The 72,089-nt window shown below is 40.4% G+C and overlaps 2 protein-coding genes across 23 annotated transcripts; both read left to right on the top strand.

Moving 5' to 3' along the window:
- The first annotated feature begins 15,572 nt into the window (after positions 1–15,572).
- LOC145507955 (uncharacterized) lies at positions 15,573–32,621 on the top strand. Of its 18 annotated transcripts, none has more exons than XM_081495482.1 (17): positions 15,573–15,688; positions 20,021–21,051; positions 21,401–21,485; positions 21,822–22,012; positions 24,121–24,169; positions 24,741–24,899; positions 25,257–25,444; positions 26,877–26,961; positions 27,303–27,458; positions 27,832–27,990; positions 28,339–28,517; positions 29,053–29,278; positions 29,480–29,629; positions 30,239–30,397; positions 30,753–30,911; positions 31,263–31,450; positions 32,406–32,621. In XM_081495482.1, exons 3-17 carry the CDS (start codon positions 21,440–21,442, stop codon positions 32,460–32,462), a joined length of 2,151 nt encoding a protein of 716 aa, XP_081351608.1. In that variant the 5' UTR covers positions 15,573–15,688; positions 20,021–21,051; positions 21,401–21,439; the 3' UTR covers positions 32,463–32,621. The 18 variants fall into 18 exon arrangements, with proteins under 18 accessions (XP_081351608.1, XP_081351614.1, XP_081351605.1 ...); XM_081495488.1 differs by having other exon boundaries at positions 21,828–22,012; XM_081495479.1 differs by having other exon boundaries at positions 20,100–21,051; positions 31,260–31,450.
- Positions 32,622–39,931: 7,310 nt separating this feature from the next.
- LOC145507960 (guanylate-binding protein 5-like) lies at positions 39,932–58,656 on the top strand. Of its 5 annotated transcripts, none has more exons than XM_081495502.1 (12): positions 39,932–40,130; positions 40,437–40,542; positions 46,294–46,497; positions 47,016–47,143; positions 48,426–48,535; positions 48,792–48,988; positions 49,559–49,801; positions 51,063–51,343; positions 55,405–55,617; positions 56,389–56,491; positions 56,793–56,974; positions 58,424–58,656. In XM_081495502.1, exons 3-12 carry the CDS (start codon positions 46,302–46,304, stop codon positions 58,535–58,537), a joined length of 1,767 nt encoding a protein of 588 aa, XP_081351628.1. In that variant the 5' UTR covers positions 39,932–40,130; positions 40,437–40,542; positions 46,294–46,301; the 3' UTR covers positions 58,538–58,656. The 5 variants fall into 5 exon arrangements, 4 of the variants coding, with proteins under 4 accessions (XP_081351628.1, XP_081351631.1, XP_081351627.1 ...); XM_081495505.1 differs by having other exon boundaries at positions 40,440–40,542; XR_014055257.1 differs by lacking the exon at positions 40,437–40,542 and having other exon boundaries at positions 56,771–56,974.
- The last annotated feature ends 13,433 nt before the right edge of the window (positions 58,657–72,089 follow it).

The following is a 72,089-nucleotide window of genomic DNA, read 5'->3' on the forward strand; positions in this document are numbered from 1 at the left end:
CTTCCCTGCCCCCACCCTTCTACTGTCCCTCTCTCCTCCCACATAACCACTAGTTTGTTCTCTACATCTGTGTCTGCTTCTCTCTTGTTATATTCACTAACTTGTTGCGTTTTTTAGATTTCACATGTCACTGATATCATGTAGTGTATTTCTCTGGCTTATTTTATTTAGCATAATGCCATCTAATTCCATCCATATTGCTGCAAATAGAAAATTTTCATTCCTTTTTATAACTGAGTAGTAGTCCATGGTGCATATACACCATATCTTCCTTATCCATTCTTCTGTTAATAGACACCCAGGTTGCTTCCATACTTTGGCAATTGCAAATAATGTTCCTATGAACATTGGGATGCATGTATCTTTTCAAATTAGTGTTTCTTCTCTCGCTCTTTTTTTTTTTTATATATATATATATATTCCTGGGAGTGGAATTGCTGAGTCATATGATAGTTCTACTTTTAGATTTTTGAGTCACCTCCATACTCTTCCACTATGGCTGCACAGATTTATATTTCCACCAAGAGTGTACCCAGGACTCCCCTTTTCTCCACATTGTCTACAGCATTGGTTACTTGTGTTCTTTTTGATGATAACCATTCTGACCAGTGTGAGGTGATAGGTAACCCATTTTATTTACCCGTTCATAAAGTTGGTGGATAATTGGGTTGTTTCTGCTTTTTGGTTACACAATCTTCTCCAGTCCACACGTAACATTCACCAAGATAGATGGAAACAGTGACAGACTATATTTTCTTGGGTTCCAAAATCACTGCAGATGGTGACTGCAGCCATGAAATTAAAAGACTCTTCTCCTGGGAAGAAAAGCTATGACAAACCTAGACAGTATATTAAAAAGCAAAGACATTACTTTTCTAACAAAGGTTCATATAGTCAAAGCTATGGTTTTTCCAGTAGTCATGTATGGATGTGAAAGTTGGACCATAAAGAAAGCTGAGTGCCAAAGAGTTGATGCTTTTGAACAGCGGTGTTGGAGAAGACTCTTGAGAGTCTCTTGGATGGCAAGGAGATCCAACCAGTCAATCCTAAACGAAATCAGTCCTGAATATTCATTGGAAGAAATGATGCTGAAGCTGAAGCTCTGATATTTAGGCCACCTGATGGGAAGAGCAGACTCACTGGAAAAGACCCCGATGCTGGGAAAGGCAAGAGGAGAAGGGGATGACAGAGGATGAGATGGTTGGATGGCATCACCGACTCGATGGACATGAGTTTGAGCAAACTCTGGGAGATGATGAAGGACAGGGAAGCCTGGCATCCTGCAGTCCATTGTTCACAAAGAGCTGGACATGACTGAGTGACTGAATGACAACAGCAACAACAAGACCACATTATGGATGGTAAAATACAGCTTAACAATTTAAAAGAATAGAAATGTTACAATGCAAGTCTCAGATCATGGTGGAATTAAACTAGAAACGAATAACAGAAAGATATCTGGAAAGTCCTAAAATAGCTGGATACTAAACAATGCACCTCCACATTATATATAAGTCAAACAAGTCTCAATGGAAATTTTAAAATATATGAATTGAAATGAAAATACAACTTATCAAAATTGGAGAAATGTAGTGAAAGTTGCAAGAGACTTGTAAGTTTTTTCTTTTGCCATGATATGTAATCTTATAAAGACTATAGACTAACAGCTGTCTGGGTGTTTTAAAAACTCATCTGAGTGGATAAAATATCCATTTTGTTGCAATTAGTCTTATCAGCCTCTGGTAGTTGCATTTGAGGTTCCTACATTTCTCAAAAGTCCCAGAGAGGAAAGAAGCCTAAACCTTGAGTTGTTGTATAAAATCAAGAGCGAGAATGGGAGGGGAAAGTCTGACATGGGTGGATTGGGGGTTGAATGCAGGAAAGGGAACACTGATAGAGCTCAGGATAGAGGTCTCCTAGATGAAAGGGAACATATTAGTACATTAGGTCCTGGAAAAGCCAGTACCCTTTCCATTTGGCTTTTTAACAGCCAGAATGCAAGTGTTGCATGGGCCAGAAATAGGAATCAAAAGTCCCTTATCTAATAATCTTTGAATGATTGGGGAGAGTCCCTCAAATCCATCTAATGCTAAATTACATTGGGACTCTAGAGGAGGAGCATGGAGAGATCTACTTATCATAGCATTCTATGATGGGGTTCTACACCACATAGATGCCAATATCAGTGGAGTTTCTTGTCTACAATGAGATGAAATTCTGTCCACTAATTGGCTTAAGTCCTCTGCAAAATAGGTACGAGGTTGAAGAGGACAGAGATTAGGGAAACTGGGAAAAGCCATTAGGGGAAGCAGATGTGAAGGAAGTGAATAGGAGACTTGTGAAAGAAATCCTTCAGGGTCTCAATGAAGTTTAATACCCAAATTCACAAAGTTATTGGGGTAGTTGATCTAAGAAGAAAATTGTGTTGAAATTGAAGGGCTCTTATAAAGATATTGAGGGTCTGGCAGGCAAATTGTGAAGCAAATTGTCAAAGCCCACTACTGGCAGTTTGGTAATTTTAAAGGGGTCAGAAAGAGAAACAGTGTTAAGAGTGAAATGTGTCACTCCAATATCTATGATATTGTGATTGGGTGCCAATCACATGACTGTGAAATGTGATTGTGAAATAATCACATGATTGGGTGCCATTCAACTCACAAGGGTAACATCATTTTGTGAATTTAGTGGGAATTAAGGGCATGGAATGTCTGCTTTCTCAGAGCTGAGTTAGTATTTCTCCTGTGAAGAAGGTTTTGGGTTCTTTTCTTTCCATCTGAAGACTGGACCTTCCCAAACTCAGTAGAGCTTTTCTTTGCAATACCAGCAAGCATCCTGGTCAGTGGAGGCCTGTACTATGGGGTTTTGTCTTTCTTTAACTTTTCCTAATTGCTTTAATAAATAAAGTCATATGATTTGATTATGCATTTTCTGTTTTTTAAGAACTGTTTCCCTCATAGCGCTAGGCTAATATCTGAAGTTCAGACATCTCAATATTTTAATAAGAGCAATTTTTTGAGGGGGTAGTGTCATGAAGCTTGAGTCTTAGGTCATTCAGAAAGCTGTGACTAGAGCAAAGGCTGCTTGGTAACTGAGTTCAAGTCCTGAATGCTCTTTCTAAGTGATGTCTAATTGCTGATGATAATTTGCCATAGTTTCTCCTTTAGTTGTTTTCATGTTTGAATATATGACCAATCAATTTTAACAGGATAAAACTCAGAATGTCTTCTAATGATTTTTGACTTTTTTTATCCCCTGACTGGACTCTGCAGTGGTTTGAGATCTCTTAAGGTTTTGCAAGATAGTAGTTCCTTTAGCTTTCCAAAACTAAAGAAAGGCATTTCCACAAATAAGTGGATAACTTATATCAGTTGGAGGATCTCAGAGAGTAAGCACCCAACAACTCCTGAATTGTTAAATAAATTTCTCTCTTTCCTTCGGGGACTTGGTGGATTTTAGTTGCGAAATTCTATCTAAGACCAAGGTTTAAATGTTACTTCCTATGTTTGATTTTGATTGTGAGTAAGTGGTAGGAGTGTCTTGAGCATCATCTACAGAAGGTGGAGATTCAATACTTTTATCTCAGAGGTTAACTGAAAGGCAGAAGAGCATTTTAAGAACAGAAGGGAAAGGGACAGTGGAGAGGGGAATATGGAGACACTGGAGGATGGAGTGTAGATGATAGTGTTTTGGGAAGGCCAAGAAGGGTCTCAAGGTCTGAATGAAAGATCTTGGAATCTTTTTATTACTGGGATTCTCCAAGTTAAAAGTAGTCAGCAGGGATTCAAGATGGGGGTGTTCAGAAGAAACTGAGGGAACTGAGAAGCTCTCATGCTTTAGATCATTGATGTCTGAAATTCTAATGCAGTTTCAAGATTATACATAGACTGTTAAGAATAAAAAATCTATCCTTACTGTACTATCATCTGAAGCACTGAGATAGGAGTTGAACTCAGTAACTGATATCTAATCAATCAGTCAGGAATGAAGAAAAAATTTTAACAGGTGTACAACTGAAGTCCAAGGTGAAAGTTCTGCAGAGCACAATGGTGAATCTGATGCAGCAATAGACTGTAATAGAAACAGTATACTAACACTTCTTAAAATGTTAAGGAAGGCTTTACTCAAGATTTTTGCAAAAGGGGTCAAAGCTGTTGCAATAGAGAAGAAATATTGAGCTCTGATATAAATATAATAAAGTCAGCTGGGAATATATAGCTGACTAGCAAAGTTAGAGGGTCAGTGGATAAAAAATTACTGAAGGTGGCACAGTGGTAAAGACTCTGCCTGCCAATACAGGAGACGAAGGGGATGTGGGTTTGATCCCTGGGTTGGGAACATCCCCTGGATTAGGAAATGACAAACCCACTTCAGTGTTCTCGCCTGGGAAGTTCCATGATCAGAGGAGCCTGGTGGGCTACAGTCCATGGGGTCGCAAAAAGTTAGACACGACTCAGCACGAAGACAGGCAGGTAAGAATAAGGAAATTCTTGCTAAACTGGCTTAATAGGACTCCTGCTAAAGACAGACCAATGGCTTTAGACATTGAGTCTTAGTAAGTTCAGGTGCTGTAATAAAAATACTATAGACATTACTTTTTAATAGTTCTAGAGACTGGGAAGTACAGGATCAATGTGCTAGTGGATTTTGCCTCTGGTGGTTTGTAGATAACAGTTTTCTTATTGTATCTTTATATGGCAGAGAGCAGAGAGATCCTATGTTTCATTATCTTTTTATTAGGGCTGAAGTCCATTCATGAAGGTTCTACTTTATGATCTAATTACTTTCAAAAAGCCCCATTTCCAAATACTATCACATTGGGAATTTTGGCTTTAACATATGAATTTTGGGGGAACACAAACATGATGTCCATAGCATTCCATCACTGGCCCCACCAAATGTATGTCCTTTACATGCGCAAAATATATTCATTTTATCCCAACAGGCTCAAAATTAAAATTCTTACTACATTCCAGCAACTGCTCTAAAATGTAAAGTCCAGAGTCTCACATAAGTATCTTCTATATCAGATATGGATGAGGCTTGCAGTAGGAATCATCCTGAGGCAAAATTCTCCAGCTGTGAACCCGTGAACCCAGACAAGTTGCATGTCTTGGTGAAGCACGGACAAATAGTATAAGGATATACAATCCATCCCCACAGGGAAAAATAAGAGAGAAAGAAGGAAGGTGTGAGGGTCCTAAGCAAGTCTAAATTCCTAACAAGGCAAGCTCTACTAGATCTTAAGGCAGGACAATAATCCTGGTTTTTTTCAATGCACTGCCTTCTATATTTATTGGGGCAGAATTCTGCCCCAGGACTCACTGAGTCATTGGCCCTGCCTCCACAGTTCTGCCTGGTGGGGGTGGTGTGATGAGGCTCTGCCAGGCAGGGGTCATGTGCCTGTCTCTGTGGGGTGGAGGATATACTGCCACAGATTCTCCACTGGGCATTTTCCTCACCCCTTGAAATCAAAATAAAGGCATTCCTGTACTCCTAAACCACATGTCCATGAACTCTGTGCCTATGGTGGAAGTAGCAGCCCTGATGATCTCTGAATTGTATTTGGGGTTCTTCTTCCCTTGTCTTAAAGAAGAGTGCTTATTAGCTGACGAAGATCCCTATGCTCCAGTTCTCTTGAATCTAAGCAGTCATTTCATCCCACTTTGTCTGTTTCTGTGGGTAGAGTCCCATCTCTGTTCTTGCCTTGTGTTGAGATGGCTGATTAAATTCATGCTTCACACCACTGTGCTCTTCTGACTATACTTCCTTATTTTTTATAACGTGGTCAGCATGATTGAGAGTTTTCAAAATCTTTACATTCTGGTTCCTCTTTCCTTAACATTTACAACTTCATTATTTTCCGTCTTCTCACATTTTAGTATAAGCAGTTAGAAGGAATCAAGCTTTTCTCTCAACACTTTTCTTAGAAATCTCCTCAACTAAATTTCTAGTTTCATCTATTTTCTACCAAATAGTAGAACATGAAGAAATTGGGGCAGGTTCTTTGTCACTTTATAAAAAGAATTATCTTTCCTTCAGCTTAAAAAAACACGTTCCTCATTTCCATCTGAGTTCTCACCAGAATCACCCTTCTAGTTCTCTTCATGGCAGTATTGGCTTTTTTTTGCATCTACTTCAAAATTCTTTCAGCCTCTATCCATTACCTAGTTCCAAAGCTGCTTCCACATTTTAAGGTGTTTGTTAAACTTTAGCACCTCAGTTGTTGATATCAAATTCTGTCTTGGAAAGATACAAACATTTAGTCCATAACATCAAGAGTGGGTGATGAAGAATTTAATCATAAATCAATGGTGGGGGAATCTCAATAAACTAACTCAGCAGGATTCTTACTAAAGTTGGGCTAGGAAAGGACAAGGATTAAGGTCAAGTTCTACTTGAGGGGAAAAATGAACTCCGAGGAGCCCTCAAGAGGACATCTTTGTCTCTAGGGGAGGAGCTATATGGCTAAGAAGCAGATCAGACCCAAAGGAAGAGAAATTGATTGAGGTAGGGAAACATCATAAAAAGTGATTCAGGGTGAAGAATAGGTTGGTAATGGAGGGAATGGAACAAGATGTCTAACCAATATGGAATCAAAAGTAGTAGCCAGGGAAAGAGAAGTGGGAGAGATGCCATATTTGAAGATACAATGTCAGAGAATTTCCCAGAACTTTAAAAATCATCCATGTGCAAATGCAAGATTAAATCCAAGTGGAAAAAATGGTAAATCTACACCTGAGAAATCAGAGTGAAATTATGGCATGCAAATGAGACTGTCTGAAGAATATTTACAGAAGAAGAACATATTTAGTTCACAGCAAGACAGAGTGAAAGCTGACTTCTCAGCAGCATCAATGGAAGCAAAATGATAGTGCAAGAGAGAAAGTGAAAGGTAAAGAAAAAGATAGTTGTTAACCTAGATATATGCAGGAAAAAAACATTCAAAAATGGGTACAAAATTCATATCTGGTGGAGAGTTTACTATGAGCACATCAACTCTAATTGAAATTCTAAATATTTCACTTTAATCAGAAGTAAAAAGACCCAAGAGACAGGGAGTCTGAAATGCAAAGCAAATGAAAATCTAAGACAGTAGAAGAATGTGAAACAATCAATAAATGACTGACTGCATGAAACAATCATAATAATATATGCTCGGACTAAAAAATGAGAGGATAGAATTAACATAAAATCGTTCAGGAAGATTGGGGCTACAGATCAAGTGTTCTAAAGTCTTTGAATTATTCTGGAGGAGAGTAAAGGTGAATAATTTTGAGTTTGATAATTTAAGCATGAATTTTTTTCACTTATGTCATAATCAGATAAAGAACAGAGAAGGCTTTTAATTTCTGTACTGTGAAATATAAAAGTGACTTTTACACATCTCAGTAATTCAGAAAATAAAAGATCAAAATATCGGAGAAGTTAGAAAATATCTTAAAAACTTGATGAACAAACTTGGCTTAATGTTTAATTGTAGAACCTTCACCGTGAAACATAATACTCATTCTTTTAAAACTGACTTGGAGCCTTCACACGAAGTTTACATATACTAAATCACAAAGCAGGATTTGTAATGTCTTAGGTCAGTTTCCTCAGAAGTAGAGACTGAGAGCTATAGTTTTGTACAAATGACTCACTGAGCGAGTGCTTTCAGTAGAAAGAAACTGAGAGAAGCAGGAGAGGAAAAGAATATAAAAATAAAAAAGGTTACAGTCTCAGGTGGAAACTGGCTTCAAGCTGGTCCCATGTGACCACTGTAGCACAACCAGCACCAGAGTTGGCTCCTCCTTGCAGCAAAGGGTTGGATATCAATACCCCACAGCAGGCATTGGCTGTGGGCCATCCACTTTGGGCAGAGAAGCTCCCATTGATTCCAGGGAAACTTTCCAGAGTAGATGATTAACCAAGCCAGTTACGACAAGCAAATCTGTCCTTCAGTTCAATTCAGTTCAGCCGCTCAATCGTGTCCGACTCTTTGCAACCCCATGAATCGCAGTACGCCAGGCCTCCCTGTCCATCACCAACTCCTGGAGCTTACCCAAACTCATGTCCATTGAGTCGGTGATGCCATCCAGCCATCTCATCCTCTGTCGTCCCCTCTCCTCCTGCCCCCAATCCTTCCCAGCATCAGGGTCTTGTCTTTTCCAATGAGTCAACTCTTCGCATCAAGTGGCCAAAGTATTGGAGTTTCAGCTTCAACATCAGTCCTTCCAATGAACAACTGGGACTGATCTCCTTTAGGATGGACTGGTTGGATCTCCTTGCAGTCTAAGGGACTCTCAAGAGTCTTCTCCAACACCACAGTTCAAAAGCATCAATTCTTCTGCACTCTGCTTTCTTTGTACTCCAACTCTCACATCCATACATGACCACTGGAAAAACCATAGCCTTGACTAGACGGATCTTTGTTGTCAAAGTAATGTCTCTGCTTTTTAATATGCTGTCTAGGTTGGTCATAACCTTCCTTCCAAGGAGTAAGCGTCTTTTAATTTCATGGCTTCAGTCACCATCTGTAGTGATTTTGGAGCCCCCAAAAATAAAGTTTGACACTATTTCCACTGTTTCCCCATCTATTTGCCATGAAGTGATGGGACTGGATGCCATGATCTTAGTTTTCTGAATGTTGAGCTTTAAGCCAACTTTTTCATTCTCCTCGTTCACTTTCATCAAGAGGCTCTTTAGTTCTTCTTCACTTTCTGCCATAAGGATGGTGTCATCTGCATATCTGAGGTTATTGATATTTCTCCTGGCAATCTTGATCCCAGCTTGTGCTTCCTCCAGCCCAGCGTTTCTCATGGTGCACTCTGCATAGAAGTTAAATAAGCAGGGTGACAATATACAGTCTTGACGTACTCATTTCCCTATTTGGAACCAGTCTGTTGTTCCATGTCCAGTTCTAACTGTTCCTTAGACATTGTCAAATGTCACCTGGGGGCCAAATCAGCACCATCGGGAGCTACCAAGCTGGAATAATTGAAACCATCTCTATGCAAACACATCCCAGTCTCATAACTGGTGTTCCTGGACTTGATCTGTCTTCAGGGTTGAAGAAAAGTATGGAGGAAGGAGCCACTTAACAATGTCACAGAAGATTTCTTCTTTGCCTTAAGATGTTTAAATTGCCTGATTTGGTGTAGAAAATAAAAGTAATAGGATTCTTCTTTGCCTTAAGATGTTTAAATTGCCTGATTTGGTGTAGAAAATAAAATTAATAGGATTCAGCTCACAAATTCAGGCTGTACTTCTTCAGATTTCTGCTTTTTGCTGCTTTATTAATGGGTAAGGAAGTGTGCCATATTTTACTAAATTTTCTCAATATATTTTCCTTTTATTTTTAATTCAGAATATTATGTAAATGAACTCAGAATAAAATCTGAAACTCTCAGTATCAAATCAAAATAAGCCTAAGTAAAACCCTTAAATATAATACATTTATCTTTTAGAGAGATTGGTTTCTCTTGAGTCACAGAGGCAAACATTACGTAGATGATGATGGTAATGATGGTAATGATGATGACGATGTGGGTGTGTGCTAAGTCATTTCAGTCATATCAAACTCTTTGCGACCCTTAGTACTGTAGCCCACCAGGCTCCTCTGTCCATGGGATTTTTCAGGCAAGAGTACTGGAGTGGGTTGCCATGCCCTTCTTAACAAGAGCAAGATTACCTTCATCAATTTATGTTTTGCATATTATTGATGGATTTTCCATACTTTTTTTTAAACAAAGTTACACCACAGAGAGCAAAAGTCATATACAATTCTGACTGACATCAAAGTGGCTACTTGTAACTGCATTTAGTCACTTAAAAAATACGTATTGATCACTGACCATGTGCTGGGCACAATGGGAGGCATTGGGAAGGCATTGAGGATTCTGTGATTAGTAAAACAACCATGGTCTCTGCTCATACATTTTTTAGTTCATAAATAAGACATTGAAAAGCTAATTGCTACCTTATTGGTACTTCCTTGACTAAAAATGAGATTGTGAATTTTTCATGTTTTATTTTAGGAATTAAGATGTGTACCTCTGTGAATTATCTGTTCATAACTATGCTATTTTTCTTTGGAATTGTCTTTTCCTTAGCAATTAAAAAATATTATTTATTTCTCAAAAAAGTTACACAAACAAATATATTTGAATTTCTAACAAGCAATGCAAAGGAATGTTTGCATTCCATATTAATATTAATAAGTATAGAAAGGAGACCTAGTTTAAGTTAGTCAATCAGTAATCCTTCCCTGACAGAAGAAGAGTTCAGATGAATTTTTAGTGAAAGCACAATTAGGAAAGAAATGAGTGCAGATAGAAGGAGAGTTTGTGTAAAAAATTCCTGATTGAAATAAAGTTGGGTGTGTTTGGTATGTGAAGGAAGCTCCAGCCACATGCTGGAGCTGAGATAAGTGACAAGGAGACAGGAATACAGGAGCCGGATGATGTAAGATCTTGCAGCCTCCATACGGAGATTGTATGCTTCTAAGACTTTGTGCATGAAAGTGACATGACTTACTTTGTAATTTAAAAACTCATTGCAACTACTGGGTGAAAATGAATTGATGATTGTTAAAAATGAAACTGGGTGGTGCTTTCTTTGTGGCTCAGCAGTAAAGAGTCTGCCTGCAATGCAGGAGACGTGGGAGACCAGTGTTTGATCTCTGGGTCTGGAAGATCCCTCGGAGAAGGGCATGGCAACCCACTTCAGTATTCTTGCCCGGAGAGTCCTGTGGACAGAGGAGCCTGGCAGGTTACAGTCCATGGCATCGCAAAGAGTCAGACATGACTGAAGCGACTGAGCACACACACAGGCAAATCTGATACCAGGTCATGGCACCAACCTTACAAATAGACCAGTCTGGGGCTTCCTAAAATTAAAAGCCTGTTTATAAAATACTTAAAATGCTAAGTGCCATATACTTGTTCTTGAAAAAATGAAAATGAAAGGTGCTGTAACCCTTTGATGCAGCTGCTGATGAAAAATTAATCTGTTTATCCATGAAAGAAATCAGAAATTTTATTTGAGTCAGATTTGAGGATTATAACTTGAGAAGAGCATCTCAGAAAGCTCTAAGAACTGTTCCACCTGTTAGAAGTCAAGTCAGAGATAAAAGATTTTGAAGACAGATGCTGTACATTAAATAGCATATTATTGGTTGTTCACATAACCTAGAGAATGAAGTGTCATCATGGCCCTTTATGAGATTAGGAAAGAATGTTATCTTTTAAGGAGTTGTCTTGGTGCCAGGTGAATGTTGCTGTTTATGGCTGAGCAGGTATTTCTGCCCATGGTGGAAGTTTTGTTGATATATAATGCAGATACACAGTGCACCACAGGAGGGAGAGAGGAGGGCAAAGGGCATAGAAAATGAGTATGATTAAATTTTTCTTCTCTTGCCATAAAATATGGATTTTATTTCACATGATGTTTCTCCCCTTGCTCCCATCAAATGGCACATGCTTGCAGTCATGACTTTCTTCTTCTTCTAGCTTTCAGTTCAGTTCAGTCGCTCAGTCATGTCCGACTCTTTGCAACCCCATGAATTGCAGCACGCCAGGCCTCCCTGTCCATCAGCAACTCCCGGAGTCTACCCAAACATATAATTGACATACAATATAGTTTCAGGTGAGGACTCCACAGGCAGTGCTAGTAGTAAAGAACCCGCTGCCATTGCAGGAGACATAAGAGATGTGGGTTCAATTCCTGGGTCGAGATGATCCCCTGGAGGAGGGCATGGCAACCCACTCCAGTATTCTTGCCTGGAGAATCCCATGGACAGAGGAGCCTAGTGGGCTACAGTCTATGGTGTCGCAAAGACTTGGACATGACTTAAGCTACAGCACACACACACTCACATAGTTTAAGGTGAACAGTAATTAGGTTTTAAAATGATCTAGCATAATGCTTTTCCAGCCAGCCAGTGTCTTACATCACTTGAGGCCACTTGAAATGGCATTTCTTTTAAACAGAATCCAGACTGAAACTGAAAGCAATGAAGAACTCTTTTTATAACAGACTCATTTCTAGAAAATCAGCAGCTCTTCTGTAAGAGGAAAAGAAGAGCCTGATTTTGAAAATCTAAATCTGTAGCAGAATGTGAAAACTGGTCAGACAATTAAATCTGTGTTCCCAAAGTGCTTCTGCAGATTCTCCTTTGAGACCACACTCTTCCTCTAGGGTACGTTGTATTTCACTGGCCAGAAAAATCCCACGGATTGTGCAAATTCTGCTTAGCTGGGGAAGAAACAAAGCAGGACCCTGTGGGGCTCCTGGGCATGGAGGCCTTTCAAACATTTGCTCACCAGTGAAAGGAGGGGATGCAGAGACAAAGAAGGAGCGTTCAAGAAATAATAGTGCAGCCTTGGGGCAGGGAACTGGTTACGTCTTAACTTAAGGGATGTGAGCACTCAGTTGCTCAGTTGTGTCAGACTCTTTGTGACACTATGGACTGTAGCCTGCCAGGCTTCTCTGTCCATGGAATTCTCCAGGCAAAAATACTGGAGTGGGTTGCCATTTTCTACTCCAGGGGATCTTCCCGACCTAGAGATTAAATCTATGTCTTAAAATGCGTCTCCTGCGTTGGCAGGCAGGTTCTTTACCACTGTGCCACCTGGGAAGTCCACTGGATACAGCTGGTACCAAATTAACATATTATTCCTAAAACAAGATGCTGGGTTGGTCATCTTTTCTGGAGTTAAACAGAAGATGAGTAAAATTTCATTTCAGTTAAATAACATCTCTTTATCCTCCATCAGTTTAGGAAATTATTTTAATAATTCTTCCTTAACTAATACTATATTTTGTGAACAAGATTTATAGAATACATTTCTTAAAGATATTTTATCTTGCAATAATTTCCCATGGAACTCTTTCTGGAGTTCTCCCATGGAAGCTGGGAGATGACTCCAAAGGTATTTTTCTTCAGTAATAATAACGATAATAATAAATTAGCATAATCAAATAATATTAAAATAAGTTATTATAAACATTAAAATATGATACATAGTAATAAAATAACAATAAAATATTGATTTAAAGACTAAAAGAGTTAGCTAGCCTTATATTTCACATCTCTAAAATCATATTTTAATTTTATAGTCTCATGAAACAAAATAAAAACCAAAACAAAAGAGTGAGGCAGAAAGAGAGGGCAGGCAGGATGCTGTGATCCAGTTGATGAGGAAGAAAAAACTTTTTCTCTGAACCTGGGCCAGTGCCCAACCCTTATTATCAGTATATGTGTCTCAGTAAGTTCAGGGTTACTATCCTTAACCCAGGTAAGTTTCAACTCTAGAAGTTACCAAGTTTAAGGCACTTTAAAAAGCTATCTCTGATATTGTTGGGTATACTTTTAGTGGTTTGACAGAATTTTCAGCTGTAAACACTATGATTGATTCTATTTTATGAGATGAGCTCATGGCAATCCAGGTAGGGATTATACTTTTCTAGCTGCTCTTGCATCCAGGTGTGGCCATGTGCGCAAGAAGGATGATTAGAAGTACATGTACCTTACTTGTGGGTCTATGCCAGAGAACTTTGAGCCTGTTCTCCGCCAGTCACTCTTATCCATCTTACTATCTGGGAAAGATTGAAAGGAGGAGGAGAAGGGGACGACAGAGGATGAAATGGTTGGATGGCATCACCAACTCGATGGACGTGTTAGAGCAAGCTCCGATAGTTGGTGATGGACAGGGGAGTCTAGCGTGCTGCAGTCCATGGGGTTGCAAAGAGTTGGACACAACAGACAGACTGAACTGAACTGAACTGATCTGGATATCAGCTGATATGGCAGCAGTCAACCTTTGAATTTCCACATGTTTGTGATGTCTTAGTGGGTACCGAACAGCAGAATGGAAGGAACCCGAAATTTTGAATGACACTGTGGAACCTAGAGTGGTGGGACTGTAATATGTCTTCTAAGTTATAGAACCACCCTCCCAAACCATCTCTATCTCCAGTGTCCTCACTTTATTCTCTTTTTCTGCCATCAGAGAGAGGGAGCTCAAACATAACTCAGCATGCCTAGTAACCTTCAAAGTCTCTATCTGCCTGCAGAATACAGTCTATGAACCAAGTCTTTCAACTTTATTCTCAGCGAGTCTGTTACACTGGTTACATGAACCTGATTATATAGGGGCTGATTAGCCCCTACTTTTGTATATCTGCTGACTGCCTTCATTTGCTTTAAAATCTATTTTCTCCAGTTACCTTTTTAAAAAGACTGAATCACTTTTTAAGATCCAACAGAAATGATACCTCCTCAGTGAAGCTATGTATGAAAAGTGAAAGAGCTAGTCACTCAGTTGGGTTTAATTCCGTGACCCCATGGACTCCCCTCCAGGCTCCTCTCTCCATGGAATTCTCCAGGCAAGAATACTGGAATGGGTAGCCTTTCCCTTATCCAGGGGATCTTCCCCACCCAGGGATCCAACCCAGGTCTCCTGAATTGCAAGCGGATTCTTTACCAGCTGAGTCACCAGGGAAGCCTCAAAGTAACAAGAGTACTTTTAAAAGAGAGAGAGAGATAAAAGATTCAAAGCAAAAAATTAAAACCCCAAAACCCCTCTATTGCCTTCCCCAAATCACCCCTGAGAAACAATCACATCGGCTGCTCTGTTCCCACTGTGGGGTAAGGACATCGAAGACAACTATGGAGGAGGGAGCTGCCTGGATTTTGCCCACATTCTGAGTCTCTAGCCTCGGTTAAGAAAGAAAAAAACCTGTAGCAATTAACCGTAGGATACTGCATGTGTCCTTTCGGTTTCATTACTCATAAACCTCACCCATAACTGCTGCTGTTGCTGCTGCTGCTAAGTCGCTTCAGTCGTGTCCGACTCTGTGCGACCCCATAGACGGCAGCCCACCGGGCTCCCCCGTCCCTGGGATTCTCCAGGCAAGAACACTGGAGTGGGTTGCCATTTCCTTCTCCCGTGCATGAAAGCGAAAAGTGAAAGTGAAGTCGCTCAGTCGTGTCCGACTCTTCGCGACCCCATGGACTGCAGCCTACCAGGCTCCTCTGTCCGTGGGATTTTCCAGGCAAGAGTACTGGAGTGGCTTGCCATAACAGATAACTGTAAAAACCTGCTCGCTCTTCAACTTTTTTTTTTTTTTTGCCAGTGGACCGGAAACCCTTTATTTCCAAGCTATAAATAGGTCTGCTTGCGGAGAAAGAAGGCTCTCCAGGTGACGGGGACCCCAGCGTCCCCACTTCCCGTTCCTAACTGCACGGCAGTCCAAGCCCAGCGCCCCGGAAACCTGTCTTCTTTGTAAAATCACCATCCTGGCTCTCAGAGCCTGGCAAGCGGCTGAGACAGCCCACCCCTGGCTCCTGCCGCGACACCAGTGCCGCTGGGCCCCCGCTCCGGCCAGGCCCAAGGCCGGCCTGGCGCCCGCCCGGCGCACCAACTCTCTGTCCCGGCCCCAGCACTGGTCGCGTGCCCTCCGAGGCCCGGCCCGGGAGACGCCAGACCCGCTGCTGCCCGGCGGCTGGGAGGAGCCACTCGGGTCCCTGAGCCGCCGACTGGCGTGAAGGTCGGGGAGTGGCCTGCTTCCTGGCTGGTCCCCAGCTGCTCACTGCTCACTGCTTTTCAACTTTTAAAGAGCAGGGCAGGTTTTCGGAGGAACCAGACTCAAGGGGAGCCCCAGGGAAGAGCCAGGGCAGCTGGGAATTTGACCCCCGGCGCGCCAAGTAAGTTTCCTCCTACACTTCCCCTTCCAAGCACATTTCAGTTAGCTAACAACAGTGGATCCCCTGGCTTAGACCCCACCCTGCGGGAGGGGAGGCTGCCAGCTGCCTAGGCGGGAGGGTGTGAGGGCCGCTTTGCGTCTTCCTTTGGATCTGGTGCGGCTGCGAATCATGTCCCTGGATGCGGTGCTCCTCCTGGGGACTCAGTCCTGGGCTTCGGCCTAAAAGCCCCGCTTGGGAGAAGGAATCCACCCCGCCTCACCTTCGGAAAAGGGGGCTGAGACCCTTTTTAGAACTGAGGGACTAAACCCCGCCTCCTAAAAGAGATGCTGAGTGGGGTTGCTCCCTCCTCCTCCTCCCACCACAGACACCTCCTGACTACCCTACTGGGTAGTGGAAAAACAGAAAAGAAGGTCCTCAACATACGGAGGAGCCTGGTAGGCTGCAGTCCATGGGGTCACTAACAGTCGGACATGACTGAGAGACTTCACTTTCACTTTCCACTTTCATGCATTGGAGAAGGAAATGGCAACCCACTCCAGTCTTCCGGCCTGGAGAATCCCAGGGACGGGGGAGCCTGGTGGGCTGCCGTCTATGGGGTCGCACAGAGTCGGACACGACTGAAGCGACTTAGCAGCAGCAGCAGCAACATACAAGTTTATTTTTTAAAAATTCTTACTACATATTAACCATGTGTAATATTCCAAAAATTCTGCAGAATTGCATTTATGTGAAATAATTCATTCTCACACTTCCCCTTAAAGTAAACCATAAGGTCTAAGCCTATTTTTTCTCCTTCATTGTTTCCAAATGTGTAGTCCTTACCAAAAACAAAGCAAGACAAAAACACAAACGTTATTTTCAGTTTGTTTCAGTTTCTTGTTCTATTCCCTTTGTGAGAATGATAAACATGTCTCAGTTTCTTTTCAACTTCTATAAAATGACTCAGAAGGTAAAGAATCTGCCTGCAACGCAGGAGACCTGAGTTTGTTCCCTGAGTCGGGAAGATCCCCATGCAGAAAGGAATGGCTACCCTCTCCAGTATTCTTGCTTGGAGAATTCCAGGGACAGAGGAGCCTGGTGGGCTACAGTCCATGGGGTTACAGGTCAGACAAGACTGAGCAAATAACCCTTTCCATAAAAGAGCAGCAGAAAAGTGGGAGGAAAAAAGAGAGCAAGGATGAGTGGTTAACAACTGGGAGCTTTTTCTGAAACTCACTGATCTGAAGAGCTGTGGAGAAGAAATGTTAATCTGTCAACTTTCTTTTGCATGTAAATTAGTCTTGAGATCAGAACTCTTAATTTCGGATTCAAAATGGTATGTGAGGAATGGAGAGGTGAGGGAGAATATAGCTTGATGGTCTGGACTGCAGTATTCAGATGCTGGCTTTAATTCTGGGAAAACTCAGCTTTTCCGTTTGCACCAGTGGTACCTGGGAGCTGACAGCCTCACACCCTGTTACATAGCCAGCACAGCAGCCCATGGTGTGGAAAGAACCCTACCTGGAGAGATGAGAGATTAGGATCTTCTCCTGGTTCTTTGGAGAGGGGCTAGGGGAAAGACACATTCTCTCCATCCATGACCTGAAGTTTTCTCACTTGTATATGCATTGAGAGACTCATCACTGGTTCTCAACAGGGCTCCACACTAGATTCACCGCCTACACTTTTTTTTTTGATTGAAGACCAAGACCATACTTGACTCAGACAGTTCTGGCTGGTTTTATTTATTGAATAAGGAAAAAAATGATACTCCCCAAACAAATAGGCAGCCTAAACATGGTAGCCTCATTTTACCCCAAGTCACACCCTTAGAAGTTAGGAAACAAACATGTTACCTCCTGGCCTTGGTTGTAAGCCATTGCTCAGGCCCAAGCTGCCTCTGACACCCCATGGGGCTGCTTGTTTCTGGATACTTTCTGAAAATTGGAAAGGACCAACTCAGCACTTCTGGGAAATAAGCAGTACTTTCTTCTTCCTCAATGTAGTCCTGTGGTAGACATGTCCAAGAGTGGTACAGACCCTCCTGAGGGAAGAGTTCAGTTCTGAGTCTTTTTACATGGATTATTTTTGAACAGTTATACTTCACTAAAGAACAGATATTCTTAATTGACTTTTTAATTAAGATATACTTTTTATTGGTTTATTACACACACCTTTTTCTTTCTTTTTTTTTTTTTAGCATACATCTTTTTCTTGATGTTGACCCACATTTCTATTTGGAAAAACAAAACCAATTTTCCGATGACTCAATTTCCCTACACAGAGGGTGATTGTTAAACTGTGTGGCCAAAAGGATTTTGATGACTTCTAAAAGAGAAAAGAAACGAAAACTGTTTCCCTTTTGGAACCCAAACTCCTTCAATCTCTTGACTAGTATAAATGTTTCTAAAGATATTGTATTTCATTGGTTTGTCATATGTCAAACTGGAATTGTCAATCATCTCAGATTTTGATGAAAACTTGCTATCCCTATCACTAATTCTATAGCCGTTCTCAAGAACTAAGACCAGGAAACAGAAGAGATGGATGAAATCTGTGTCTTAACATTTCATGGTTTGTGTTCCCAAGGTCACCCTAGTCCCAGGTCCTCCCTTAGCATTGGCTTCACTGCTCTGTTTTATTTTTAGTATGTTTTCCTGGGAAGTTCTTCTTTCAGAATACACCAGAGTATGTTACCTGAAAAAAGATACTTTCATTTTTAAAATGCAGTGACTTGGAGATCCATAAAGATTAATAGAAAGGAAATCACTAATTTAGTAGCAAGAGATGTGGTTTATGAAGATTTTCCTACTTGTTATTTGGTCACTAAGTTGAGCCTGACTCTTTGCGACCCCATGTACTGTAGCACACCAGGCTCCTCTGTCGTCTCCTATCTCCTGGAGTTTGCTCACATTCATGTTAATACTACATGGATACGATAAATGATTAAAAAAATCATTCAGATTTGTAGTTTTGTACAAATCTACAAATTTGTGGTTTCAGAGTTATTGATCATATAACATGGCTCCCCTAAATTTCCTGACTTATCCAGTACTGTGAATGTTTGTGGTGACCTTCCTGGATGCCTTCAACAATGGGCGGTTCCTTGTTTGGAGAACCTCTGTCCTAGTGTGGAAACTGAGCAGCTATGCAGAAGGAGGTTTCCACAAAAATGATCCTGGCACTGTCAAAGATGGCCTACAGATAAGATATGGAGTACTCCAGGCTTCCCTGTTTGCTCAGTGGTAAAGGACCCGTCTTCCAGTGTAGGAGACACGGGTTCAAAGCCCTGGGTCAGGAAGATCCCCTGGAGGAGGGCATAGCAACCCACTCCAGTATTCTTGCCTGGAAAATCCCATGGACAGAAGAGACTGGTAGGCTACGGTCCAGGGGGTCACAAGAGAGTCAGACACTACTTAGCGACGAAACAACAACAATGGACTACTCCATCAAAGATGACAAATCAGAGTCATTGAAGCAGTACACAATAATTTGTCTTAATGATTGACTCTTCATGTTTCCTCTGATACCTTGAAGCCACATTGTTGTCCACAGGTTTACTACCATTCATAGTAGAAAGATTCTGATTCTTTTGAGTAAGAGTGTTCTAATAGATTATATTACTCCAATTTATGCCCTCCTCTCCCAAGCTCAGGGCTTCCTTGGTGGCTCAGATGGTAAAGAATCCACCTGCAATGCGGGAGACCTGGGTTTTATCCCTGGGTTGGGAAGATCTCCTGGAGAAGGGAATGGCAACCCACTCCAGTATTCTTGCCTGGAATACTGACAAGACATGGACAGAGAAGCCTGGAGGTGTACAGTCCATGGGATCGCAAAGAGTTGGAAACAACTGAGCAACTAACACTCACACTTTCCCAAAGTCAGGCAATTTTTCTGGAAATCTGTCTGACCACTGAAGCAAAGTCAGTACAGAACTCAGATGTCCTCCTTGACTGAAACTTATAAACACACAAGTTATTTTGAGCTTGTTACTTTTACTGTATACTCTCTCCCATTCATTGTAACCCAAGTTTCTCTGGGAAGATTCTCTTACCAGATATTTCTTTACTTTGCTTTTAGTGGTATTACTATAGATCATGTCCTGTATATTGAATTTCAGGATGCTGCAACTGTGAGAAACCATAATACGAAAAATCTCAGGATGCTACCACTGTGAGCAACCATAATACAAACCAACATTTCACACAGAAGACTCAGGGGGCTTAGAAACTTACTAGTAGTCTTAGAGTATTTCAGTTTCTTTTTGTGAGGTGGGAGTAATTCAAATTTCCTTAAACAGCTTTATTGAGGTATAAAACAAACACCATAAATTTAATGCTTTTAACATTACAGTTGACACATATGTACCAAATTGGGAAAGGAGTATGTCAAGGCTGCATATTGTCACCCTGCTTATTTAACTTCTATGTAGAGTACATCATGTGAAATGCTGGGCTAGATGAAGCCCAAGCTGGAATCAAGATTGCTGGGAGAAATATCAATAGCCTCAGATATACAGATTATACCACCTTTATGACAGAAAGCAAAGAAAAACTAAAAAGCCTCCTGATGAAAGTGAAAGAGGAGAGTAAAAAAGTTGGCTTAAAGTTCAACATTCAGAAAACTAAGATCATGGCATCCGGTCCCATTACTTCATGGCAAATAGATGGGGTTGATAAACAATGGAAACAGTGAGAGACTTTATTTTCTTGGGCTCCAAAATCACTGCAGATGGTGACTGCAGCCATGAAATTAAAAGACGCTTGCTCCTTGGAAGAAAAGCTATGACCAGCCTAAACAGCATATTAAAAAGCAGAGACATTACTTTGCCAACAAAGGTCCATCTAGTCAAAGCTATGGTTTTTCCAGTAGTCACGTATGGATGTGAGAGTTGGACCATAAAGAAAGCTGAATGCTGAAGAATTGATGCTTTTGAACTATAATGTTGGAAAAGATTCTTGAGAGTCCCTTGGACTGCAAGGAGATCCAACCAGTCCATCCTAAAGGAAATCAGTCCTGAATATTCATTGGAAGGACTGATGTTGAAGCTGAAACTCCAACAGCTTTGGTCACCTGATGCGAAGAACTGACTCATTGGAAAAAACCCTGATGCTGGCTGGGAAAGATTGAAGGCGTGAGGAGAAGGGGGCAACAGAGGATGAGATGGTTGGGTGGCATCACTGACTCAATGGGACGTGAGTTTGAGTAAGCTCTGGTAATTGGTGATGGACAGGGAAGCCTGGCATGCTGTTGTCCATGGGGTCGCAAAGAGTTGGACACGACTGAGTGACCGAACTGAACTGAACATATGTACCATTGTAAATGTACAGTGATTTCACATGGAGAAGGTGTTTTCAGAAATCTTCCTGGAAGATGTGTGGAATGTAAGTTGTGAAATATTTTTGCATTCTATCCAGGGTGGGATGTCTCCAGAAGAACCACAAACAGAAAAAAAGATTGTGAAAAATATGAAAGGGCTTATAGTTACCTATTTGTAAACCTGCACATTCTTCTGACTGGTGGAAGCTAGCACGTGGTTTGGTGGAGTTGAGGGGAGGCAACACGGGCAACGAGGCGCAGGGGTAGCAAGGTAGGCAGAATCTTGGAAATTGCATTCGTGGGTAGTTGGAAGCAACCAGAGAATGTTATTCAGAACAGTTCACTTGTCAGACTACTTTAATGGAATTCTAGGTATGACCTGCTTGACATGTCTTTGCCTCTTTCTATCTCCAGAGCTAAAAGAAGATAAAAGAAGAATTAGAAGAAAGCGGCATGAATAAAGATGGGATCCTTCATGATACAGAAAAGACCTCAGCAGGTACAGGGGAGGGTTCTGCTCATAGTTCTGCTGCAGTGGCCCCTGAGACTCTGACAGGAGGAACTTCCAGAAGTAGGGACCTTCTTCTATGAACACACTCTGTTTCATCTCACAATAACAAGGAGAGTTGTGGTTGTAGGTCCAGGCAGCCAGTCAGAATCTTTCCTAGCGCATTCTCAAACCTGCCCTTGATGTACAGTCACAGGTGAAGTCAGACATGTCCATTTGCTTTTTCAAGACAGTTGGGTCACTGAGAAGGTGGAGGTTTGAGGGATGAGAGGTTGTAGCTCTCAGGACTGACTTTTGTTTTCTCCCCTCTCTAACATCTTCCTGGAGGACCAGAGCAGTACAAAAATGAAGCAACTAAGAAGAAAAAGGATTCTCTTGATCAAAAGGTTAAAGGGCTGCTACAAATATTAGAGAACCAAGCAGGAGCCTTCCAGATATTTAGAGTCAAAATCATAGCCGAGATGAGAGAAAGAAACAACTTTCTGAGAAAGATGAGCGAGAGGATTCAGAGGCTGGAGGTAATTTGGTGTGGGTCTGGGCAGTGATGATAGAAAGAGTCCTCAAACTCCAGGAAGGGATGGGTGGAAATTAAAGCAATGTCATGGAGAGAAGCACCATGGTCCTTGACTGCTTTTGATTCATTAGAAGCTCTGAGTTTTTAATGGTTTGTTATTTAGTTGCTAAATTGTGTCTGACTCCTTGCAACCCCCTGGACTGTATGTAGCCTGCCAGGCTCCTCTGTCCATGGAATTCTCCAGGCAAGAATACTGGAGTGGGTTGTCATTTCCTTCTCCAGGGGATCTTCCCAACCCGGGGATCAAACCTGTGTCTCCTCCATTGGCAGGTGGATTCTTTACCATTGAGCCACCAGGGAAGCCCTTTTAATGGCTTAAATCCAAGCATTTGGGTTCTGATCACAGTGAGTTTCTGAAGATTCCAGAAGGACCTTGGAACCTCCAAGCATTTATAAATAACTTTCCCATGATTTGAGAGAATAGCATTGAAACATGTATATTACCATATGTGAAATAGATCACCAGTCCAAGTTCGATGCATGAAACAGGGCACTCAAAGCCAGTGCACTGGGACAACACTGAGGGATGGGATGGGGAGGGAGATGCGAGGAGAGTTCAGGATGGGGGACACAGGTACACCCATGGCTGATTCATGTCAGTGTATGGCAAAAACCACCACAATACTGTAATTAGCCTCCAATTAAAATAAATAAATTTAATTAAAAATAAATAAATAAATAACTTTCCCAGAGCTTGTGTTGCTGTTTTGAGGGATTTCTGGATGATCTCATGGATTCAGTATTATATAGGATTCCCAGGGCTATCAGGTGGCTATTCTAAGTGTATCTACTATGTGCAGGAGATGTTACTGGAGCAGTACATGTAATTTGTCTTAATAGTTGATTCTTCATGTCACCCACTCTACCTTAACACCATCTTATTGGCTACAGATTTACTACCATTCAAACCCTGAAGGCTCAGTGGTAAATAATCCACTTGCAATGCAGGAGACTTGGATTCAACCCCTGGGTTGGGAAGATAACCCACTCCAGTGTTCTTGCCTGGGAAATCCCATGGACAGGGGAGCCTGGTGGTCCATACAATCCATGGGTTTGCAAGAGTTGGACACAACTTAGTGACTAAACCACCATCATAGTAGCAGAATCTTGATTCCTTTAAGAGAGTCCAAATCACTATATTACTCCAAGTGATCTCCTCCTGTTCCAAACTCTGGCACTTTTTCTGGAAATCTGTCTGACCTCTGAAGCAGAGCAAAGACACTCAGATGTCCTTGACAGAACATGCCCAAAGTTTCCTTATCTATTTGGAACACACTTAGCTTATTTTTAGCTTGTTGCTTTTTCTGTACATTCTCTATGGTCACAGTAAACCAAGTTCCTCTGGGAAGATTCTCGTACCAGATCATTCTTCATCTTTACTTTGCTTTTAGTTGTATTACTGTTAACTGTATCCTGTAGATAGAATCTTAGGATGCTACAACTGCAAGGAACCATAGAGATTATTTAATGTAAATTAAACATCTTGCAAACATGGCTCAAGGAGTTGACACTTACTAGTAACCATAAAGAGACTATTTTCCCAGATGGAGTAATTCAAGTTTTCTTAAACAGTTTTATTGAGAGATAATTAAAAAACTTCAATGTAAATTTCATGTATTAAAAATACATGATTGATACAAATTACTCATGTGAATGTACACTGATTTCATATGGGGAAGGTGTTCTCCGAAATCTTCCTGAAAGAGACATATGATGTAAATTTTGAAAAACTGGCACATCTTATTCAAGGTGGGATCTTATCAGAAGAGTCAAAAGCAGAAAAAACAGCATATGAAAAATATAAAAGTCCCCAAGTTTGCATATTTATAAAACTGCACATTCTTCTGATGGGTAGAAGCTAGCATGTTGAGGGGGAAGCAACATGGTGAGGAGGCTGCAAGGGTAGTGAGGTAGGTGGGATCTGGAAAATTTACCTGTAGGCAGTGAGAAGCAACCAGGAAGTGTTGCTTGAAGCAGTTCATTTCTCAGAATGTTTTAGTGGAAGTTCAAGTTTGACCTGCCTGACATGTCTTTGCTCCTTTGTGTCTCCAGATCTTAAGAAAGATAAGGGAAGAACAAGAGGAATACTACATGAAGAAAGGTGAGGAGTGGAGAGAGGCTCAAGAAAGAGTGGATATATGTACATGTATATGTGTATATATATGTATATATATAATTATGACCGAGTCATGTTGTATGGCAGAAACCAACACAACATTCTAAAGCAATTTTCTTCCAATTAAAAAAAAATAACAAAATGTTGATAAAAATTTGAAAAAAAGAAAGGTGAGTTCCTTCATGATTCCGAAAAGACCTCAGCAGGTACAGGGTGGGCTCCCCTCACAGTAGAGAGGGGAGGTTCCTGCAGTGCCCTCTGAGACTCTGACAGGAGAACTTCCAGAAGGAGGAGCTTCCTCACCTCTTGTGAACTCACTCTGCTACATCTGAAATAACAAGGAGAGTTGTGGTTGTAGGTCTAGCCAGCCAGTCATGGCCTTTCCTAGCATGTTTTCACACCTGCCCTTATGTGTGGTCACAGGTGAATTCAAACATGTCCATCTGCTTTTTTCAGACAGTTTGGTCACTGAATGTGGAGATTTGGGGGATGAGAGGTTGAAGCTCTCGGAGTTGACTGTCATTTCCTTTCCTCTCTAAAAATCTTCCTGGAACAGAGGAGCAGATCAAAAGAGAGGCAAGTGAGAGGGAAAAAGACCCTTCTGAGCGAAAGGTTGAAGAGCTGCAGCGAAAGTTGGAGAACCAAAAGAGAGTTTCGGAGAGATTAAGAGCCAGAATGAGAAAGGAGATAAGAGAAAGAGAGAAGACCTCAGCAGGTACAGGGGAGAGTTCTGCTCACAGTGGGGTGGGGAGGTTCTTGCAGTGCCCTGTGAGACTGCTACATGAGGAATTTCCAAAAGCAGAGACCCTCTTCTCCTTCTCTTAACATACTCTAAGCTATATCTGAAAACAACAGGGTAAGATGATGTAAGTCCAACCAGGCTGCTAGGGCCTTTCCTAGCACACTCCCCAGACCGCCCTTGATGTGTGGTCACAAGTGACTTGAAATGTTTTACATGTCCACCTGCTTCTTGTACAGTTTGGTCACTGAGAAAGGAGGGTTGGGTGCTGGAAGGTGTAGGTCTCAGATCTGACTGTTGTTTTCTTCCTCCTCTAAATCCTTCCTGGAGCAGAAGAGTGGGCCAGAGGAGAGGCAACTGAGAGGGAAAAGGAACCTCTTGAACAAAAGCTTAAAGAATTACAGTCAAAGATGGAGGGCGACAAAAGTATCTTCTTGAAGGGAGTCAAACTCAAATTGACAAAGATGAGAGAAATAGAAGACCTTCTGAGAAGGATGAATGAGAGGTTTGAGATGTTGGAGGTAACCTAGTATGGGTCGGGGCAGTGATTGTGGAAAAAGTACTGGAACCTCAAGAAGGGGTGGGTGGAAATTAAAACATAGTCACAGAGAGAAGCACTATTCTCCTTCATTGCTTTCAATTCACTAGAAGCTCTGAGATTTTAATGGCTTATATCCAGGCATTTGAGTTCAGTTCAGAGTTAGTTTTTGAAGAGTCCAGGAGGACCTTGGTGTCTCTAAACATTTATAGAATATACATAACTTTTCCAAGTCTTGTGCTGCTGTTTTGAGAGATTCCTGGTTGATCTCATGGAATCAGTATTAAATGGGGTTCCCAGGCTTAACAAGTAGACATTCTGAGTATTTTTAATGCAAGCAGGATAAGTTACTGAAGCAGTACCTCATCATTTTTCTTAATAGTTGATTCTTCTCATTGCCCTCACTACTTAAAGGCCATCTTATTGACCACAGACTTAGTGCTATTCATAGTAGGGGATCTCGATTTCTCTGAAAGAGTTCTAATAGACTGTAATATTCTATTCCAAACTGAAGCACTTTCTCCGGACATCTGTCTGACCTCTGAAGAAATGTCAGTACAGATGTCCTCCTTGACTAAACACTTGCATAATTTCTTTCTGTCCTTAGAAAAGACAAGTTATTTTGAGATTGTTACTTTTACTGTGCACTCACTCCCATCTAGAGCAACTCAAGTTCCTTTGCAGAGCTTCTCCTACCAAAGCTTTCTTTATGTTTATTATGCTTTCAGTTGTATTACTGTTATTCATACCGTATAGATAGAATCTGAGGAAGCTACAGCTGTGAGGAGCTATAGACATTATATTAAAAACCCCTACATTTCACCTGGAAAACTCAAGGAATAAAGATACTTACTAGTATATTTTAGAGTATTTCAGCACTTTTTTTCTGAGATGCAGAGATTCAAGTTTATTTAAACAGTTTCATTGAGGTGTAATTCAGAAGCCATAAATTTCAGGCATTTAAATGTACAATTATATTTATTAAATGTACATGTATAACTGATACAAATTTATGCACATAAAAATACAGTGATTTCATACAGGGAAGGTGGTTTAGTGAATCTTCCCAGAAAGGTATGTGATGTAAATTTTGAAAAATTTGTACATGTTATCTATGGTAGAATGTTATCTGAAGAGCCAGAAGCAGGAAAAACAGCATACAGAAAATATGAAGGGGACCAAGGTTATGTCTTTGTAAAACTGCACATTTTTCTGACTAGTGGAACCTTCATGGATGGTGGAAGCAACACTAGCAGAGGAGGCTGGACAGTTAGTGAGGTAGGCAGGGTTTTGGAAACTTGTAGGCAGTTGAACACAACCAGGTAATGTTATTGAGAATAGTTCTTTTCTCAGAATATATCAATGGGGAGTTCAGGTTTGACTGGCCTGACATGTCCGCCACTCTGTGTCTCCAGATCTTGGGGATGATAAAGGATGAGCTAGGAGAATGCTCCAAGAAGACAGATGAGCTCCTTTGTGATGCAGCCAAGACCTTAGCAGGTATGGAGGAGGGCTCTGCTCACCGTGGATGGGGAGGTTCCTGCAGTGCCCTCTGAGAACTCTGACAGGATGAGCTTCTGGAACTTCTGTGAGCATGCTCTGCTTCATCTGAAAATAAGATAGCTTGTGGTTTTAGGTCCAGCCAACCAGTCATTCCCAAATCTGTGCATTCCTAAACCGGCCCTTGATATGTAGTCACAGGTGAATATAGCCATGGCCATCTCCCTTTTTCACAACAGTTTGGTCACTGGGAAAGTGAAGGTTTAGTGGGTGGAGGAGGTTGTACCTCTCAGGGCTGACTGTTGTTTTCTTGCCTCTCTGAAATCTTCTTGGATGAGCAGAATGCACTGAAGGAGAGCCATCTGAGAAGGAAAAGGAGCTTCTTGAGCAAAAGTATAAGGAGATAAGTCAAAAGGTGGAGGACCAAAAAAAAGACTTCGAAGAATTTTTATGCAAAATGATAGACAAAACAAGAAAGAAGCAAGAGATTTTAGCAGGTACACGAATGGGCTCAGCACACAATGGGGTTGGGAGGTTCCTGCAGTGCCCTTTAGAAGTCTGATGGGAGGGACTTCTAGAAGCAGGGAGCTTCCTGCCCTGTGTGAACATACTCTGTTATATCAGAAAATAACAATGCTGGTTGTGGCTGTAAGGTCCAGCCTGCCAGTCAGGGGTTTTCCTAAGAGATTCCCCACCCTGCCCTTGGTGTGTGAACACTGGTGAATCCAGACATTTCCATCTGCTTTTTCACGACAGTTTGATCACTGATAAATTGGACGGTTGTGGGGGGAGGCAGGTGGTTTGTGAAGGGTTGTTAACTCTCAGATCTGACTGTTGTTTCCTCATCACTCTAACATCTTCCTGGAACAGAAGAGCGTGCCAAGAGAGAGGCAGCTGAGAGGGAAGAAGAACTTCTTGAGGAAAAGGTTAAAGAGCTGCAGGAACAGCTAGAGGACCAAGAAAGGGTCTCTGAGGAATTCAGAGTCGAAACGACAGAGAAGCAAAGAGAAAGAGAAAAGACCTCAGCAGGTATAGGGTGGACTCAGCTCATGGTAGGGTGGGGAGATTCCTGCAGTGCCTTCTATGACTCAGACAGGAGGAACTTCCAGAAATAGGAGCTTCCTATCCTTTTGTGAACACATTCTGCTACATCTGAAAATAACAAGGCAAGTTGTGGTTAGAGGTCCAACCAGTCATCCCCTTTTCTAGCACATTCTGGCACCTGCCCTTATATGTGGCCACAGGTGAATTTAGACATGTCCATCTGCTTTGCCCAGACAGTTTGGTTACTCAGAAAGCAAGGGTTATTGGTTGTGGGCTTGTAGCTCTCAGTGCTGACTGTTGTTTTCTTCTCTCTCTAAAATCTTCTGGGAGCAGAAATGCTGGTCCAATGGAAGATTGAAAAGAAGCTTCTTAAGCAAAAGATTAAAGAATGGCAGCAAAAGTTGGAGGACCAAGAAAGAACCTTCAAGAGATTTAGAGTCAAACTCACAAAGGAGATGAAAGAAAAAGACAAGCTTCTGAGAAAGATGGATGAGAAGATTCAGAAACTAGAAGTATGTCTGGTCTGGGTCTGGACAGTGACTTTGGAACAAAGCCTGAACTCTCAGGAAGGGATGGGTGAAAAATAAACCAAAGTCATAGAGAGAAGCACTATTGTTCTTCACTGCTTCTAATTCATTGGAAGCCCTGAGTTTTAAACAAGATTTTTAACAATTTAAGTTAAACTTCAAGTTTCAAGTTCTTACACAGTTTTATTGAGTAATAATTCACAAAGCTTAAATTTCAAAGTTAAAAATATGTAATATCATTGATACAAATTTACCAAAATATGTACAGTGATTTCACTTGGGGAATGTGCTTTGTGGAATGTTCCTGGAAGAAGAGTGTAGTGTAAAATTTGAAAATTTGTACATATTATCCGAGGTCAAATGTTACCAGAAGGGTTGCAAGCGGTAAAATACAGCCTATGAAAAATGTGAAGCAACAGAGGCAAGTTACTCAGAGGAGTTCATTTCTCAGAATATTTCAGTGAAAGTTCAGCACAGGTTAGACCTGCCTAACATGTCTTTGTCTCTTTCTGATCTCCAGCACTTACTGAGGTTACCAGAAAAACTAGAGGCGCACTACATGGAGAAGGGTGAGCTCCTTTGTGAAGCAGGAAAGAAACCTAGCAGGAAGAGAGGAGAGCTCAGCTCACAGTGGAGTGGGGAGGTTACTGCAGTGCCCTCTCAGACTCTAACAGGTGGAAATTCCATAAGCTGGGAGCTCTCCTTCAGGGAATGCCCTCTGCTGCATCTGCATCTGAAAAAACAAGGTGAATTGTGGTTGTCGGTCCAGTCACTCAGTCAGGGCCTTTCCTAGAAGATTCCCAAACCTGCCCTTGTGTGTGCTCACAGGTGTATTTAGACATGTCCATCTCCTTTTACATGACAGTTTGGTCACTGACAGAGTGGAGGGCTGTACCTCTCAGGGTTGACTGTTGTTCTCTTCCCTTTCTAAAATCTTCCTGGAGCAGAAGAGCAGGCCGAAAGAGAGGCAGATGAACGGGAAAATGAGCCTCTGGTTAAAGAACTGCAGCAAAAATCGGAGAACCAAGAAAGAATCTTTGAAATATCAAGAGTCAAAATGACAGAGGAATTGAATGAAAGAAAGAAAGCCTCAGCAGGTGCAGAGGAGGGCTCATTTCACAGCGGGGTGGGGATGTTCCTGCAGTGCCCTCTGAGACTCTGACAGGAGGAACTTCCTGAAACAGGGAGCTTCCTCACCTCCTGTGAACACACACTGCTTCATCTGAAAATAACAGGGTTGTGGTTGTAGGTCCAGCCTGCCAGTCAGGGCCTTTCTTAGCATGTTCCAGGGTGTATGTGGTGTGGAGGAGGAAATGGCACCCCACTCCAATATTCTTGCCTAGAGAATCCCGTGGACAGAGGAGCCTGGTGGGCTGCCGTCCATAGGGTTGCACAGAGTCAGATATGACTGCAGTGACTTAGCATGCATGCATGCATTGGAAAAGGAAATGACAACCCACTCCAGTCTTCTTGCCTGGAGAATCCCAGGGACAGAGGAGCCTGGTGGGCTGCCATCTATGGGGTCGCACAGAGTCGGACACGACTGAAGCGACTTAGCAGCAGCAGCAGCAGGTGTATGTGGACATGTCTACCCACTTCTTCAGGACAGTTTGGTCCCTGAGGATATGGAGGGTTGGGATTTGGGGGGTTGTAGCTCTCTGGTCTGACTGTTTTTTCCTTCCTTCTCTAAACTCTTCCTGGAGCAGAAGAACAGATCAAAAGAGAGGCCACTGAGAGGGAAAAGGAGTCTCTTGAAAAACAGATTAAAGAGTTGCAGCAATATTTGGAGGACCAAGAAAGAATTTTCCAGCGATTAAGAGCTGAAATGGCAGAGGAGATGATAGAAAGTGAAAAGGCCTTAGCAGGTACAGGGGAGGACTCATTTCACAGTGGGGTGGGGAGGTTCCTGCAGTGCCCTCTGAGACTCTGACAGAAAGAACTTACTGAAATGAGAAGCCTCATTTCCTTCTGTGAACATACTGTGCTTCATCTGAAAATACCAAGGAGAGTTGTGGGTGTGGATGCCTCCAGCCAGTTTGTACCTTCCCTAGCATGTTTGCAAATGTGCCCTTGATGTGTGGTCACAGGCACAAGTGGAAATGTCTACCTGCTTCTTCAGGATGGTTTGGTTACTGAGGATGTGGAGGGTTGGGGGTTGGGGGTTGTAGCTCTCAGGTCTGACTGTTGTTTCCTTCCTTCTCTAAACTCTTCCTGGAGCAGAAGAGCAGATCAAAAGAGCGGCCACTGAGAGGGAAAAGGAGTCTCTTGAAAAACAGGTTAAAGAATTGCAACAAAATTTGGAGGACCAAGAAAAAGTCTTTCAGAGATTAAGAGCTGAAATGACAGAGGAGATGAGAGAAAGTGAAAAGGCCTCAGCAGGTACTGGGGTGATAGCTCATTTCACAGTGGGGTGGGGAGTATCCTGCAGTGTTCTCTGAGAACTCTGACTGGAGGAACTTCCAGAAGCAGGACCCTTCTTTTCCTTCTCTGAACACACTTTACTACCTATGAAAACAACAGGCCAGTTATGGTTGTGAGTCCACCCAGCTTTTCAGCACCTGTCCTAGCACACTCTCACACCTGCCCTTGATGTTTGGTCACAGGTGAATTCAGACATGTCCATCTGCTTTTTTCAAGAAAGTATGGTCACTGAGAAAGTGGCAGGTTGGGGACTGGGGATTGTACCTCTGACTGTTGTTTTCTTCCCTGTGTATAATTTTCCTGGAGCAGAAGAGCAGGCCAAAAGAGAGGCTGCTGAGAGGAAAAAGAAGCTTTTAGAGCAAAAGCTTAAAGAGTTGCAACTAAAGTTTGAGGACCAAGAAAGATCCTTTGAGGCATTTAGAGTCCAAATGACAGAAGAGATGAGAAAAAGAGACAACTCTCTGAGAAAGATGAATGAGAGGATTGAGATGCTGGAGGTGAGTCTGGTCTGGGTCTGGGCAGTGACTGTGGAACAGAGCCCTGGAACCTCAGGAAGGGATGGGTGAAAATTAAAGCAAAGTTGTAGCGAGAAGCACTATGATTCTTTACTGCTTTAGATTCACTAGAAACCCTGGGATTTTAATGGTTTATGTCTGGACGCTTGAGTTCTGTTCATAGTGAGTTTGTCAAGAGTCCAGGAAGACCTTGATACTTTCAAGGATTTATAGACTATAGACAACTTTCCCAGGGCCTGTGCTGCTATTTTGAGGGATTCCTGGTTGATCTCTGGAATTTTCCTGGAGCCAGTATTAAGTGGGGTTCCCAGGGTTGTCAGGTGGATGTTCTCAGAAGCAGATGTTGGTTCACTTTACTAAGCTTCCTGCCAGTTTTCAGGCTGCTACTACATCCAAAGACCCTAATATAGATCCTTGCTAACCTAAAGTGTTTGAATATGCACAGACTTAGAAACATGGGCAACTGCCAGCTCCTAAATTGGCTGCAGCTGTCTCCAGGTGAGTTTAAACTGCCAGAGTCAGCCTTCAGTAGAAGAGAAGTTCTGTCTTCTCCCATCTGGAATTGTTTATATCAGTTTTCTCGATCAGCTTAGGAGTTCTCAGTATTTCTAAGATATGAAGAGAATTCGTGCCATTCACAAGGAAGGCCCTCCCCCAAATAGCATAAACGTGGCTGAAATGTCTTATAACAGTCGTCCTCATGCCTGGTTAGGACTGTAGGGAAACCCCAGCGATGGGTATGAGTAAGTGTGTGCTATGCATCCTCTCACCATCCAAGCCTAAACCGGGAGATGTTTCTGAGGAGAATAATTACTTCTCATGATCCTTTAAGAAAGAACTCTTTAAAAGAAAATAAACTGTTAATGGCAAACCTTGTTTTTGAAATATTGAGATTTTGAAAAGGGTTCTGTTTACTAACACGTCATACATTTTTTAGGCTGCAATGAACAATGATAATGACAAGGATAATGAGGAAAACACTGAAAAGGACTGAACTTCACAGACACAGGAAGATAATGACAAAGAAAATACTTCACAGCCTTCTGTTTTAGTCTCAGTTTGGGAGGAGATAAAACGTGTGTGGTCACTAATTACTCAGATTTTTTGTTTGTTTCTTTTAAATTCTGGTAATATTAAAAGTTTTCATAAGTGCTTTTTTGACCTGGATTATTTTTATTTGTGGATGCGCTTTTTCTTTTATCATTAAAGTTTTAATATAAAAAATAGAAAAATCATCTACTATAGAACATCAATTCCTGGCCCACAAAGGAAAGAATTAGTGTGGCTGGATCGTTATTTTAAGTGGCAATGGAAACAACTGAGTAGAAGACAAAGAGAAGGTCAAATTTGTAATATCTTGAAAAAAAGCAAAATTTTATTAAGTAAAGCTTCGAAAGTCACATATGAATAATTATACAAATGAAGGTGTATACTGTTTTCTTGAGAGGAAAGGACTAATTTCTTATACAAAACAATTGTGTTACTTCACCAGTGAATTTTATGTGTTTTGAGTTAAAATTTCACAAAAACTGATTGTAAATTTTAAATTGAGCTGGTCAAACATATTAAAAAGCCATGAAAATTCAGAAGGGGCATAGGGTTTGGGAAGTTTTCAGCCATAATTTCTTCTATAAATGAAGTTTATAGAACTGCAAACATTAGAACAGTGTGCCATCAAGGCAGACACTTATGGTTACCAAAGGGAAAAGTGGGGGAGGGATAAATTAGGAATTTGGGACTAACATATACACACTGCTATATACAAAATAGATGATCAACAAGGACCTATTGTATAACACAGGAAATTTTACTCAACATTCTGTAGTGACCTATTTAGGAAAAGAATCTGAAAAAGAACAGATCTGCATATATGTATAACTGAATTCCTTTACTGTATACCTGAAACTAATACAACATTGTAAATCAACTATACTCCAAAATAAAGAAAAGTGAAAGTGTTATTCACTCAGTCATGCCTGACTCTTTGCAACCCCATGGACTGTAGCCTGCCAGGCTTCTCTGTCCATGGGATTTCTCAGGCAAGAATACTGGAGTGAGTTGCCATTCCCTTCTCCAGGGGATCTTCCTGACCCAGGGATTGAACCCAGGTCTCCTACATTGCAGGTGGATTCTTTACTGTCTGAGCCATGAGGAAAGCCCAATATAAAATAAACATTAATTTTAAAAAGAAAAAAAAAAAAGAAAATACTGTCAGTATCAAAATCTCTTGTAATTATTTTTATTTCTACTCAGAATAATATTAAATAAAGAACTGTAGGACTTCTCTGATGGCCCAGTGGCTAAGATTCCACACTCCCAATGCAGGGGGTGGGCCTGGGTTCTATCTCTGATCATGGAACTAAATCCCACATGCTGCAACTAAAAAATTTGCAAGCAGCAACTCTTCAACTACAGATCCCCCATGCCAAAACGAAGATCAAAGATCCCAAGAGCTGCAACAAAAACCTGGCACAGTCTTATAAATAAATATATAAGAAAGTAAATATTTTTTTAAAAAACTGGCATCAGAATAAAATCCAGCATCATCATTAAAATGATGATAAGACAAATCTAACTTCTAAAGTTACTGCCTCTTGTACAACACACTTATTTCACAGAGACAAGGGTTTCTTTTGGGTCATAGAACCATGAAGCTAAATCTAACACGAGATGATAATGGTGATGATGAAGACAATGACAAGTAACAAGTACAGTAGTAGAAGGGCTCACGTTCATAAAGTCATGTTCGAACATTATGGGATGGATTTCCCACATTTTGTTCTACCAGGTCAAACGCTCAAGATGCTGTAAATCAAACACAAATGTAGACCTGACTGATAAAGCGCATGTACTTTTAAACATGATTGCATTTAGTTATTCAGTAAGCAGGTATTGACTGCTGACCATGTCCTGGACACTGTGGAAAGCACTGGGGAAGGCAGCAGGAATACTATGGTTAGTAAAAGAGCTATGGTCCCCATGTACATGCAGTTTTTTCATTCACAAGTAAGAAGACATCAACAAATTGGCATCCCAACAAGTGTAGTATTTCAATTTCTGATAAGCGCTGAAAAGGACTAGGATACATGAGGGTAAAGGGATAACCCAAAGTACATGAGTTGGTTGGAAATGTCTCCCTGAGAAATTCAGTTTATATATATATATATATATATATATATATATATATGTATGTATATATATATATACATATATATATTCTTACTTAGATTCAGAATATATATAATCTTTTTCAGATTCTTTTCCATTATAGTTTATTACAAAATATTGAATATAGTACTCTGTGTTATACAGTAGGATATTATTGTTTATTTGTTTCATATACTGTAGTTTATATCTGCTAATCCCAAACTCCTAATTTATTTCTCCTCCTCTGCCTTTCCCCTTCAGTAACCATAGTTTGTTTCCTATGTCTGTGAGTCTCTTTCTGTTTTGTAAATAAATCACATCATTTTTTAGATTCCACATACAAGTGATATCACATGGTATTTGTCCTTTTTCTGACTTACTTCACTTAGAATGATAATCTCTAGGTCCATCCATGTTGCTTCAAATGGCATTATTTCATTCTTTTTTATAGCTGAGTAATATTCCATTGTGTGTGTGTGTGTGTGCTCAGTCATGTCTTACTCTTTGAAACCCCACGAACTGTAGCCCTCCAGGCTCCTCTGTCCATGGGATTTTCCCGGCAAGTGTATTGGAGTGGCTTGCCATTTTCTTCACCAAGGGATCTTCCTGACCCAGGGATAGGACTCACGTTTCTGAATCTCCTGCATAGACGGATGGATTCTTTACCACTGAGCCACCAGGGAAGTTCATATATATATGAAAGTTCATATATAGATGAGGCATATATATATGTATATATATGCCACATCTTTATGCATTCCTCTGTGGATGGCTGTTTAGGTTGCTTCCATGTAAGATGAATTTTTACTAAGAGAACATTGAGTCAGGAAAGGAATGAAGGAATGGATATCCAAGCATATCGAGACTTTGTTCAAACCTCTTCATTGAGCAACAGTGTGGTATGTTGGGTCCTGAATGCAGGTCCATGTGGTAGAGATAGTTTGGGTTTAGAGAGGGGCAGGCAGGAGCCATATTATGTAGATTCTTGTAGGCCACAGAGGAGACTGGATGTTACACTCACTGCAACAGGAAGCTATCAACTTTTTAAAACTTTTGGACATAAAAATGACATGATTCCTTGAGGTGTTTTGGTTTTTTGTTTTAATTCACTGCCTACTGAGTGGAGAATGAATTGAAAACAATAAAAAGTAATAAGTCATGACATCAGTCCTGGCAATAGTCCTACCTGCAGTTCAATATGTTGACCAGCCTGTTTTTGTAGAGAATTAAAATACCTAAATGCCTCACACGTGGTCCTGAGAAGCAACAATAAAAAGGGAAGTGCTGGAACTCTCTTCTTTTCACCATAAATTATAGACATTTCCAGATATTATGCTTTTCTTTACCTAGTGTAAATGCTTTCCAGCCAGGAAAACAATCCCTCATTTCAATTCAAGGCTATGAAACAGCATTTGCTGGAACAGAATTCAGATTGAAACTGAAATTAACAAGCAGCTACTTGTATAATAGGCTCAATTCTAGGAAATCAGTGGGTTTTCTGTTCTAGCAAAACAAGAATGTGATTTTTAAAATATTTAAACTTATACCAGGTTGCATTAAAATTGTTCAAAGGGCAATGAAGCCACTGTCCCTGAGGGTGCCTTTGAAGATGGTTTCTAAATACCTCTCTCTTCCACTGTGCCCACCGGTTTTTCACTGGCTGGAAAAATTTCACAAGCAGCTGCTGCTTGTCTGGAAACATCACCGAAGACTCAGAGCTCTCAAAATGTAATTCATTTTAAGCTGCATGCCTCTATACTCACGTAAGACATTTTTCCACATGGTTTTCAGAGCAAGGGTGTCTGTGCACAATTTATAATGCCTCAAATTTTAAATTCAGCCCTCTACTCTGTAGCAGTGTAACATATGTTGCTGGGATAACATATGATAAAAAGGTGAAACACACATTTTGTATTTGAACACTTCACCCCAAAATTCGTGATAGAAGGGGAAATGTGCATGTTTATAAAAATCTATTCACATGTCTGTTAGAGCAGAGGTGGTAAATACAAGGATGTAAGTCTTAGCAGAAATGTTTGCTCTAAAACTCAAGGTAGTGAGTAGAAGAAAGCAGACAGAGTAAGAACAGAGTGTGGAGTCATCAAGGTAGAAAGAGAATGAGTTTTGGGGGAGTGTAAGGCTTGTATACCTATCAAAGTTGTGATTAGCAAAGAAGTCTTAGGAAAAGAGATGCCTCCTAGAGTACATCTTTAATAGAATCTACTATACTCGCATATGACTTTTATATAGACTGCATTTAGGAGTGGAGTTTATAGGAGCTGATATTTCCAATTCCACCTCAGATAAATTCCAGTCCAAAAACTGAGCATTCACCATCACCATGACTAAAAATTCATGCTACAATAGATCAGACAATGACCCAGTATGGTCTCAGCTTGCCGTGGAAAACCAACCAAATGTCATATTGTAGGAATAAAATCGAGTGATTTTTAAGTTGATTTTCCCTTTAAGGGATGTATGTTAGGGTCTCTAGAGAAGGATCTGCCACTTCGGTGCCCAACATGGTGATATCAGGGATACCAGCCAGCAGCAAGGCCCCAGCAACCCCAGAGGCACAAGTCTGGACAAGTAGACACCAAGGGGCAACTCTGCCAGAGGCAGTGGAGGGTGGCAAGTGCTAACCCTCAAGTATAACCAGAGGCAGCTCAGATAAATCAAAAACTTTAGCTAGTGCTAAGTTTTCCATAGTGCCACCTATGGGAAAACAAAAAATGGGTTCCTATTTCTAAAGAATCTAAATGTCTACTGACAGAGGAACTGATAAAGGAGATGCGGTACATAAATAAAATGGGATATTACTCAACCATAGGAAAGAATGAAATAATGCCATTTTCAGCAACATGGATGAACCTAGAGATTATCACACTAAGTGAAGTAAGTCCCACAAATAAAAATATCATGATATCACTTATATGTAGAATTTGAAAAAAAGGATACAAATGAACTTATTTACAGAACAAAAACAGACACACAAACTTCAAAAACAAGTTTATGGTTACCAAAGGGGACAGGTAGGGGGGGATAAATTAGGAGTTTGCGATTAACATATACACCCTACTATATATACAATAGATAATCAACAAGGATATATAGTATGGGGAATTCTACTCAATATTCTGTAATAACCTATATGGGAAAAGAATCTGAAAAAGCGTGAATATCTGTAAAAATAAATAAATAGTTTTCACTTTTTAAAAAAAAGTAGAACCAGAGACACACACATGAGCTTTACATAAAGAAAGGTGTTCACCACTTCAAATGCGTCAGCACAAGAACCAATGACTCTTCACTACATGAAGAACAGTAATACTGTATCACACAAAGAAAATGACAGTGCTCCAGGAATTCAGAAAGGCAGTTCAATGAACTCAGGAATAAAACAAATGAACAGAAGGAATACTTTGCCAAAGAGCCTGAAACACTAAGAAAGAGTCAAATAGAAATTCTGCCGCTGAAGGACTCAATAAACAGGATAAAGAATGCATTAGAAAGTATTAGAAATAGAACAGACCACATGGCAGAGAGAATTAGTCAGTTTGAAGATAGAAATCTAGAAATAATAGAGGCAAAAGTGGAAAGAGAATTAAAAAATGAGAAAATTCCGTAAGAACTATCTGACTTCTTTCAGTTCAGTTCAGTTCAGTTCATTTCAGTTGCTCAGTCGTGTCCGACTCTTTGCGACCCCATGAATTGCAGCACGCCAGGCCTCTCTGTCCATCACCAACTCCCGGAGTCTACCCAAACCCATGTCCATCGAGTTGGTGATGCCATCCAACCATCTCATCCTCTGTCGTCCCCTTCTCCTCCCACCCCCAATCCTACCCAGCACTAGGGTCTTTTCCAATGAGTCAACTCTTCGCATGAGGTGGCCAAAGTATTGGAGTTTCAGCTTCAACATCAGTCCTTCCAATGAACACCCAGGATTGATCTCTTTTAGGATGGATTGATTGGATCTCCTTGCAGTCCAAGGGACTCTCAAGAGTCTTCTCCAACACCACAGTTCAAAAGCATCAGTTCTGCAGCGCTCAGCTTTCTTCACTGTCCAACTCTCACATCCATACATGACCACTGGAAAAACCATAGCCTTGACTAGATGGACTTTTGTTGGCAAAGTAATATCTCTCTGCTTTTAAATATGCTATCTAGGTTGGCCATAACCTTCCTTCCAAGGAGTAAGCGTCTTTTAATTTTATGGCTGCAATCACCATCAGCAGTGATTTTGGAGCCCAAAAAACTAAAGTCTGACACTGTTTCCACTGTTTCCCCATCTATTTCCCATGAAGTGATGGGCCCAGATGCCATGATCTTAGTTTTCTGAACGTTGAGCTTTAAGCCAACTTTTTCACTCTCCTCTTTCCCCCTCATCAAGAGGCTCTTTAGTTCTTCTTCACTTTCTGCCATAAGGGTGGTGTCATCCGCATATCTGAGGTTATTGATATTTCTCCCGGCAATCTTGATTCCAGCTTATGTTTCTTCCAGCCCAGCGTTTCTCATGATGTACCCTGCATATAAGTTAGATAAGCAGGGTGACAATATACAGCCTTGACGTACTCCTTTTCCTATTGGGAACCAGTCTGATGTTCCATGTCCAGTTCTAACTGTTGCTTCCTGACCTGCATACAGGTTTCTCTAGAGACAGGTCAGATAGGAAAGGCATTAGAGTAATGGGTTTCCCAGAAGGAAAAGAGCAGAAAAAGGGAGCAGAGAATTTATTTAAAGAAATGATAGCTGAGAACTTCTTAAGCCTGAGGAAGGAACTTGACATTTAAGTTCATGAAGCAAACTGTTTGCTTTCAATATTTGCCTGAATGATGAAAGGCGCAGTTGCAAAAATCCATTTGTTGACCATTTAATGACAGATTATTTTTAAAATCCTTTAAAATCGTTTAGCATCTGGTTTATCTATTTAGGAAGATTTTTTTTTCACTGAAATTATACAGCAGCTTATTCTGTGTGTCAAACTCAGGTTTTCTCAGAAAACAATTCTCTCAAAATTCCTAAATTTTTAGCAAGAGAGGACCTGAATTGCATAGGATGGCTGCTTCCTTACTTTGGGGTTATAATCACTGTTACTATAGACTTACTGTGGTTTCTCACAGCCTTGAAGACAGTTTGGAGAAGAACAAAATGCAAATGATTTCAAAGTTCTCTTCCCCAGACAGACAATATGCAGTTTCTGGGAGATCAGTCCAAATATATCCAAACCAAGAGACTCCGTCTGGAATCATTTAGTCACTGAGTTTGGCTTTTGGTTTCCGTTTCCTTCAGTGACGTTTCAAAAACCCCTTTCACTATGAGTTTCTGTTTCATATTCTAATCCTTTGTCCTCTGCCTGGCAGAGTGGGGTGAAGAGAAAAGAAATCCCTAGGATTGGAAAGGAAAAAAGATATCAGAAACCAACACAAACGAAGAGAAGGAGCAAGAACTCAAGTTTTCAATGAAGCAGCTTTCTTATCAGGTCTAAAAGATTTCTGCTACTGAATTTACAGTTAAGGTAATACTGGGGGAAGGGTGGGAAAATGTTTGCAAGGGTCAGGATGTTTTTAAAAAGCCATTCATGGACTTGTGGAACAGTAGGAGAAAGAGAGGGTGGGACGAATTGAGAAAGTAGCATGACATATATATACTATCACGTGTAAAATAGTTAGCTAGTGGGAAATTGCTATATAACACAGGGAGCCCAGCCTGGTGCTTTGTGACAACCTAGAGGAGTGGGATGAGGGGAGGGGAGGGAGACTCCACTGGGAGGGGCTATGTATAAATATATATAAAATTATGACTGATTAGCATTTTTGTATAGCAGAAACCAACACAACACTGTAAAGCAATTTTCCTCCAGTTAAAAATAGTCTGTTCATGGTATGATGCAGCTGAGCTCGATGTGGACTGTCAGACCCCCGCTAAAGGTAAACTGTGGTGATGTCAGCCTGGCAGCAGAATTCATTGTCAGTTCCTTTTGCTTGTGGTTGAATTAGACAGGAGCATGTGTGGGGACAGAGAGTGTGAAATGTCTTCACACTGTTTTTCTTTGCCAACTTATGACCCATGGGGATTGTAACTGCCACTTAAATTATCTTTGTCTTTGATAAAACCTGATTAAGATTCTTCAAATTGCAGCCTGAATTTTTCAAGAACTATGTATTATTTTCATGAGAAACAGCATTGAATGAGACGTAATGTAAATGGCTTGCTTACATTAAGAACAAAAGAGAAAAAAGGAAAAAAGTTGAATCCCAGAATGTACAATGAAGCAAGGCTTCACGAAAATGGCTACACATTTTATTCCTAGTCTTGTACTTTGTTTGAAGATGGATTTCTTTGTTCAGAAAGAATCCTAAATTAATTAGCTTTGATTTCTTGACACCCTCTCATTCGTTAAGGCCTTTTGTGTTTTATACTGTTTCTGCTACTCTATTGATGTTACTATTAAGAATCATTTAATATAACAGTTGCCCTCCTTGAGCACTTAAAACTTTCTGGCAATTTTGTTCACTCCTTGGAGTCCTCTCCTTTGAATGTATTATTGTTGTAGCCACGCATTCTGGGAAACAAACTCACTCAGAAGGACAATGCAGGTAGTCGAGTGCAGTTCATTACACCGGCGGGCCCAAGGCAGCGTCTTCTCTTAGCCAAGGACCCCGACCAGTTTTTGTGAAAACCTTATATACCATAAGTGAAACCCACCTCCCCAAATTCCCTGAAACTAGTCTGAACAAAGGAAAAAGAAAGATACAATCAAAGTTAACCGGTGATTCATATGCCTTCAGCCTAGGTAGTTAACAGTGGGCAATTATCAATAGGCCTGTGGCCATACCCCAATAAGCATAATAGAATGTATGATTCCATTAGGTTACACAGATAATTCTTTTAGGCGGAGCGGAGAGTCTAGGTACAAGCACTGCGGCTCTTCCTTCTGGCGGCCAGGTTTTCCAGTTGATATGTGGTTTCCATAGATACTGGGCGTATAGCTCATTGTCCACAGTCAGTCCCCAGATGGAGTCCTGCTTTCAAGATAGAGCCTATTCTGTCTGTTTCCTCCTTCATTATCATGGCACATACTTTGCACATCTCCTTCTTGTTTGCTTTCCATTTTTCTCCTTTATAAGAGTTTTTCCTCTACAAATTCAAACCAAAAACAACACAAAGCAAAGTGAAGGCAAACAACAATAACAAAGGCACACATCATAAACTGAGTTATGATAGCAGAGCAACAGTGACGCATGGGGCTCAAACACAATGAATCTGCAAAGATGTTTTTGAGGCCGGGTTATTCGATTAACATTCACGATGCTACCCAGATAACATCTGGTGACAATATATAAAATACTTCCACTAGTATAAATACACAGCCCTAATGTTATTTATTAAGTGGCCTGAAAATTCAGACAAATTCATTTCCTTTCTCATTAGTGACATCATCCCATAGCAAAAGATCTGGTAAGCTCTCAATATCTACAAATAAGTTTCGATTGTTTATCTTCTGTTTTTCTAGATAATTGTTGTAAGTCAGATCTCTATATCTTTCTAATCTAAAAATGATTGTGATTCTTGCTATAAAACAAATCAGACAATAGGACTCAACAAACATAAGATGCCAATATTGCTTTGGAAATGGGTTCAAGTAAAAAGAGATTTGGCCTTTGGGAATGTAAAATTATGTGGAATCCCCTCTTTTTGGATCTGGCTTGGATTGGGTATTTCTGGCTCCCATGTCCTGGGGCTATGTCATTTGCAATGGATCTTTTATCTGCTTCCAAGCAGTTTCTGTTTATCACCTGGATAATCTCTGGGGCATTGGCAATTAAGGAAAGGGGGAAATGGGTCTTCACACTTTTTAAAAAAGGAATTTTCACATTAGTTAACAAGGGAATCCAGACCTTTTTATTGTAGGATATCCCTTTAAAAAAAGGCAAACAGATGGTGAGATTTTTAGCTTCTGTTGTAAATAATCGCTTCTAAAATGGAAGATAATCATTCTTTATAATATGGCAAGGCAGAAAAGCAAGCATTTGTTTACATTTCAGATAACTTTAAAACTGTTTTATCGGGGATTCTTTAGGGTACAGAATTAACATTAAGAAATTAGAAAATACACTAGGAAAAAAAAAAGAAAGAAATTAGAAAATAGCTGTTACAGTGAAGGCAGTTTGGGGAACCAGTAGGGGTGTCAGGGATACCAATTGATGATTTTCAATGAACCATTCTGAAGAACTATTAAGTCCAGACATATTAAACAAAAAAGAAAATGCTGCTACAAGAGTTCTCAATTGCTAAAAATGAATCAAATATATATATATATTCAAATATAACTTTTCAAACTATAAAAAGTGCCCTGAGTGAATAGGAAAAAAGGCTTTATTTTAGCAAGCAAGATCAAAATTATGAATAATAGAATTCAAGAAATCTCACACATATTTAGGTTTTTATACATTTTGTTCCATAATCTGAATCTTATAATGATTAAGTGTTAAGAAAATATTTTCACTCACTTTCTCATTCATAAAATGATCACTCATTAAAGTTTTGATTGAATAACACATATTAAGAGTTATATAAAAATTCTTTAAAAGTAAAGTTTTAAGTAGTAAACAATTACTATTTCCTAGACAATGGTACATAAGAATCTGGCAGGATTTAGTTTAATCCTGGCTGGACATAGTCCTAAATTAGAGAAAAGCAGGTTGATATCGGGTAAAGGAAAAAAGTGTAATAGAACAAACAGTGGTCATGGAGGTTCAACCTGGGGATTCAGGGAGATACAAACTAAGAAACATACGCAAGATAAAAGCCAATGGAGAAAAGCGAGACTCAAACTAACAGTAGTTTAGATTCAGAAAATACTTTTCTATACATTCACCAAATACTTAAGAACCAGTGGGGCAGCCTCTAGTAGAACTCTGAAGGGCCTCAGTTCAGTTCAGTAGCTCAATCACGTATGACTCTTTGCAACCCCATGGACTGCAAAATGGCAGGCTTCCCTGTCCATCACCAACTCCAGGAGCTTGCTCAAACTCACGTCCATTGAGTTGGTGATGCTGTCCAACTATCTCATCCTCTTTCATCCCCTTCTCCTCCTGCCTTCAATCATTCCCAGCATCAAGGTCTTTTCCAATGAGTCAGTCTTCACATCAGGGGTCCAAAGTATTGGAGTTACAGCTTCAGCATCAGTCCTTCCAATGAATATTCAGGACTCATTTCCTTTAGCATTGACTGGTTTGATCTCCTTGTAGTCCAAGGGACTCTCAAGAGTCTTCTCCAACACCCCAGTTCAAAAGCATTAATTCTTCAGTGCTCAGCTTTCTTTATAGTCCAACTCACAAATCCATACATGAATACTGGAAAAACCATAGCTTTAACTAGACAGGTATTTTTTGGCAAAATAATGTCTCTGCTTTTTAATATGCTGTCTAGGTTTGTCATAGCTTTTCTTTCTTCCAAGGAGCAAGCGTATTTTAATTTCATAGCTGCAGTCACCATCTGCAGTGATTTTGGAGCCCCCCAAAAATAAAGTCAGCCACTGTTTCCTCTGTTTCTCCATCTATTTGCCAGAAAGTGATGGGACCGGATGCTTAGTTTTCTGAATGTTGAGCTTTAAGCCAATTTTTTCACTGCCCTCTTTCACTTTCATCAAGAGGTTCTTTAGTTCTTCTTTGTTTTCTGCCATAAGGGTGGTGTCTTCTGCATATCTGAGGTTATTGATATGTCTCCCAGCAATCTTGATTCCAGCTTGTACTTCAGCCAGCCAGGCATTTCACATGATGTACTCTGCATAGAAGTTAAATAAGCAGGGTAACGATATAGAGCCTTGACGTACCCCTTTCCCCATTTGGAACTAGTCTGTTATTTCATGTCCAGTTCTAACTGCTGCTTCTTGACCTTCATACAGATTTCTCAGGAGGCAGGTCAGGTGGTCTGGTATTCCCATCTCTTGAAGAACTTTCCACAGTTTGTTGTGATCCACACAGTCAAAGCACAATGGCACCCCACTCCAGTACTCTTGCCTGGAGAATCTCATGGATGGAGGAGTCTGGTAGGCTGCAGTCCATGGGGTCGCTAGGAGTCGGACACGACTGAGCGACTTCACTTTCACGCATTGGAGAAGGAAATGGCAACCCACTCCAGTATTCTTGCCTGGAGAGTCCCAGGGACAGAGGAGCCTGATGGGCTTCCATCTATGGGGTCGCACAGAGTCGGACACGACTGAAGCGACTTAGTAGCAGCAGCAGCAGCACACAGTCAAAGGCTTTGGCATAGTCAATAAAGCAGAAATAGATATTTTTCTGGAACTCATTCTTTTCTGATGATCTAGCAGATGTTGGCAATTTGATCTCTGGTTCCTCTTTCTTTTCTAAAATGAGCTTGAACATCTGGAAGTTCACGGTTCACATACTGTTGAAGCCTGGCTTGGAGAATTTTGAGCATTATTTTGCTAGCGTGTGAGATGAGTGCAATTGTGTGGTAGTTTGACGTTCTTTGGCATTGCTTTTTTTGGGGATTGGAATGAAAACTGCCCTTTTCCAGTTCTGTGGTCACTACTGGGTTTTGCAAATTTGCTGGCATATTGAGTGCAGCACCTTAACAGCATCATCTTTTAGGATTTGAAATAGCTCAGCTGGAATTCCGCCACCTCCACTCACTTTGTTCATAGTGATGCTTCCTAAGGGCCCACTTAACTTCACTTTCCAGGATGTCTGGCTCTAGGTAAGTGATCACACCATGGTGATTATCTGGGTCATGAAGATCTTTTTTGTATTGTTCTTCTGTGTATTCTTGCTACCTGTTCTTAATATCTTCTGTTTCTGTTAGGTCCCTACCATTTCAGTCCTTTATTGTGCCCATCTTTGCATGAACTGTTCCCTTGGTGTCTGTAATTTTCTTGAAGAAATCTCTCGTCTTTCCCATTCTATTGTCTTCCTCTATTTCTTTGCATTGATCACTGAGGAAGGCTTTCTTATCTCTCCTTGGTATTCTTTGGAACTCTGCATTCAAATGGGTATATCTTCCCTTTTCTCCTTTGCCTTTTGCTTCTCTTCTTTTCTCAGCTATCTGTAAGCCCTCTTCAGACAACCATTTTGCCTTTTTGTATTTCTTTTTCTTGGGGATGGTCTTGATCACTGCCTCCTGTACAATGTCATGAAACTCCATCCATAGTTCTTCTGGCACTCTATCATATCTAATCCCTTGAATCTATTTGTCACTTCCATCGTATAATCGTAAGGGATTTGATTTAGGTCATACCTGAATCGTCTAGTGGTTTCCCTACTTTATTCAATTTAAGTCTGAATTTTGCAGTAAGGAATTCATGATCTGAGCCACAGTCAGCTCTTAGTCTTTTTTTTTTTTTTTTGCGGACTTTATAGAGCTTCTCCATCTTTGGCTGCAAAGAATATAATGAATCTGATTTCGGTCCTGACCATCTGGTGATGCCCATGTGTAGAGTCTTCTCTTGTATTGTTTCGTCTAGGACTTCTCTTGTGTTGAAGGGCTTGGACTTATGTTACTATGACCCTTTTGCTATCTTTTTATTATTATTCACTTTTTCAGAAACTTAGATCATCTGGGGAGAAGTATGTCTACGGGTTGAGGAAGCAAAATGACTTTTCTCTGCTTTGAGAATAGAAACTTCAGTCTATCCCATGTCTTTCCTTGAACATCAGGTGACACCATGGACATGGCCCCATTGATTCACATGCCAGAACCCTTGTGCCTCATTGAGAACACTAATGGGCCACTGCTGGTTAATCCAGAAGCTCTGAAGATCCTGTCTGCCATCAGGCAGCCTATTGTGGTGGTGGCTATCGTAGGCCTCTACCGCACAGGCAAATCCTACCTGATGAACAAGCTGGCTGGGAAGAACAAGGGTGAGTGACACCAGCAGAGCCCAGCCAAGTCCCTTCTGTCCACCCACACCCCCAGCATGCAGCTGGGAGTGATGTGAGGAGAGAAAGTGAAAGACCTGGGAGGAATATTGAAAGCTAATGCTTGGCTCAAATCTAGCTATTGATCTTCTGGGAGATGAAAGATAGAGTTCTGCTTCTGACATATCACCTCATTTTTTCCCTTAGTATCTACTTAGAAAAATTACAGTACTTTCCAATTATAAGAAGACATCAATGAAATAACTTCTATATATGTAATTATAAGTGACTAAATTTTGATAGTATAATATTCTTGCAAAAACAAAAAAAAGGTCAAATTTCCAGTCTATGGTACCTGGCATTCTTATTATCGCATTCCTCTGTTGTAATTTAGATCAATCCAGAGTTATATTTTCTGTCATATCCTCACCTTGCTTTCCTTATATAGTAGCTCAATTATTAAGACAGTCTCCAGTTTCCAGATCCACTCCTCTATTACAGCATCTCAACTCCCCCTGTAGGATTCTCAGTTGGATCTACAGTGCAGTCTCACACGAAGGGCATCTGGATGTGGTGTGTGCCTCACCCCAAGAAACCAAACCACACCCTGGTTCTTCTTGACACCGAGGGACTTGGAGATGTAGAGAAGGTAAGGAACAAGAATTTTTTTTAATCAATCTCCTCATCCCTGAACACTCGTTACATGGGAAGATTTTTTTTTTAACTTCTACTTGACTAGGGTATATTTTTTTTCCCCTTTCTATTTTCAATAGTCAAATTTTAGAAACCTGAAGTGAGAAAAATAGGTGTGAAAGCCAGAATCACAACTGGGAGACTGTGCTAAGGTGGAGCTAGGCAGTTAACCACACTGAAGAGAGAGATGGTATAAACAAAGCCACTGTCATGAGTCTGACCCTGCAGAGGACAGAGGTTAGCAGTGGGCTTCAGGGCAGCAGAACGTGAGTTCAAAGCAGGATCCTAGTACTTGCAGCTCTTAAGACTTTGACAAACAAGAAAAAGTCTCCTCAAATCTCCTATTTCCCCTTTGGTCTCATCCATTTTATCATTTACACAGGAGATGCACATTATTTTTCCACTTCTATCTGGCAAGAAAAAAAGCCTTGATTTGTAGTACTTTCCAGTTTTGTAAGTGCTCCCATCACAGCTGACTCCAAGCTACCAAAGTAAAATCACTAAACTCAAGGCTCAGAAAAGATGTACACAACCAGCTGTTGTAAGCTGGTATGAGCTGGCTTGAGCACAAAACAAGATCTTCCCCTTGTATTTCTCTTGTTTTTCATGTCTTCATTTTGCTTTTGGTTTACCACAATTCAAAACGATCAACCCATTTTTGGTTTAGTTTACTTACCTGTAACATAGAGACAGTAGTTAAAACCTTATTCTCACAGCATTGTTTTGAGTATTAGATAAATTTAACATCAGTAATGTGAACTTCCCTGTGTATAATAGTTACTCAATAAAATAGATGCATATATATTTTTTGAAGTTAAATCATTATTATTTTTTTTAATTAGTTTATTTTCTATTTTTTAACTTTACAATATTGTATTTGTTTTGCCATGCATTGACATGAATCCACCATAGATGTACATGTTTTCCCCATGTATTATGCATACAGACCAACTTTGCTTTACACAGTTGAAAATCTTGATTTTAACTACTGCAGTTACCTTCAGTTACTTTGACTGTCGATTTTGCAAATACCTAACCAGTTATAAGAGGGACTAATAAGTTAACAAAATATGGTTTTATATAAAATTATCAGTGCTAGTGACAGAACTAAAGTTCCCATGTTTCTCACAACCATTTTAGTTTGTCCTGTTTAACATTTGTAGATCAAGGGTCTGTTTTTAGTAACTGCTCATATGGGAGTGCCATGAGACATGACTGAAATTTATTCTGACTTCTAGGGCGACAAGATAAATGACACCCATATATTTGTACTAGCACTACTATTGAGTAGTACTTTTGTATACAACACCATGAACAAAATTGACCAAGGGGCTATCGACCTCTTACAGTATCCTTTTGTGGTCCAGGATGGCACCAAAGCCAGAAAGAATTCCTCCATTCACCAGCTCATGAGTCCTGGTGTATCAAACACAAAGATGAAAACACTGTGAACATTAAAAGAACAAGATGAAGTCCTTATGTTTACTGAATGAAATGAGGAATTGGTTACAACCAAAGAGAATATAAAAGCATATAAAGGCATGGAATTAAATATGGCTCAGATGTGGTCCTATTTCCAAAAGTTTTCCTTAATTGCATCTCAGCTATGTGACAGAACTGTCACATCTGCTCAGAATAGATACCTCACCTGATCTTAACGGGGTAGATGATGCAGCTGACTTTGTGAGAGTCTGTCCAGACTTAGTGTGGACTCTGAGAGATTTCTACCTTGACCTGGAAGCAAATGGGCAACTCATCACAGCAGATGAATACCTGGAGAATTCACTGAGGCCAAAGCAAGGTAACGGACTCCAATTTTGGAAAGAGGGAGAAAAGTAGCACAAGAAATCATCTCTTGTACGTTGCTGGTTAAACTTATAGTTTCCTATATTTACTCAGCTGACTAAACGACCACATAAATAATTAATACTATTAGTTTAAACAAACTAATAGAGTCCATATTAAATTATATTATTCCCTGTTCTTGGAGCAAATTACTTTTCCATTTTCCTTTCCCTGGTTGATCACCTTTTAAGCTTTTGCTTAGGGTTTGTGAAAATGTAGTGAAATAAATAACATCAGGGAGTGAAAATGAAAGTCATTCAGTCATGTTCGACTCTTTGTGACCCCATGGACTGTACAGTCCATGGGATTCTCCAGGCCAGAATATTGGAGTGGGTAGCCTTTCCCTTCTCGAGGGGATCTTTGTACCCTGGGATTGAACCCAGGTTTCCCACATTGCAGGCAGATTCTTTACCAGCTGAGCCACAAGGGAAGCCCAACATCAGGTAGAGGGTATATTTATTTGTGGGAAACAGATTAAAATGAATGTTAATTCGATACTAAATAAATGCTATTTTTCCCTCCTCAGGCACCAACCAACATCTTCAAAATTTTAATCTTCCCCGTCTGTGTATACAGAAATTCTTTCCAGTAAAGAAATGCTTCATTTTTGACTTGCCCACTCACCGGAAGAAGCTTGCCCAGCTTGAGATACTGCATAATGATGATCTGAGTCCTAAGTTTGTACAACAAGTGGCAGAATTCTGTTCCTACATCTTTAGCCATTCTAAGACTAAAACTCTTTCAGGAGGCATCCAGGCTAGTGGATCTCGTGAGTACCTTTTCAAGGGTTTTGCTTCAATTCAAAATAGAGAATGAGAGCACTGTTGTAATTTTCTCCTTCCACTGTCAATGCTAAAAATGCAGTGTCAGATACTACCAAGAAATCATAGGTATCATATTTATTAAATATTTCCAAAAATATTTCTAGATGTTTTTAGTAATGCTTGCAAAATAAGATAAAATAGGAAAAATAACCTGAAGAAAATGTCAAGTTAGAAAAGTTCTGCCTATAAATGATCCATTGTTGAACTAGACTAACCCGCATGGGTTGGCAGCATTTGTTCCATCAATACAGTGGGTACTTGTCAAGTGCCACAGCCTAGATAGGCAGAAAATGGGAAGACATACATTGTAGAAATGGAATGTACTTAAGACAAACATTAAACAAACAGATGCCCAGATTGTCTAAAACCCTTCAAGAAATATAAGCAGACTTCTCAATCCAATTGTTCCTAAATACTCTATGTCTTGGAACTTTGTAAATTATTGTGTGTTAGTCACTCAGTTGTGTCCAACTCTTTCCAACCCCAAGGACTATAGCCCGCCAGGCTCCTCTGTCCATGGACTTTACCAGGCAAGGATACTGGAGTGGGTTGCTGTTTTCTTCTCCAGGGCATCTTCCCAATCCAGGGATTAAACCCAGGTCTCCTGCATTGTAGGCAGATGCTTTACAGTCTGAGCTACTAGGGAAGTCCGTATTGTAAATTATTGCTACAATCTAAAGGGAAGATGAGTGCAAACACAAGTAGGCAAAGGATGAGGAGGACAAACAGGAAAGTTCCAACAAAGAGTAAGGTGACCTGGTCTAATTTGCCTACTTTGTGCTTTTTCAGGTGAGGGTAACGCTCACACCAGCTTTACATGTTCAAGTGGAGGAGAAAAGGAAATACTGAAGGGAACAGAAATCTGAGGAAGAGAGAAAGAAAGGGAAGAGTAAACAGGCAAAAGGTCTATAGTATTCTAAATAAATGAATACACACAACTGTGTATAACCATCTCCTCATTGCTCAATTAGAGAGTGATGAAATGTAGGTCATCACACAAACCTTCAGTTTTCTCCTTTGAACACTTTCTTTTCTCAGAGAATGAAAGATCTGTCTTCTTGATCACATAATTTCCTAAAGGAACTTACTTGGACCATTTGAACACTGTGCAGAAGGCTGAATATGCTAAATTAACATTCTCAGAATTAGTTCAGAGCATGTCCTTTTTCTCTGCAAATAATTCAAGCATCTCTTACCCCTGTGAAGATCTAGAGAACCTAGTGCAGACCTATGTCAATGCCATCAACAGTGGGGATCTGCCCTGCATGGAAAGTGAAGTCCTAACCTTGGCCCACATTAAGAACTCGGCTGCAGTGCAAAAGGCCATTGCCCATTATGACCAGGAGATGGGCCAGAAGCTGCAGCTTCCCACAGAAACCCTTCAGGAACTGCTGGACCTGCACAGGGCCAGTGAGAAAGCGGCCATTGAAGTCTTCATGAAGAACTCTTTCAAGGATGAGGACCAAGAGTACCGGAAAAAATTAGAGGTAATTAAGTTTTTTGCTATAGTTCATGGGACTTAGGGGCAATAAAAGGCAAAATGTTGCTATGCAATACAAAATGTGGACTTATTCTTACTAGACTGAGAGATAATGACTATCACTTATGTGACCAAAATTTCACTATTATTCTGAAGACTAATAACAAAAAGCATATAACTACCCTGGACCCAACTGTTGTTGTCATTATTTAGTCTTAAGTCATGTGTGACTCTTTGCAATCCCATGGACTATAACCCTCCTGGCTCCTCTGTCGATGGGTTTTCCCAGACAACAGTAATGGAGTGGGTTGCCACTTCCTTCTTGAAGGGATCTCTTCCCAACACAGGGATCGAACCAGCGTCTCCTGCATTGCAGGTAGAGTCTTTATTACTGAGCCACCAGGGAAGCCCCTAGACCCCATAGATTCTGAAAGTTTCACACACAGATAACTGATCTTATTATGTTACACCCATGGACTAGTTTTTTAAAAGCAATCTTATCCGTTAAAAATGGTATTCATAAAGTATTAACTTTCCTTTTTTATTAATCAAGTATACAGAATTGCTAAACGCTCTACTAAAAGATTATCTCCTCAGGTTTAATAGCATATGCTCATTATTCAGGCCAATTATCCATTCTAACTCCTCACTGGAAATCCCAGACCCAATATAATATTGAAACAGTAGTAACACAGTAGGTTGCATTTAAAATTAGGGCTTGACCATTAGCCAGACTCATCAAGAAACAAAGGGAGAAGAATCAGATCAACAAAATTAGAAATGAAAATGGAGAGATCACAACAGACTCCACAGAAATACAAAGGATCATAAGAGACTACTACCAACAGCTATATGCCAATAAAATGGACAACTTGGAAGAAATGGACAAATTTTTAGAAAAGTATAACTTTCCAAAACTGAACCAGGAAGAAATAGAAGATCTTAAACCAGACCCATCACAAGCACGGAAATCGAAACTGTAATCAGAAATCTTCCAGCAAACAAAAGCCCAGGACCAGACGGCTTCACAGTGGAATTCTACCAAAAATTTAGAGAAGAGCTAACACCTACCCTACTCAAACTCTTCCAGAAAATTGCAGAAGATGGTAAACTTCCAAACTCATTCTATGAGGCCACCATCACCCTAATTCCAAAACCAGACAAAGATGTCACAAAAAAGGAAAACTACAGGCCAATATCACTGATGAACATAGATGCAAAAATCCTTAATAAAATTCTAGCAAACAGAATCCAACATCATATTAAAAAGATCATACATCATGACCAAGTGGGCTTTATCCCAGGAATGCAAGGTTTTTTTAACATCCGCAAATCAATCAATGTAATACACCACATTAACAAATTGAAAGAAAAAAACCATATGGTTATCTCAATAGATGCAGAAAAAGCCTTTGACAAAATTCAGCATCCATTTATGATAAAAAACCCTCCAGAAAGCAGGAATAGAAGGAACATATCTCAACATAATAAAAGCTATCTATGACAAACCCACAGCAAACATTATCCTCAATGGTGAAAAATTGAAAGCATTTCCCCTAAAGTCAGGAACAAGGCAAGGATGCCCACTTTCACCACTATTATTCAACATAGTTTTGGAAGTTTTGGCCACAGCAATCAGAGCTGAAAAAGAAATAAAAGGAATACAGATAGGAAAAGAAGAAGTAAAACTCTCACTGCTTGCAGATGACATGATCCTCTACATAGAAAACCCTAAAGACTCTACTAGAAAATTACTAGAGTTAATCAATGAATATAGTAAAGTTGCAGGATATAAAATTAACACACAGAAATCACTTGCATTCCTATACTCCAATAATGAGAAAACAGAAAGAGAAATTAAGGAAACAATACCATTCACCATTGCAACAAAAAGAATAAAATACTTAGGAATATATCTACCTAAAGAAACAAAAGACTTATATATAGAAAACTATAAAACACTGATGAAAGAAATCAAAGAGGACACAAACAGATGGAGAAATATACCGTGTTCATGGATTGGAAGAATTAATATAGTGAAAATGAGTATACTACCCAAAGCAATCTATACATTCAATGCAATCCCTATCAAGCTACCAATGGTATTTTTCACAGAACTAGAACAAATCATCTCACAATTTGTATGGAAATATAAGAAACCTCGAATAGCCAAAGCAATCTTGAGGAAGAAGAATGGAACTGGAGGAATCAACCTGCCTGACTTCAGGCTCTACTACAAAGCCACAGTCATCAAGACAGGATGGTACTGGAACAAAGATAGAAATATAGATCAATGGAACAAAATAGAAAGCCCAGAGATAAACCCACGCACATATGGACACCTTATCTTCGACAAAGGAGGCAAGAATATACAATGGAGAAAAGACAATCTCTTTAACAAGTGGTGCTGGGAAAACTGGTCAACCACTTGTAAAAGAATGAAACTAGAATACTTCCTAACACCATACACAAAAATAAACTCAAAATGGATTAAAGATCTAAACGTAAGACCAGAAACTATAAAACTCCTAGAGGAAAACATAGGCAAAACACTCTCCGACATAAATCACAGCAGGATCCTCCATGACCCACCTCCCAGAATATTGGAAATAAAAGCAAAAATAAACAAATGGGACCTAATTAAAATTAAAAGCTTTTGCACAACAAAGGAAACTATAAGCAAGGTGAAAAGACAGCCTTCAGAATGGGAGAAAATAATAGCAAACGAAGCAACAGACAAACAATTAATCTCAAAAATATACAAGCAACTCCTGAAACTGAATTCCAGAAAAATAAACGACCCAATCAAAAAATGGGCCAAAGAACTAAACAGACATTTCTCCAAAGAAGACATCCAGATGGCTAACAAACACATGAAAAGATGCTCAACATCACTCATTATTAGAGAAGTGCAAATCAAAACCACAATGAGGTATCATTTCACACCAGTCAGAATGGCTGCTATCCAAAAGTCTACAAGCAATAAATGCTGGAGAGGGTGTGGAGAAAAGGGAACCCTCTTACACTGTTGGTGGGAATGCAAACTAGTACAGCCACTATGGAGAACAGTGTGGGGATTCCTTAAAACCTGGGAATAGAACTGCCATATGACCCAGCAATCCCACTGCTGGGCATATACACCGAGGAAACCAGAATTGAAAGAGACGCGTGTACCCCAATGTTCATCGCAGCACTGTTTACAATAGCCAGGACATGGAAGCAACCCAGATGGCCATCAGCAGACGAATGGATAAGGAAGCTGTGGTACATATACACAATGGAATATTACTCAGCCATTAAAAAAAATACATTTGAATCGGTTCTACTGAGATGGATGAAACTGGAGCCCATTATACAGAGTGAAGTAAGCCAGAAAGAAAAACACCAATACAGTATACTAATGCATATATATGGAATTTGAAAGATGGTAACGATAACCCTATATGCGAGACAGAATAAGAGACACAGATGCATAGAACAATTTTATGGACTCTGAGGGAGAAGGTGAGGGTGGGACGTTCTGGGAGAATAGCATTGAAACATGTATATTATCATATGTGAAACAGAACACCATTCCATGTTCGATGCATGAGACAAGGGCTCAGGGCAGGGGCAATGGGATGACCCAGAGGGATGGGATGGGGAGGGAGGTGGGTGGGGGGTCCAGGAAGGGGAACACATGTAAACCCATGGCTGATTCATGTCAATGTATGGCAAAAACTATTACAATATTGTAAAGTAATTAGCCGCCAACTAAAATAAATAAAAAAATAAATAAAAATAAAATAAAATTAGGGCTTGAGGCTACAGATCTGTAGTCTGAAGATTCTATCTAAAGTAGAAGAGGCAAAAGAAAGGGGTGTCTGAGACTTCAAATACAAAAGTAAAGTCACTTTTCTACAGTGTATTATCCACAGAACTTTTTTACAATAGGTTTGGTAGAAAGAAGATAGTATTGCTTATAGCCTTTGAATTCCCAGAAAAAATACAGAGATTCTCTTTGTGAATCATTTCTAAAAATACTGAAGTGTTGGTAATACCTTTTCCGTGGGCCTTTGTCCCTTAAAGATGCAGCTAGTAGCCAAACAGAATGACTTTCATAAACGAAACTTGGAGGCATCACTGAATCGTTGCTCAGCTTTACTTCAGGATATTTTTCACCCTCTAGAAGAAAATGTGAAGCAAGGGGTTTATTCAAAACCCGGTGGCCATTGTCTCTTTATTCAGAAGAGAGAAGAGCTGAAGGCAAAGTATAATCAGGAGCCCAGGAAAGGAATACAGGTATCCTTGGCTTTATGTATTAATTATGGGGGGCTTGTGGGGGATCTTCTTCGAAAAATCAATGACGATAGACAGGAAGAATAACAGTTGTGGAATTGAACTAGACTATTGCCATAATCACCAGACTTTTATTACAACCATCAACATTCATTGCAACAAAAGGACTTTTTTGGATACACAGGACAGAATCCCAGTAAATGAACTAACCTAAGAAAATAATTCACTGATGCACATAAACTAAAAGCAAAATGTTTAAATTTAGTTGTAAGTATTAACACAGATACGTCCAAGAGTTTAATCAGTCGATTACATGTAACAATGCAATCAATGTTCCCCTTTCCTTCTTTCTTTCCTATCCCAAATCCAGCTTTTTCTGTATTCCTCACCATTGACTTCATTCTCAGGCAGCCTCACCCCACATGGCAGCAAAGATGACACTGATAGCTCCCAGCTTAACTAGTCCTTCATGGCCCCAGTCTCATGGGAGAGAAGATATCTTTCCCGGCATCCATATCAGTCTTTGAAACACTCAAGTTGCAGTATTTTCTCACCTATACCCAAATCTTCTGCATCAAGTGACTTTGGGTAGTCCGACAGACCAGTCTGGAGCTTGTGTCCACCCCTTGACAGAAGAGGCTTGACTGACAGTTCCACTAAGTACAGGCCGAGCACTTCTAGGGAGGAAAAGATGCTGGGAAGAAAAGGAAATAAAGAGGTTTACAACATTTCTAATCATTTTTGACTTCTGATTATATATTTTTGGGTTCTTAGGCTGAGGAAGCTCTGCAGAAATATTTAGAGTCCAAGGAGTCTGTGAGTCTTACCATTTTGCAGACAGACCTGGCTCTCACAGCAAGGGAAAATGAGATTGAAGGTGAGAAAAAAATGGGAAAAAAAAAATGCAACACAGAAATTCCGCACATTTTAAGTTAATTTGACCTGGGTAAACCTGGGATCATTACCCTAAAGCTAGAATGGCAAAGATGTACCATTCTTAACTCCTCAGTCTATACCTGAATAGGGCATATACCCTCAGCTACCATATGATTACTTGCAGGGGGAAAAAATGACTGAGGAAATTTTATCTATGAAATAGTGGCAATAACAAATAAGGGCGGGAGGCAGAAGGAAGAGTACTTCAATCCTGGAGAAGTTTGTCATTTTCTTCCTCTCAGAGGTACGCATAAGAGAAGAGTTTATGAAGGCTGAAGCACAAAGGTTGATGGAAAGACTAACGCAGCATCAGCAAATGATGGAGCAGAGGAAGAGATTACACCAGGAACAAGTGAGACTAATGGAGGCGAACAGAGTGTACCAGCAGGCACTGCAACAGAGGGCCATGGAACATCAGCTCCAGGTACTCATCAATTATTTCATCTCTGGATTTTAAGAACACTCCCCTCTCTGTATCAATGAGAACATGAAGCACCAACAACATAGAAGAGGCAGCACAATATTGTGGCCTAGGGCAAAGACTCCGGAATCAAACAGTGTGGGTGAGAAACCCAGCTCCACCTCTTACTAAATATATTGTTTGCAGATAGTTATATTAATATTACTTATTTTACAGGGCTATTTTGAACCTTAAATGAGTCAATATTTGAGTTTAGAATGGTGCTTGGCACAGAATAAGCACTATAATTTGTTAAGCAAAATCCAAGGACATTTCTAACCCACAGTAATTAGTCTTTTTGTTATTTTGTTCATTTTTCTAGCTAGTTTTTTCCTTTGGTCATAGATTAACTTGTTAAATTAATCTCATATTACTACGTCCATGCCCCCGTCTTTACCTTAATTGTTGCTGGTTCTGAAGGCCTTTAACTTGCATGGTTTGTTTCATCCAGTTCTCTGCTATTATTATCACTCAGTTGGCAGTAGTTCCTATTTACCAAGCACTGTACAAAGCATCATACACACAGCATCATACACACCTAGTCTATTCAGTGAGTCAGGGCCATTATGCCCCCATTTTTCTGATTAGAAAAATTAAGTTCCAAAGGGATAATTATCACCACTATCACACAGCCTAGCAAGTTATCAAAACAGCCTTCCCAGTGAGTGGGATCTGCAGTGCTTTCATATCTACAAACCTAGACTTACATTCTTCTCTGAGCACCCTTATGAGTCAAAGGGTATCCTCCGCCTCATGGCTGATCTACCTATAGGTCCTTGTTTTCCAGGGACTGTTTCAAGACAATTCTGAGATTACAGACTTGCACCAAAAGGCAGTATTTTCAATCTAGCCTTTCTGATCTCATTCTTTCCTTCTATTTTAACCCCGTAACTGTGGAGACCTGAAACAAATTCCCTTATCTAAGGCTCAGACTCATCACCTGATTGAGGATATCACCTAGACCACCCAGTTGAACTTTTGTATTGAGTTATAAAATTATGATATTCATAATGGATAAAATGTGCATTTTACTAATTTCAACCTCTCCTTGTAATACTAAATCTGATGTTCCTTTGTGTGTACATGAGAACTGAAGTCAAGATATGATTCAGATTGCTTAAGGACAAAGGGGGAAGGGGCCTTAGGATATAATTCTTGGGATACCAATATTTCAGGGATTGAGAGATGATGTTTCTGCAGCTACAGGAAGACTCAGGGAAGAAGAACTACATAAGTAGGAAACAAAGAGTAGGAGGTAAAATGGATATGAATGGAAAGGAGGAATTAGGGACTGTCTTTTATTACTGATTGTTTAAAATAAGTAAGGGAAAGTCAGTGACTGGGACTTCCCCTAAACAATGATCTGGACACCACTTTTTGCTCAGCTCTATGCTTTTATGTATCATTCTTTAGGAAGAGGCTAAAAGGCTCGAGGAGAGATTCCAAGCTGAGAACAGAAAACTTCACGAGGAGCTCCAGAATCTTCTGAGGAATGACTCACCAGATGATACATGCATCTTACTCTAAAGAGCTAAACACTAGAATTTTCATTTTCTTGTTCATTTTCACTGAAGACACAAAGAAACAAGAAACTATAGAACTTGACACAATCATCAGTAAATAAACTTCATGATAATTATAGCGAACTTTTGTATTGAATTATTAAGTTTTGATACTCAATGGGTAAAACGTGCGTTTTACTAATTTCTTAGTAAATGCACCAATAGTTTAAGTATTGATTGCTTCCTTAAAAAGATTATGACTTTTATTATAAGGGACAATTTATCTTTGCCTCTTGGCAGTGATATTGGGCAGGTTCTATCAGGGAAACTTTCTCTTGTATCTCTAATTTTCCATATTTTTCTCAGTGGGGATTGGAAGTGACCTGGAGTGGGGAGTGTTTCTATAATAATCTAACTCACATGGATCTTGATTGAACTCAGGTAAACATCACTCTTGCCAAGTGGTTTTGTGTTGGAGGCCATCAGGGAGAGGCATTGATGATAAAACAAACAAAAACGAACCTAACTTCTTAGTGCAGACAGTATACAACATATGGTTCCCAACTGGATGGAAGACACTCAGTTTATGGGCAATTATATGATTCCTGATCATGGTTAGTAGACGATCTGCTTACATTATTCTAAGCTGTAAGCAAATAACATCATAATGAAACAGAAGTACTCTAGAAGATGGAAAGAACTACCAGCATGCAAATTATGCCAACAGCTGAAAAGCTAGAGAAGTCTAACCTTCCTTCTAGCCTCACCAAGGGCATAACTTAAATAGGATATTTTATATTATGAACTAATTTCTATTGGATTGTTTTTATCATCCTGTAAGTCTGTAAATAAACAGTAAAAGGAATGCAACATAATGTGACAAACGATACGGTGGGGCTCATTTAATTTTGAGCCCCAAATGCTGGCATTTAATTTTTAGCCTTGCTTATAGTACTAAAATTAAATGAGCATAATTGCTTGCAATCATATGTGAAAGCCTACTGATTTTTATAAAAAAACTATAGGTTATAAAAATATATGTGTATATATATATTTAACAGTAAATAACCATAAAAATTTTAGAATATCTCTACCACTTTGGATTTTTTTCTCCCAATAGTTACATCTATTGGGATTTCTGTATTTCCCTAAAATGATTGAAAATCCTTTCACGTTACTGCTAAAATGAACTGAGCGTAACTCTGCAATCATATATGAAAGCCTACTGATTTTTATTAAAAATTTATAGGTTTTATAAATATATGTATATACATATTTTAACTGTTCAGTTCAGTTCAGTCGCTCAGTCGTGTCCGACTCTTTGCGACCCCATGAATTGCAGCACACCAGGCCTCTCTGTCCATCACCAACCCTCGGAGTCTACCCAAACCCATGTCCATCGAGTCGGTGATGCCATCCAACCATCTCATCCTCTGTCGTCCCCTTCTCCTCCTGCCCCTAATCCTACCCAGCATTAGGGTCTTTTCCAATGAGTCGACCCTTCGCATGAGGTGGCCAAAGTATTGGGAGTTTCAGCTTCAACATCAGACCTTCCAGTGAACACCCAGGATTGATCTCTTTTAGGATGGATTGATTGGATCTCCTTGCAGTCCAAGGGACTCTCAAGAGTCTTCTCCAACACCACAGCTCAAAAACATCAATTCTGCGGTGCTCAGCTTTCTTCACCGTCCAACTCTCACATCCATACATGACCACTGGAAAAACCATAGCCTTGACTAGACGGACTTTTATGGGCAAAGTAATGTCTCTGCTTTTAAATATGCTATCTAGGTTGGCCATAACCTTCCTTCCAAGGAGTAAGCGTCTCTTAATTTCATGGCTGCAGTGATCATCAGCAGTGATTCTGGAGCCCCCAAAAATAAAGTCTGACACTGTTTCCACTGTTTCCCCATCTATTTCCCATGGAGTGATGGGACCAGATGCCATGATCTTAGTTTTCTGAACGTTGAGCTTTAAGCCAACTTTTTCACTCTCCTCCTTCACCTTCATCAAGAGGCTCTTTAGTTCTTCTTCACTCTCTGCCATAAGGGTGGTGTCATCTGCATATCTGAGGTTATTGATATTTCTCCCGGCAATCTTGATTCCAGCTTGTGTTTCTTCCAGCCCAGCGTTTCTCATGATGTACTCTACATATAAGTTAAATAAGCAGGGTGACAATATACAGCCTTGACGTACCCCTTTTCCTATTTGGAACAGTCTGTTGTTCCATGTCCAGTTCTAACTGTTGCTTCCTGACCTGCATACAGGTTTCTCAAGAGACAGGTCAGATGGTCTGGTATTCCCATCTCTTTCAGAATTTTCCACAGTTATTGTGATCCACACAGTCAAAGGCTTTGGCATAGTCAATAAAGCAGAAATAGATGTTTTTCTGGAACTCTCTTGCTTTTTCGATGATCCAACGGATATTGGCAATTTGATCTCTGGTTCCTCTGCCTTTTCTAAAACCAGCTTGAACATCTGGAAGTTCACGGTTCACGTATTGCTGAAGCCTGGCTTGGAGAATTTTGAGCATTACTTTACTAGCATGTGAGATGAGTGCAATTGTGCGGTAGTTTGAGCATTCTTTGGCATTGCCTTTCTTTGGGATTGGAATGAAAACTGACCTTTTCCAGTCCTGTGGCCACTGCTGAGTTTTCCAAATTTGCTGGCATATCGAGTGCAGCAGTTTCACAGCATCACCTTTGAGGATTTGAAATAGCTCAACTGGAATTCCATCACCTCCACTAGCTTTGTTCGTAGTGATGCTTTCCAAGGCCCACTTGACTTCACATTCCAGGATGTCTGGCTCTAGGTGAGTGATCACACCATCGTGATTATCTGGGTCATGAAGATCTTTTTTGTACAGTTCTTCTGTGTATTCTTGCCATGTCTTCTTAATATCTTCTGCTTCTGTTAGGTCCATATCATTTCTGCCCTTTATCGAGCCTATCTTTGCATGAAATGTTCCTTTGGTATCTCTAATTTTCTTGAAGAGATCTCTAGTCTTTCCCATTCTATTGTTTTCCTATGTTTCTTTGCACTGATCACTGAGGAAGGCTTTCTTGTCTCTCCTTGTTATTCTTTGGAACTCTGCATTCAAATGGGTATATCTTTCCTTTTCTCCTTTGCTTTTTGCTCTCTTCTTTTCTCAGCTATTTGTAAGGCCTCCTCAGACAGCCATTTTGCTTTTTTCCATTTCTTTTTCTGAATGTTAGGTACATGAATCAAGGCAAATTGGAAGTGGTCAAACAGGAGATGCCAAGAGTGAACGTCGACATTTTAGGAATCCGTGAACTAAAATGGACTGGAATGGGTGAATTTAACTCAGATGACCATTATATCTACTACTATGGGCAGAAATCCCTTAGAAGAAATGGAGTAGCCTTCATAGTCAACAAACGAATCCAAACTGCAGTACTTGGATGCAATCTCAAAAATGACAGAATGATCTCTGTTTGTCTCCAAGGCAAACCATTCAATATCACGGTAATCCAAGTCTATTCCCTGACCAGTAATGCTGAAGAAGCTGAAGTTGAATGGTTTTATGAAGACCTACAAGACCTTCTAGAACTAACACCCCAAAAAAGATGTCCTTTTCATTATAGGGAACTGGAATGCAAAGGTAGGAAATCAAGAAACACTTGGAGTAACAGGCAAATTTGGCCTTGGAGTACAGAATGAAGCAGGGCAAAGGCTAATAGAGTTTTGCCAAGAGAACGCACTGGTCATAGCAAACACCCTAATCCAACAACACAAGAAAGACTCTACACACAGACATCACCATATGGCCAATACTGAAATCAGATTTATTATATTCTTTGCAGCCAAAGATGGCAAAGCTCTATACAATCAGCAAAAACAAGACCGGGAGCTGACTATGGCTCAGATCATGAGCCCCTTATTGCCAAATTCAGACTTAAATTGAAGAAAGTGGTGAAAACCACTAAACCATTCAGGTACGACCTAAATCAAATCCCTTATGATTATACAGTGGAAGTGAGAATTAGATTTAAGAGACTGGATCTGATAGACAGAGTTCCTGATTAATTATGGACGGAGGTGCATGACATTGTACAGGAGACAGGGATCAAGACCATCCCCAAGAAAAAGAAATGCAAAAAAGCAAAATGGCTCTCTGAGGAGGCCTTACAAATTGCTGTGAAAAGAAGAGAAGTGAAAAGCAAAGGAGAGCCCACCAAAGAGATTGGAATGTATATTGTGGCCAGGGAAATAAAGACACAAATGTGGACCAAGTCCCTACTGGTCCACCTGCGGAACCACAGGGACTCATCAGCAAAGTGCTTAAACACAGGCCCCGTGATGTCCTGCCAGGGCTGTTCCAGTAGGGATTCTGTTTTCAGGACAAAGCTTTCCTCCAGTGCTTCTCCAGACCTACAACACTTGGGCTGGTGTATCATTATCTGCACCTTCATCTACACACATCTTGCCTTCACAGATGAGCACTAGCACCTCAAACCATCCAAAGGAGCCCAGAGAGACAGCATAGTCTGGAAATTTAGCCAAAATCAACTGTATTTCACTCTAGTTCCATAATCTGATTTCTCAGGACACAAGGCTGACTCACCAATATGAGCAGTTGCAGTTTCTCTGAAGATTCTTGTACTGGAGACCAATCCTGCTTCTATTATGAAAATCCAGACCCCAATCATTTATTCTACACATCTTTGAGTGCCCTTCTGTGCCAGGACCCCACATGTATTTAGTTGTCACGTCTCCTTAGTTAGTGTCAATGTTAACAGTTCTTTGGTGCTACAGACAGAATATTTTTCTCTCTCCAAAATTCATATGTTAAAATCGAATCCCTAAAGTATTTGGAGGTGGGACTTTGGGGAGCTGATTAAACGAGGACGTATCCTTTATGAGTGGGATTGGTGCCCTTATAAAAGAGGACCCAGAGAGCTCCCCCACAACTTCCTCATGTCAGGACACGATGAGAAGGCACCGTTTATGAACCAGGAAGCGACTCTCACCAGACACCCAATTTCTGGCAACTTGATCTTGGACTTTCCAGACTCCCGAATTGCGAGGAGCAAATGTTTGTTGTTTGTGAGAGACGAGAAAGAAGAAGAAACAAAGCAAGATCTTTGGGTGCTGTTTTGCAGAAAATTTTCACTTTCTTCTCACTTTCAAAGGATTTGTTAACAAAATAAGTTACTTGTTATATACCAATAAATAATACCACTATTTATTGGAGAATTACCTAGCTGACTTTCAATATGTGTGTGTGTCCTAAGTCACTTCAGTCGTGTCCGACTCTGGGACCCCATGGACTGTAGCTGCCAGGCTCTTCTGTCCATGGGGTTCTTCAGGCAAGAATACTGGAGTGGGTTGCCATGCCCTTCTCCAAGGAATCTTCCCAGCCCAGGTATTGAACCTGTGTCTCCTCCAGCTCCTGCATTGCTGGCGGATTCTTTACTGCTTGAGCCACTAGAGAAGCTTTCAGTATACTAACATTAAAAGAAAAGAGGAATAGAAACAGCAGAGGATACATCATCAAATTGGATTTTGACCAACTCCCAGACTTAAATAGTGCTGGAAAGTTCCATGACACAGAACATCTGGAGTCCTGATTGGAAAAATGTCCCAGGCTGTGTGTCTTCTTCATGGGTGAGAGGTCAAAAATTGCAATTTGGGATTCCTGCTTATAATCACAGGAGGCAAACTGATATCACCATCAATCTTCGAGCAAATTGCAGTTCTGATTTCTTGTTAATGCTGTTTGTTTTGTGTAAAAGCTTGGAATGTTGTTAAGTCTTGGGTTTCATTGGCCAGGCCCCCTCCAGAGGCTCGACAATCTCAAGATTTGTCCTTTATCTTATATGGGGCCTCAAGGCTTGTACTCACAGCAGGCAGTCAGGGTGCTCACAAGCAGGGCAGTATGCAGGCAGGTTAGAAGCAAGGTCAAGGCCTGCTCTGTTTTGTCTCTGAAGCCTAAACAAGGTTATCTATTTAATTTTCCTAACAGATACAAAGTTTACAAGGTCAGATTTGGCATTTTAATTTCCCTAGCAAGAGTTTAGATCTTTCATGTGTGTGCATTCTCAGTCATTTCAGTCCTGTCCAGCTCTTTGTGACCCTATCGACTATAGCCCACCAGGCTCCTCTGTCCATGGGATTCTCCAGGCAAGAATACTAGAGTGGGTAGCCATTTCCTTCTTCAGGAGATCTTCCCGACCCAGTCAGTCAAATCTACATCTCCTACGTCTCCTGCATTGCAGGTGGACTTTTTTTTTCAACTGCTGAGCCACCAGGAAGCCCTCTAGATCTTTCTTACCTGAAATATTTTTGTTACTTGTTTCCTCAGGTGACTGAGGTCTCCCAGCATTCCCCGTAGTCACAGAAAACAACAGAAGAGTCCGTCCTGCAGAAAGACAGAGTTCTCACCAGTGGAGAGAAGGCCCTAGCAGGTATAGGGGCAGGGCTCAGGTTACAGCAAATGAGTAGGTTCCCTCAATGCCTTCTGACATATTTGAGTGGGATATCTTCCTATAACGAGGAACATCATCTCTTTCTGCGGAACACATTCTGCCTTATCTGACAATAACAAGTGAAGTTATAGTTGGATGTCCAGCCAGCCAGGTCTTGCCTTGCTCCTCACATTCTGATACATGCTTTTGATGGGGTGTACACTGAGTGGATTCCGAAATTTTGCAGCTATTCTTAAATTTATTTCTCTGGTCTCAGGACAGTAAAGCATAGGCCTAACTGTTGCTTTCTTCATAAAACCTTCATGGGTAGTAGGCTGGGCTAAGGAAGCAGTTAAGAAGGAATGGGAGCCACTAAGTCAGAAACTATGAAAGAAGCAGCAACAGGTGATGGCTCAAGAGTGAACCTTTGGTAGATGAACCTAGATCCTCTTGTACAGAGTGAAGTAAGTTAGAAAGTAAAAAAAAAAAAAGTTCTATATTATATCTGGAATATATATCTGGAATCTAGAAAAATGGTACTGATGAACCTATTTGCAGGGCAGCAATAGAGACCCAGATGTGGAGAATAGACTTGTGGACACGGTAGAGGAAGGAGTGCCTACTAAGTTGCTTCAGTCATGTCCAACTCTGTGCAATGCTAAGAATTGTATCCTGCCAGGCTCTTCTGTCCATGGGATTCTCCAGGCAAGAATACTGGAGTGGGTTTCCATGCCCTCCCCCAGGGGATCTTCCTGACCCAGGGATCGAACCTGTGTATCTTACATCTACCTGCATTGGCAGGTGGGTTCTTTACCATTAGTGCCACCTGGGAAGCCAGGGTGGGACAAATTAAGAGAATAGCTTTGAAACATACAAAATATCATATGTAAAATAAATAGGCAGTGGGAATTTGCTGTATGACATAGGGAGCTCAAACCCAGTGCTCTCTGACAACCTAAAGGGGTGGGAGAGGGTGAGAGGAAGGTTCAAGAGGGAGGGGACATGTGTATACCTATGGCTGATTCACGCTGATGTATGGCAGAAACCAACACAACACTGTAAAACAATTATCTTCCATTTAAAAATAAATACGTTTTTAAAAATAAAAAAAAGATTGAAACTTTAAGGGAGATAGACCCTGACTCAAGGCTGAGAGAATGGGAAAGAATGCCAAAGCACAAACTGAAGGTAAGTCTAGATCAGACCTGGGCAATGCTAGATGAATAATGCCAAGGCATTTCATGAAGTACTGACCCCAAATTGTAAACGAAGTCATAATCTCAGAGAAAAACACAAATGGCTTATGGTTCACCAACTGCCTCAAATCTGTCTGGATTCTGCTGAAGCCCTTAAATCTATAAGAGTCAACCATCTTCTGTTATGTTGGGCTTTAGAGTGTACATGTAACATCTCCCAGGAAGCTGGGCTTCTATGTATGTTGATTATAGGATGGCCTCATTGTGTCCTAAATGAATAGAGCCTTAGCCTATACACTTCCTAATTTTCTTGGTACAACTATCAAAGAGACCCGAAATAGATACATCTAGACTTACAAGTATCACGGCTTGGTCAATATGGAATACAGGATATGGACATTTCTAAAACTTGCTGCATTTATAAACACGGAGGAAAATCCTTTCTTTAATTTAATCTGGGCTTTCCTGGTGACTTAGACAGTAAAGAATCTGCCTGCAAGGCAGGAGACCTACCCGGGTTTGATCCTGAGGCCAGGAAGAGTCCCTGGTGAAGGGAATGGCTACCCACTCCTGTATTCTTGCCTAGAGAATTCCATGGACAGAGGAGACTGGCAAGCTAAGGTCCATCATGTCACGAAGAGTCGGACACAACTGAGTGACTAACACACTTGACTTTGTTAGCCAGTGTTCAATACAGGGTTAACAGTTTCCATTATTTGTTAGATGCTACCTCAGTGGAACTGAGAATTTGGATCACTTTCCCTCCACACCAAAACCGATGCATCGCCCATGGAGAGGGCACATCAGTTAACTCTTAATATGATGTTTTCCAGATTGGATCTTGGGAAGATGGATAAGGTGTTTTTTTTTTTTTTTAACTTCAACCCATTTACAAATCACTGTATTTTTCTCTAGGGATGTCAGTGAGTCTGTGAAGGGACTCCTGACAGGAAGAATGACCAGGAGTCTCAAACATTACCAACAGTAACCATCAGTGATGTGAGACAAGGCTATTCTTACCTCTTGTTAGGGTAGATGTGTGCAAAGGATCATCATGGGCAGAACCAGCTTGGAGAAGGGGACCAGGGAACTGGCTGGAGCCTCTCAGAATGTGGCATGCAAACCCACCCTGACTTTGTAAACTTATAAATATGTAACTCTAACATGTCAATACCCGGGTCTTCCTTAAGGCTTCTTTTCTCCTTAAATAGCTATCCTACAAGTTAAAAGCCTCTGTTACCAAGTTTTTCCTTTATATCACATGTTCCAGGTACACTGAAACTAAATAAAGGGTATGCTGCTGCTGCTAAGTCGCTTCAGTCGTGTCCAACTCTGTGCGACCCCATAGACAGCAGCCCACCAGGATCCCCCATCCCTGGGATTGTCCAGGCAAGAACACTGGAGTGGGTTGCCAGTTCCTTCTCCAATGCATGAAAGTGAAAAGTGAAAGTGAAGTCACTCAGTTGTGTCCGACCCTTAGCAACCCCATGGACTGCAGCCTACCAGGCTCCTCCGTCCATGGGATTTTCCAGGCAAGAGTACTGGAGTGGGGTGCCATTGTCTTCTTTGAATAAAGGGTATATGTTTTGGTAATACAACTTTCATTCCAGTTTGCAAGCAACATGGCATTTATTATGCTGACTCAACCTGAAAGTTTTACTGCCTTACATCTGTGTAAATCTGAATTCTGACTTTTTTATCCTGGGTACTTCCATGCTCAAAAATATCCAATGTGTTTTTATTTTAGATGTTTGTTCCTACAGTTAAGTCATGGTGGCTATTCTAATCCTGTTTTAGAATTTGACAAATCTATATGAATCTTATTCCCAAAAGACCATTATTTTTGTGCTCCTATTTTTATCAGCTGAAGAATCACAGCAAATTTCTGAACTGAAACTGCTTCAAAAGTGTGGGAAGGACTGGTCCTTCTGCAACTTTTTTTGATTTCACCAAGCTTTGTACTGCAGGATGCTAAAACCAAGGAAAGAGCTCTGCCAAAACCTTAATTTTGGAATTCAAACCTCTAGAATTGTGAGAAAAAAAAATTTTTTGTTATTTACACCAAAAAAGAAAAATGTGACTATTGTCTCTGCACATCTTTCACTAGGTCCCAAGGCAAATAATATCAGGTGGCAAATAGACAAACTTTATAGAAGAAGATGCTAGGCAATCTTATCTGGAGTTAAATTATTGAATGTAAAGAAATATTATATCAATTAAATGAAGCTCTATTAACCTCCAACCATTTAGGAAACCATTTTTAAAATTCTTACTTTATCACTATTTACTCTTGTGTCACTCGCTGTGACTCAAGCAGAATATAATTTTAAATGATATTTCTTCTCATGTAATAACAAAACATGGAAGCTGACCCCATGGATAATCCACGGAATTCTCCAGGCCAGAATACTGGAGTGGGTAGCCTTTCCCTTCTCCAGGGGATCTTCCCAACCCAGGTCTCCTACATTGCAGGCAGATTCTTTACCAGCTGAGCCACCAGGGAAGCCCAAGAATACTGGAGTGGGTATCCTACCCCTTCTCCAGCAGATCTTTCCGACCCAGGAATCGAACTGGGATCTCCTCAATTGCAGGTGGATTCTTTATCAGTGAGCTACCAGGGAAGCCTGAAAGAAAGATTACAAATTTGTTTTTTCCTTCTTTTTATGAATAATAGTAGTAATCTGGCTTTGTAGTCAAACATAAAGAAAATAGTTTTAGATTCTTCATCTCTTGACTTACATCCTTGTACTATCATGAACAAAAAGAAAAAAGACACAGAGAGAAGCTCTTAGTTAAATTAGCTTAGAAAGAATTCTCTTTATTCAGATTTGCATCATGTGCCTAGCTCTCCTCCTAAATTAATTTCTGTGGCTCAAGAAATCCTGGACTACTATAATTCACTCATTTGAGTTCACTGCTTGACGTTGTGAGTTTAATTTCAGGATGTTAGAGTCATGCTCTGCTCTTGTTGCCTACCTTTCCATTCTAAATATTGTATGATTCTATTGTACAAATGAGCTAAAGGAAAAATAGTCAGAGACTGTATTTTTCCAGCTGCTTCACAGTTACATCTGAACACATAATGAACTTTGAACATGGAATAGAAGCAGAAGCACACGTGTGTCACTGTGGAATGGAGCCATAGACACCGAGCCTATACTCTGCCGGTCTGTGTTTCCCTTCTTACTGTCTGGATCACTGACTTGGCAGTAGTCAAATTCTAACCTTGCAGATAAGCAAAATGTCTTAGTGGGTGTAGAACATTAAACAGGAAGAAAATGGAATCCCTGAATGACCCTGTTGAAAATGCTTTCGCATAAGCCTTGAGTGTTAGAACAGTATTAGTCATTCCTTCCAGACCATAGCAACAGCCTCCTGGTTGACCTCTATCTCCAGTGTTCACTTGAATCTCTCCTCCTTTCATCAGAGAGATGGTCATCAAGCACATCTCTGGGCAAGCCTAGTATAATCTTCAATATCCTATCTATCTGTGAAATAAAGCTCATGACTCTAAAGCCCTGAAATAAAGCCCAGGTCTCAACTGATCTTCCAAACTCTTTCTCCATGACCTGTACAGTGACTACAGTGGATTCCAGCTGATCTTTAGAAGTCACCCCTGCCTCTGTATATTTACTTATTCCCCTTCTACTCTTTTGGATTATAGGTCCCTGTAAAATGTACTCCCATGCATTGCAGGAAAACCATAGCATTTTCAACTTTAATAATAACAAAAAAAAGAGAATATATTTTAACATTCAAATTAAGAAGGACAGGATGTATACTCATATTAAGAGACAAATTTTCCTTGCAAAATGTGATTAGTTGCATCTCATCACACATCAAAGGAAATGGGTATATTTAACTTTTTAAATCATGGATTTGTCTCCTGATATTTTTTTCCATGTAATAGCTTTCTTGATTCATCTGTCATTTTAAGAATCTGTTTTTGCAGTATTACAAAAAGTAAATCTCTAACATCTAAGTGTTAGTACTTAGTTCTTATTATGGTATTATGAAAGAACCAATTTTTAATGTCTTATCATCCACTCAGAATATTCTGGGCAAAGTGGCTGATGAACAAAAGTGCACAAAGATTCCATGACCCAGTTCCTACCTGTATCCATCCAGAAGGCTACAGATGTAGTAAAAGAGTAATTGGATCATGCAATTCTATTTCACTAGCTCAATACAGAGAAGTACTTTACATTCCTATATGTTTAGTTTCTCCAGAATTATTGCTCACACTAACATTCAACAATTATTAGAAGTATCCTAATAGAAGAAAAACTGAAAGCTGAGAGAAAATGTTTGATGATTTGACAGATTTGAAAACTTTTTTGTTGGTTAGGATTGCTTTACACATTTAAGTAAATATTCACTTTTGAATTTTTATTTTTTTCTTATTTTTAGAAATTAAAAAATTGAAGTTCAGTTGAGTTACAATGTGTTAATTTCTGTTGTATAGTGAAGTAATTCAGATTGAATTTTTGCATCATTGAAAGTAAGCTCATAAAATATACAAGTCCTAAAAATCTGCATTCATCCCAGTGAAAAATGGAAGAATGAGCCTCTAAATGTTAGTGATTATTTTGAAAGATAAAATCATAAGTTTTATAAATATGCACACTCAGACCTTTTTGTGGTGCACCTTTGGATAAGAGAGCTCCTCTGACATGGGCTCCAGGAGGGTCTGAATGACCGTCTAAAGTTATCCCACCTCAGGCAAAGGGCTGGAAGCAGTGTGGGAACATGTGTTTTTTGCATAGCACCGCCTTAGAATAAAGGAGTAACCATGATATTTGTTCTGTCTCTTGAGGTCATGAAATGTCCCACTCATTGAGATGAAAAAATACAAAGGAGAGCCTCACTCGGATGTGGAACTCTTGTCATACCTGGGAGATCCTCAGACACCTTCGCTATTTTTTTCTCTCTTCCTGTCAACCCATAAACAAGAACTATCTGTTTATTCCAGTTAAATAAATTAAACCTGTATACATATCTTTCTCTAGACACGATGCAGGTCATTCCCTTCCATGTGGAGACAAACTACCTTCTTCAGCTCTTATCCTTTCTTTCCCAGTCGCTCCTCCATCCAGTCCATCTCCTGTTCCCACCATTTCACTAAACCTGTCCGCATCAAGGCTGAGGACCAGCTTCATCTTGACTCTTTTTCAAAGTACTCTATATGTAACTGAATGCACCACAATCTTTATCCCAGTTTCTGATAATTTTATTCAGTGCTTATTTTTTTCCAGTGCATTTACCATCATCTAACATATTATGGACTTTGACTATTTTTGTTTTGTCATCACCTGCCTGACCCTAGACTAAAGCTGTGTGGGGCAGGGATTTTATCCACTTTATTCACTTCTGCACACTGAGGATTTAGAACAATGCCCCAGTACATGGTAAGTACTCTGCAAAAATGAGACACAACCTTGTCTCAGAACTCCTAGAGTCATCGCCTGCATGTCCCATTCTGTCTCTGCTCACCCCCAAGATGTTAGTGTTCTCAAGCTTCCACCAGTTGAGAGATAAAGAATGTAGTTTGTCTCCACATGGAAGGCTTTCTTATTCTTTCATTTTATGCATCATATGTGCATGCATGCATTCTAAGTTGCTTCAGTTGTGTCTGACTCTGTGCGACCCTGTAGACTGTGTAGCCCGCCAGGCTCCTCTGTCCATGAGATTCTTCCAGCAAGAATACTGGAATGAGTTGCCCTGCCCCTCTCCAGGGGATCTTCCTCACCCAGTGATTGATCTCATGTCTCCTGCATTGGGAATCAGGTTGTTTACCACATAGGAAGCCCTTACGCATCACAGGGACATCACTAAAACATAAACAATTCTATTGTCTAACAAATCCTGCCTATTTGCCTGGGATTCATGGCCTCATTATGGGTTCTGAAACGAGGTTTCAAGACAGTCTTCACTGCTCTGCTACTGGAAACCT

This window comes from Giraffa tippelskirchi, chromosome 5 (genome assembly GCF_054371585.1).
Source record: "Giraffa tippelskirchi isolate mGirTip1 chromosome 5, T2T-mGirTip1v1.2.pri, whole genome shotgun sequence".
Taxonomy (NCBI): domain Eukaryota; kingdom Metazoa; phylum Chordata; class Mammalia; order Artiodactyla; family Giraffidae; genus Giraffa; species Giraffa tippelskirchi.

Bases quoted from the DNA above. Each gene is read 5' to 3' on its own strand.
- LOC145507955 (XM_081495479.1), top strand. From the start codon at position 21,440: ATGAATAAAGATGGGATCCTTCATGATACAGAAAAGACCTCAGCAG. The intron at 27,991-28,338 runs GTATAGGGTGGA...TTCTGGGAGCAG, and splicing joins AAGAGAAAAGACCTCAGCAG to AAATGCTGGTCCAATGGAAG. The intron at 29,279-29,479 runs GTGAATTGTGGT...TTCCTGGAGCAG, and splicing joins TCTGCATCTGAAAAAACAAG to AAGAGCAGGCCGAAAGAGAG.
- LOC145507960 (XM_081495502.1), top strand. From the start codon at position 46,302: ATGGACATGGCCCCATTGATTCACATGCCAGAACCCTTGTGCCTCATT. The intron at 47,144-48,425 runs GTAAGGAACAAG...TCTGACTTCTAG, and splicing joins GACTTGGAGATGTAGAGAAG to GGCGACAAGATAAATGACAC. The intron at 48,989-49,558 runs GTAACGGACTCC...TTCCCTCCTCAG, and splicing joins TTCACTGAGGCCAAAGCAAG to GCACCAACCAACATCTTCAA.